This window comes from Lepidochelys kempii, chromosome 4 (assembly GCF_965140265.1).
Source record: "Lepidochelys kempii isolate rLepKem1 chromosome 4, rLepKem1.hap2, whole genome shotgun sequence".
Taxonomy (NCBI): Eukaryota; Metazoa; Chordata; order Testudines; family Cheloniidae; genus Lepidochelys; species Lepidochelys kempii.
In genome coordinates, this window is record NC_133259.1 from 89213829 (window position 1) to 89285917 (window position 72089).

The window sequence follows — 72089 nt, forward strand, 5'->3', positions numbered from 1 at the left end:
ACCAAGGAACTTTATCCCCCTCAGAAGCACAATGAACCCTTAATAATATACTGCTCTGGTTGGATTTTTGTTATGAATCAAATGTATAATTCTATAGAAATCCGACTCATGTATATTCATGTATATGTATATGTACAATATTCATGTAGGTATGAGTTTTCTCTTGTCTTTTGTTGGGTACAGTTTGAACGTTCAATTATTTAAAGAAGATGTTAAACGTACTCCTTTTGCAGGGCCTCATAGGTAGATTGCATGCACCTGGAACACCACTATGCACAAGTTCCTGCTTATCTTGCTATGAAGAGTTGCGGTCACATCATGTTGTGACCAGAACATGAGGTTGCTGCAGCTGGGCAGTCCTTGCATGTCAGCATCTTTGTTATGCACGTGTTCTGAGCACATTTTCAGCTGGGTTGAGAAGGAATGAAGGAGCTTGAACTGGCCTACAGCAGACTGAACATGAAGGTGATCTCGCCACACCCAGTGGCGAGGATGAGAAAAGACTGACAGCTGGAAAAGCTACGTTTAAAGGTATCTCTTTGGGTGCTTACTGGACAGAGAGGAGAGCAATGAGGCGAGTTCTGGCTAGCCCTAGTGAGGGCAGTCTCTGGGTGGCCAGAGCAGGATAGTTCAAGTTTGTCTAGGTGAAAAGAAAGTCAAAGAGACTGTGGTGAAAGAAAAATCAAGGAATCTGTGTGTGCTAGGAGCAAGAGTCTCAAAAAGGAGAAAGTGGTGCTGAGCTAAAGAAGGAAGGAATGTCTGTTGAAAGGGAATCACTGGGAGATGGTATATTTGGGGCTCCTAATTTTGGTGGATATGGGTTATAGTTATAGTTAGCTGTAGCCCACCCCCACATGCTGCAGAGGGGAATTATTAAGTCAATGGTATAGTAAAGTAGCACTTCTCATAACAGGTTAAAGCGTTAGTAAATAAATATCAATGACCACATGCTAACCAGAGCAGGGAACAAGCTTGTATCCCACAACATGGAATATAATCACATATCTTTGATACATTTATCATTATGTATTTAAACACCAAACTGAAGAGAGTACCACACATTACACACCTGGTATGAATACACTTTTCAGAAGTGATATAATTTAATAATTACTAGGGCTGTCGATTAATCACAGTAAACTCGTGATTAATTTTTTAAATCACGATTAATCAGTTTGAGTCACACTATTAAACAATAGAATCCCAATTGAAATTTATTAAATATTTGTGCATGTTTTTCTACATTTTCAAATATATTTATTTCAATTACAACACAGAATGCAAAGTGTACAGTGCTCACTTTTATTATTTTTTATTACAAATATTTGCACTGCAAAAATGATAAACAAAAGAAATACTATTTTTCAATTCACCTCATACAAGTACTGAAGTGCAATCTCTTTATTGTGACGGGGCAACTTACAAATGTTTATTTTTTGTTACATAACTGTACTCAGAAACAAAATAGTGTAAAACTTCAGCGCCTACAAGTCCACTCAGTCCTACTTCTTGTTCAGCCAATCACTAAGAGAAACAAGTTTGTTTACATTTACGGGAGATAATGCTGCCTGCCTCTTATTTACAATGTCACCTGAAAGTGAGAACAGGCATTTGCATGGCACTTTTGTAACCAGCACTGTAAGGTATTTACGTGCCAGATATGCTAAACATTCGTATGCCCCTTCATTCTTCGGCCACCATTCCAGAGGACATGCTTCCGTGCTGATGACGCTCATTGAGGGGAGAATTGTATGCCTCCTGCTCTGTTTTACCTGCATTCTGCAGTATATTTCATGTTACAGCAGTCTCGGATGATGACCCAGCACATGTTATTCATTTTAAAAACACTTTCAATGCAGATTTGACAAAATGCAAAGAAGGTACCAATGTGAGATTTCTAAGGATAGATACAGCATGCGACCCAAGGTTTAAGAATCTGAAGTGCCTTCTAAAATCTGAGAGGGATGAGGCATGGAGCATGCTTTCAGATGTCTTAAAAGACCAATACTCCAATGCATAAACTGCAGAACCCGGACCACCAAAAAAGAAAATCAATCTTCTCCTGGTGGTATCTGACTCAGATGATGAAAATGAACATAGGTCGGACCGCACTATTTTGAATCATTATCAAGCAGAACCCATCATCAGCATGGACGCATGTACTCTGAAATGGTGGTTGAAGCATGAAGGGACATATGAATCTGGCACGTAAATATCTTGCGACGCTGGCTATGACAGTATCATGAGAACACCTGTTCTCACTTTCAGGTGACACTGTAAACAAGAAGTGGGCAGCATTATCTCCTGCAAATGTAAATAAATTTGGTTGGCTGAACAAGAAGTAGGACTGAGTGGACTGTTGGCTCTAAAGTTTTACATTGTTTTATTTTTGAATGTAGGGTTTTTTGTACATAATTCTACATTTGTAAGTTCAACTTTCATGATAAAGAGATTGCACTATGGTACTTGTAATGGGGGAATTGAAAAATACTATTTCCTTTGTTTTTTTACAGTGCAAATATTTGTAATCAAAAATAAATTGAGCACTGTACATTTTGTATTCTGTGTTGTAATTAAAATCAATATATTTGAAAATGTAGAAAACATCCAAAAATATTTCAATAAATGGTATTCTCTTATTGTTTAACAGCACAATTAATCGCACGATTAATCATGATTAATGCTTTTAATCACTTGACAACCCTAATAATTACTGAAGGAAAAGTCTATGGTACATATATATCAATCATCAAATCATAATGTTTATGAGTGTATGAAGTTGATTAATGCTGCAAAGTGTGTTCTGATTTTAAGCTTTAAATTTATGGGCTAGTGGCAACAGATGTGTGTACCGCACTTATTAAATCCAGAGCAAATAGTCTCTTACACTTATTTCTTTTTGGCAGTTGAGATGATTTTACTCTGATTAAGCATCAGTTTATACTCTTTAAAGCATAATTCCCTGCTACAAACAGAGGGCCTGACCTTGCAAAGCTTAACTCAAGTGAGTCAGGAGACGCCTCACATAAGTAAGGATTCAAGCTACGGTGCAGATCACTTTCTGCCAACCGACTTACTGTTCAGTTCTAGCCAACATTTACCGAATATCAGGAGGGAAGAAAATTCTTATTTTGAATGTGTATTTGCTGACTTTCCAGAAGGTGAAAATAGAACTGGGAGGGGTTAGCAGCAAAGGCATAAATTGCAGGATGAATACATCGTGAACCCGTCTTCCTTACAGTTGGGCCTAAGCAGCATTCTGTTTAAGACAAGCTCCCTTATGACAAGAGCAAAGTAAGCGAGGCCCATTGCTGCGGCTTGTACCATGAATTTAGGACCTAGGGAGTGCCTGAAACATTTTCGGGGCTGTCTATGCGCTGTTTGTAGCGAAATAAAGTGTTCTCTTGCTCTATGAGAATCTGATTCAATAGATAGTTGATATGGTACTCAGAGTTCATCTAATATGGGCAGAAGCAACAAACAGGAGGTTGCAAGTCTGAATTCCTGTAACTGATATTTTTCCACACCTGGGCCCTAGCTAGCTGCCATTGAAATCTATGGCAAACTGCAACAGACTTCACTGAGAGAAGGAGCAAATCTGACAGCTGTAATGCTGGAGTCTGGGGATTCCTCTAAAGAAACAGACACAATTATGTCAGTTGTCCTAAGTTACGTCGTGTGGGACTATAGACCCATGCGAGGCATTTGTTTGGTTCTAAATGAAACTGAACTCGGGACAAGCTCAAAAAGTTAGCCATCATCAGAGAAGTGCCACTACAGACTTCTAAACGTAGTATCATCTCAATCCCCATATTCATCAAGAATGCTAGTGGGAAACCTCCGCCCTACAGTTTTCAGTATTTTATTTTTGTTGGTTTTTAAACTTGAGGTAAAATCTTTTCCTGTGTTGTGCAGCTACCCTTGTGGAGAGGAAGAGGAGAGCACAGGAAGCATCTTACCTTTTTCAGCAGCACACTCACAGATGAGCAGGCCAGGATCCCAATCAAGCATTCGCTTGGGAGCTAAACTGGATGAGCGGCTGCCATACTGGCCAGTACTCCACAGGCCCCCTCTCCCCCACCCAGTGGAGACGTTTTGCTGTCTTGGAAGAACAGCTGGGCCTCCACGTTTTTGTCTGTATTCTGCAGTTGGCAGCAGGTGCTGGAATAGCGCTCTTGCTACATTTTAAAGGGGGAGCACAGCGTACTTCAAATGTCATGTGACACTCAAGCCCCTTGCCCTACGCTCACCTGTGGGGCTCAAAATACTTTTTATCCCTGGTGTTTCATGGCATGCAGAAAACTCAATTAAGGAAATGTCATTGACAAACGGAGCAAGTCTGATTCATTATCAAGTGATCATCTTTAAATGAGTATAGACCCCTACATAGCCTTAAATTATATATCATTTATTGAAATATAGAGATCTTAATTTACAGGATTTAAGACAAAAATATGAACAGGGGCACATGTAATATGTGTTGTACCTTCAGTCACTCATATCAGTTAGCCCTTCTTCAAACACTTCACACCACTACCACTTTGGAAACACATACTTTTTTTTTTATTATTCTAAAATATAATTTTTGGACATTCAAAAGTGCAACAGTTAACGTGCCTGTGGATTATATCACAGTTAAAAAAAAAATATAAAGAAAGGCAGTGATACAGCTTGTCATAAATGTTTTGGCAGTATCCTAGAAGTCTATATAAAAATACATATATACATATTGATGTATAACATCACCATATCTTACGTCCTTCATCATATAATAGGACCATTTTGTACAAGTTGCAGCCCAAATTTTAAGGATTTGATTGGCCATTCAAAATAAGAAGTTATGTTTCATAGGAAAGTTTTGATTGTCATTATACAGAAGGAATTGGGACTTTCTCTTCTGGTGGCTTCTCAAAATTAAGCCATAAAAGAAAAAAAATCTGCAATGCTGAAAACATAAAACAAAACAACTCCCCATTATACTACAATCCAAATAATTTTTTCTAGGCGAATATCTCTGGCCCCAATCCTGCGATGAGCTGTGGTTGGACAGACCCCTTCACCTGCACTGAGCCCCACTTTCTTCAATGGGGTTCTGCACAACAGGCTTCCATCTGCATGTAACTCCTCGCAAGACTGCGGGGCTTACGATTGCAATGGGACGGGATAGCCAGTAAATATTTTGGTGCCAATCTAAAGCATATGTCCAGTCCCAAGATGTGTTGTGAGATTCAGAATGAAACCAACAAGAGGAAGGGAGACAATATAAGAATGTTACGTGACCTATCTTTTGGTATCACTGAATCTACAAGGCCTGATTTTCAAATCCGATGAAATGTGGGTCATATGCAGAAATGCTTGCCTAATTTGAACATGAAGTTATGTAACTGTACCCACAAATTTGTGGTCTCAATTGGCCAGTCCTTAATTTGTAATGAAAGAGGTGCTGGGGCTCTGGCAATTAGGTACCAGGGCTCAAGCATTTTTTTTTTTAACTTTCATAACTGACATAGCAAGCCCAGAGGTGCCAGGGCTCAGCCTTGTCACAAAATAAAAAGTGCAAATGACCCTTCAGCTATCTAACAGGCCACTTGTGTTTCATAGATTCATAGAGTTTAAGGCCAGATGGGAAAATTAGGTCATCTAGTTTGACTTCTGGTATGTCCCAGGCTCTTAAATTTCATCCAGTTACCCCTGTGTTGAGCCCACTCACTTGTGTTTGACTAAAGCATAGTTTGAGTTTACCTCAAGCCTATTGTCCACAAAGGCATCCAGTCTTGATCTGAAGCCATCAAGCTCTTGAGAATCCATCACTTCCCTTGGTAGTTTTTTCCAGTGGTTAATTACCCTCCTTGGTAAAAATCTGTGCCTTACTTCCAATTTGAATTTGTCCAGCTTTTGTTTGCAAATGCCTCATTTGCATCCATAACTGCATGTGGCCTTAGCCATGTGACATTCTGAAATTCAAACCCATGCTGATTTGTCTGTAATAATGGCAGTACTACATTTGGGACCACATTTTGCTCTCCTCTGCTCACCCACAACTCTCCGTAATAAGTGAAGTCAAGAGGAAGTGCACAGCGTTTCTGAGGGCCTAACTGGTCCTTCAAGTTTAGTTTTAGTTTGTTATTCAGAATCCAGTCACTTTGTTTTGTTTAGTCACTCACTGATGGTCCAATTTCCACATGTAATAGGAAAAAAAATTCCCTCACAAGCTTGAGTCTGGATCTCATTTGTGTTGACTGTGACATTTCAGGTACTGAGAACTTCCTGTTAGGTGCTCAGTGCACTCAACTCCTACTGAGTTTAAAAGCTGAGCACCAAACAGGATTTGGCTCATAACTGGCAGGTATCTTATTTTCATCTGTAAGACTTCCAAAGCATCATAAATCAATAACACATCGTATAGTGACAGCAGCAATCATAGCACATTCTACATATGTATGATGTCAACAAACGTTGCAGAACCAAGAGTGGATTAAATTTTGTACTCCCTCTTTTCTAAGTGAAGGAGTCAGACCAAAATAAGCAACACACTTGAAAGCAATTACCTGTCTTATAGTTAGGGTTGGTAAAGATAACAGAGCCAGCTTCCTCTGCTTCTATTGAAACCTGAAAACTAAGGTAACAAAATGTATTGCAAAATGATGACTGCACATTTAATCTGGAGTCTCAGGCTAAGAAACAAGACTTCCTTGTCTGCTTCCAGAACAGTTCAAATATCAAATCAGTTTTTCACATATGACCCCAAAATAAGCTCTCTTTTGAATAGATGTGCAAAATATTATTTAAATACTAACAATGATGTCGCTATTGATTAGTCATACTTTCCTTTTACAGTAACTTGGAAAACATGGTGTAAATTAATGAAAGGTTTAAAAATAGCTTTAAATTTAAAAAACCTCAGTAAATCAAAGGGTGATTAATTGCTTTTAGAACATCTGATTAGGAAAGCCACTCATCTGATGCTGGAAATCTAACTCTTCACGTCTTAGAAGACACAAAGTTCTTTTCTACAGTGAAACTAGTTTTAGCTCACCAGAGCAATTATTATATCGTATACAGTCAAATACAATAATTGTTTCATATAAACATTTTGAATCCTAAATCTCTTTACCTACTTAAAGTTTTAAAAACTGTGCTTTTGCTGAAGGACAATGAGTTATAAACTATACAGTTAGTGTTACTGACAGTAGTATTATGAAAACAGCTATCTTCTATAGTTAAAGATTCACTAGGCTTCTAACACCTGTTATAGAAGGCTTTTAAATTAATTAATTATTATTATTATTCCCTTTTATTTGCATTAACTGTGAAAAGTAAAATGTTATGTAGTTCCAGTACCTTTAAGTTTCAAAAGTGGTTTTTGCATGTACTTCATTCACATGATAGCTCAGCAGCAGCTGAGATTGAGGGGCAAAGTACACAGAAATCTTGAGTGATCTCTTCTAAGTCCACAGAATATATTCAATGCACACCTCAAAAGATCCTTGAGCAGACAGTTATTTACATAATTACAATGGTGATGTTTTGCTGCAGTGGAAATTCTATCCATCGGAGTCAGGAATGCCCTTGAAACACAGAACTGGTCTGTTTATGGCCTTTGTCCTTCTACCTATTCAAACTGCAAATACCACTGAGATGCTACTGAAGTACTACAAAAAGCAACACTGAAAAGCTGACTTCAGCATGTCCCACTCTTTCATATTCAGGATGATCTCTGTGCGCTGGGAACAAATTTCTACTTTCCTTACATCCTTTGTATTGCAATAAAGTGGTTTTCTCTACAGAGTAAAAAGTCCTTAGAGCACATGGCGAGCTTTCTCTTGTGACATAGCTCAAAGATATCCATTAATTCCATGTGAATTACAGGAAGCTGTCTTCAACCAGGTCTGAGGAATCTATTCCAATGTCATCCATCATGTCAATGTCCTCAATGGTCTCATCCTCTCGCTTGATAAAGGTAGAGCTGCTAGAACCAGTCTCAATGGCACTTTCTTCAGATGTCTGGGAACTGTAAGAGGCAAAGAAACTAAGAGCTATAATAGTGAAATAATAATAGTGAAATAAACATGATATTTGAATTTCTAACAGTTGACTCATTTACATGGAAGTGGATCTATGCACCAACCTTCTGGCACCTTGGGTTATCTTAGGTGATCTCTAACTACCTTTTTCTTAGGGTGATTGATATCTGGTATGAGGAAGTCACCAGAGGATAATGAATCATTTTCGAATTCAAGGGAGCAAGTTGACCACACTTTCCTGAAAATGCCTCCTGCCAACTCATCCATACAGTATTCATGAGTGAAACATTAGACTTGAAAGAAGTCCCCACCAACCAATATCAGACACTGCTGTGGCAAATGGATAATTGGAAAAACTTGGGAAAGAGAGGGAATGAGATGCTTAAGAAAAAGATGGTACAACAGAGACCATAAGGGCTTAGATCAGGCCTGGAAACTCTTGCCCCATGGTCAAAAATGACCTCATTCCAGTTTCTCTTGATAATAGTCTAAAGGTACAAAAACTTGGCTCCCAGGATCTTAACTTTATAATTAACAGAGTATAAAATGAATGTAGCTGAAAATACTGCTAGCCACATTGTGCTACATTCAGCTACCCTCATTCACATTAGGTATTTTATTTATGTATCTATTTATATTGATAAGAATCCACTGATAAGAATCCCATCCAAAAGCTCTGTCACCAATTAAAAATCACAGAAAACCCCTCTGAAATAGCCTAACCCCATTACAAGAACCAGCCGTTCTGAAATAAAATCAATCAATCCCTCACGTACCTCAAATCCTGTTCCAACTCACTCATTCCCAGATGAACAAATGGGGCTTACTATGTGCCCCAAAGGCCAGTCAATTTTGTTATGTTGGACCAAGCTGGAAAGTTAACCCCAAAGGCGAGGGGCCTCCTGGGTAACATCCTGCCAGATCCCTTCTCTATGGCAGTACAGTACAAGAGAGGAGGTCTCTTGCGTAGGCAGGTCCCAGGCCATAACGAGTACCTGGCTTCATGGGCTGCCCCATTGAAATCACTGGGGCTAGTCACAGAGAGCTGCACTCTATACCAGAGGTGGGCAAACTACGGCCCGCAGGCCACATTCGGCCTGCAGGACCACCCTGCCCGGCCCTTGAGCTCCTGGCCCGGGAGCCTTGCCCCTGGCCCCTCCCCCGCAGCTTCAGCATGTCACCCCACCAGTGCAGGAGGGGGCTGCCCTGCAGGGGCAGGGGAGAGCAGGAAGGGAGGTTCACCTGCAGCCTCAGGGGAGCCGGTGGGCGGTGCGGGTGGCGGGAGCGCGGCGAACGCAGGTGGACGGCTCAGGAGGGCGGCTGCGCAGCCGCCTTCGGAGAGAAGCGGCGCTTTGAAGGGGAAACTGCCGCTTCTCTCCAGCTGTGCGGCTGCCCCTGCTCCTCCTGAGTCCTCCGCCCATGTTCGCAGGGGGGGTTGGATGGGGGTGGAGTTCCAGGGGACCTGTCAGGGGGTGGGGGTGTGGACAGGGCCGGCTCCAGGCACCAGCGTTCCAAGCAGGTGCTTGGGGAGGCAGCTAGAAAGGAGCGGCAGTGTTTCCATGGCGGCAGTCCCTCTGTCCCGCCAGCCGGGGCGGCAAATCGGCGGCAGCTTCTCCCCTTTGCCATCCACGGTGGCATTTTTCACTGCTTGGGGTGGCAAAAACTGTAGAGCCGGCCCTGGGTGTGGATAGGGGTCGGGGCAGTCAGGGAGCGGGGGGGGTTGGATAGGGGGTGGAGTCCTGGGGGGCCTGTCAGGGGGCGGGGGTGTGGATAGGGATCGGGGCAGTCAGGGAGCGGGGGGGTTGGATAGGGGGTGGGATCCCGGGGGGGCAGTTAGGGGCAAGGGTTCCCAGGAGGGGGTGGTCACGAGACAAGGAGTAGGGGGTGTTGGATGGTTTGGGGGTTCTGAGGGGGGCAGTCAGTGGGTGGGAAGTGGGGGGGCACATAGGGCTAGGGTTTGGGGAGGCACAGTCTTCCCTACCCGGCCCTCCATACAGTTTTGGAACCTTGATGTGGCCCTCAGGCCAAAAAGTTTGCCCACCCCTGCTCTATACCCTGACTCATAATGAATAGTACCTAACTCTACAAGTAGCCGCACTGAAGTCAGTGGGCTATCTTTCTAGTAAGGTGCTACTCAAGAAGAGTAAGAATATCAGAATCTGGACCAGTCTAGTAGAAGGGTGAGTGAGGATGACAGAATCTGGCCCATAATGTACTGTAAGCAGCAACTACCTGTGCCTGTTCCTTTTGCCGAGTTCATCCTCGGAGACGGGATCAATGTCGGGCAGGGGGATGATGTAGCCACTGTCAGCACTCAACCTCTGCTCATCAAATCCACTCTCCCTGTCCTTTAGCTTGTCTTCATTCTTGTAAGTGACACCGATGTAGGTGTTGTCACAGTCCACTCTCATGCGTGTGACCGCTGGGTGGTCGCTTTTCAGGAAGTCCAGATGAATCCTTTCATAGCTCTGAAAAGATTCATTTTAAAATGGTCTTTGAGGCTGTACGAGAAGGTGTCCGCTCCTCAGCAACCTGCTGCAACTAGCTGTGCTGCGTAACTAAACCAAAACGCTTTGGTGTGAGCAGGGGCAACTCTATTGCCCTGAGCTGAGCTGTGCAGGCTTATTTGAGGTGTTTTACAAGGCTTCTTTGGACCAGTGCCTCTGGCCTGATAATACACATAGGCTACTAATATTTAAAAGATGGCTGGGTGGGTTTCATTTTAAAATAGTGTTTGTACACCTCTACGTGCACACCTTGGTGCACTAACATCTCTGCAGGAAAGTGACAGCATCTTTCAGAGGCAACTCTGGATCCAAACAGGGAGTTAGTTTAATTATTCAGAGGTGCATGTATGCCATGAGACTGGTTACCATGTGACTGTTACTCAGTATTAGTGCTGGGGATCAGCGGGGATCAGGGAGTACTGCACTGCATGATCTCTCTCCCTTCTATTTTCTGTGTGCAGAGCTCTTCCACCTGCTCTCGTTCCTCTAAGCTAATGAGGAGTGACAATAAAGATCCCCATTGGTTCTCTCCCCTTCCCTGAGTAGGGAGCAGGAGTAAATTCCTCTGGCTCCTGGCAGCTACCCTTCCGTTGAGTCTACTGACCAGATCTGGCACCTTCTCCAAAGAAGAAATGAGAAGATATTCCTGCTGGCGAGATGATGAATTCCTCTCCTCTCTCACTCCATTGGGTGAGGCCCAGGAAGTGTGGCTGTATGCAAATGGAGCCAAAGATGGTGGGCAAGTGAGGGGTGTGTGTGTGTTGAGGAGGGGCAGAAATAATGAATAGGTCTGTGAAGAGGAAGAAGAGGGATTCAGACATCTGTGAGTTTGCAGGGGCTCAGGAATGAGGGGCTGGGAAGTATACAGAGAAGCATGGATGATGTATGGGGTGGTAGAGGACCAGCAATAAGGGATGAATATTGTGGGGTAAGAGGCCCATCAGTGAAAAATGAATGGGTAGTTGTGGGGTGAAGAAGTGAGGAGCAGGTTTATGGAGGCACAGGAGTGAGGGTGAACAGCAGAAGCGAATGGAGTAGGGTAACTAGATGTCCTGATATTATAGGGACAGTCCCAATATTCAGGGCTTTGTCTTATATAGGCTCCTATTACCCCCACCACTACCCCGTCCTGACTTTTCACACTGGCTATCTGGTCACCCTAGAATGGAGGGGCAAGAGTGAGTGAAGGCTGGGGGAAAGCAGAAGTATGTACATGTGGGGGAACCCACTAATAAATGCTCGGTGCATGGGAAGCAGGAGTGAGTGATAGGAGTGTGTGTGTGTGTGTGAACTGGAGTCATTAGTGCCTAGGCATCAAGGTTCAAGCTGGGGAGAATGGGTTGATGGAGGCTGGGGGAGATTATACACACAGGGGAATTGGTGCCTTTTTTAGGATTTTTACATTTTCTGAAAAAATCCTATGCAAATGTGTAGGGCCAGCTCTGTGGTTAACAGAAGGATTAAGATGATAATGGGCCTACAGGAAATGGAGAGTGCTGTCCCTTATGTAATAGTGTAAATTGGTTACCACCAGCAACCTTAGTTTTATAGCCTTATAGTCTCTTATACACTGCAACAGCATATCTGAAGCATTTCATTCACATGGCTTAATGACATGCTTACTGCACAGATGACCTGAGCAGCTAAATTACAACTCCTCTGGGAACAGATACAAAATGCAATGGAAATTCCAGAGAACAAACCTTCTTGTACTCGCCAGGCAACAGATTCTCCACAATTTCACTCAAATGGTAAAAAGAAGGTCTTTTCTCCGGTTCGCTGTTCCAACATTTCACCATAATCTCATACCTGCAAATAAGACGGAAACCAGTTTCATCAGCTGGAAGTTGAAAATCAACAGCCAGAGAAACAAAAACAAAATCAACTGGAGGTAGGTTTTGGTATCGGAGAAACAAAAAAGAGCATACGTACACTTCACTGGTAGCATGGTCAGGTTTTGCCATTCGGTAGCCACTTTTTATCTTGTTGTAGAAAGAAGAATCAACCATCATGCCAGGGTATGGTGTGCCACCTTAATGGTAAAAGGCAACAAAAGTGGCTCTTTTACATTATTTGAATACTTCCAATGTTATAATAAGCCACGACTAAATATACGAAAAACCAAACAGCCAGCAGACCTTCATTAAACCACAAATTTCTTCCGCTGGGTATTTGATGAGCTGGACATGGAGATTGGAGTGGGGGGTTATGATGATGCTCAATTCATGTGTCTGATTAATATTTTCTGCATTAGTTGCTATCTGAAATTTTGGAAAGTGCTGAGTGTGAGCTAGATTTGGGGAGGTGGGAGTTGAGGTGGCTTTTCTAAGGCTCTTTAATCAATGTACTGGATTTCTGAACTGGATGCTGTTCTTTTTAAATCTTCTGATATGTCAGGAGTTAGGGATTGATGCTCTAAATCTGAAAATTAAATAAAAAATAATTCATAATCTCTGTTGTCTCTCCATCTCTCAACAGAGATGTAATAGCAGGACACTGTAGTGAGATTTCATTATTCCTATTATAATTGGTTGCTTGTAATGCCCCAAGGCCCCAACTGAGATTAGAGTCCAATTTTGCCAGGTGCTATAAAAACGTGTATTAACGTACTGGGAAGGTTTTGTTATTTATACAGCATATGCTACAGTATATTTACTAGTACAATATCTGTTCTTTTTATTGGCTTTTACTTGTCAGCAGATGTTTTATATGTTTTTTATTCTAAATGTATCTGCCTGGATGAAAGCTCTGCCTGTGAAAAAAATTGGATTAGTGTTGTTATGCTACAAGTTGTCAATATCAAGTGGGTGCTGGCCCTGAATATTGGCTAAGAGCTCAGGCCCAAAAGGGGTAACACTATATTATGAAGTGTTATCAGAATTAATTAAAGCCAAACTACAGCTGACAAAATTAATGAACAAAGTACATTTCATGATGCATTATCCATGATTATTTTTATTGCATTTTTTCACTTTGGGCAATGTTCTGCCACTTTTACTGACATTGAACAGCACGTTACTCCATGTGGCATCCCATTGGAATTGATGTCAACAGCTCAGCACTCAATAGAAACCACTCAACATGCGTTACTCTGGCAGAATCTGGCCCTTTACAAAATTCAGTTATTCATAATGGCTCTCCCCAGGACTAGCGTGAGTTGTTGAGGTTCTGATGTACATCTTTGGAAACTGTTCTTCTATAGAACTAGAGCATGACTTTAATGCCCTGTGTTTGTACAGCTCCTAACACAAAGGGGCCCATGATTGAGGTTCCAAGGTGCTTCAGTAATACAAATAAATAAATAAATACACATGCCAGAGCTCACATTAATGTCCTGCAGAAAGAGAGCTTAATATGGTCAACAGTTTTATGTGAAATGTCTTTTAGGAACAATTGTAACAGGCCCTACTTTACAGAAAAATCAATCTGCAATATTTGTGAAGTTTATTATGCTAGGAGAGAGAAAGGAAAGACAGTGCAATGGTACAGGTAGTAGCCTGGGGTTGGGTGGCCCAGGTTCACTTCCCTGTTCTGCCACAGACTTTCTGGGTGACTTTCAGCAAGTCTCTTAGGGCTTGTCTACAATGTCCTGCAGTTCAGACTTTGGGGGTGTGAATAGCAGTGCACTCCAAAGTGCTGTGCTGTAACTCCCATGTGTGGATGCTGCAGGTGCAAACTAAAAAGTTCCTAGTTCATATTAATGATTAATGTAAGCACATATAGAGATGGTGCTAGGACACTATAGACATGGATGAGTTAGGACTACCTGAGAGAGAGATATTATATTGCAATGATCTTATTGTGTTTGAACACCACTATCCTCAGAACTGCTCCACTGTGTGTCATAGGCCCTCCGCTGCAGGATTACATTAACGCAGCCTAGGAACCTTTTAGTTTGCAGCTGCAGCATTCATGTAGGGGGGTTACAGTGCAGCACTTTGGTACATTGCAGGGCAGTGTAGACATAGCATTAGTCTCTCTGGCCCAGATCAAAGTATTTAGGGGCCTAACTCCCACTGATTTAAAAAGAATTTAGGCACCTAAATACATTTGAGGATCAGGGCCTCAGTTGCCCATCTGAAAAATGGGGGTTATAATACAGCCCTACCTCACAGCAGTGCTGGGAAATCTTAAAAGATTGTGAGAAACTTAAGTACTAAGGTGCTGGGGACCGTATAAACACAGTTGATAGACGTCCATCTGTTGCTGTTTTAAGAAGTATTTATGTGACAAGCCATTCTAGAGTTTAACAGTCTCTGCTCATTTTAAGGGATATTGTCATGTGGTGAGCCTGGGGCTCTTTAATAGGGATTACACAGTTGTAGTCCGCTCTCATCATTGTAATTTCAGGCAGACTCATGTAATCCGGTCTCTTCCTACCAGACTTGAAGTGAATCACTGGAATGCCTGGTGCAGCTGTGCTTTGGTGACTGCTGCTGCTTGGAACTGCCAGTGCAAACAGCCAGCTCCAGTAGCCCTGCTGCCCAGAGCATGTTTGCTTTAAACCTCCTTCAGCCTAGGAAAGTTTCCCAGAGCCCAGCATGCAGTCTGCCCCTCTCCTTTGGTCCAGTAACTGGAAGTAAATGAGACAAGGATGGCTTTCAGCTCACTAGCAGCCAACTCAAAGTCAGCAGCAATCAACAGCACCAGCCTTCAACCTGCCCACCTTGTCATAAACCAATATGGTCAGTTCTCTGGGACAGGGACTGTCTTTTTACTTCATGTCTGCATAGCACCTTACACAATGGGACTCTGATCCCAGTAATATCCAATAGAAATAATAACAACAATTCACCCCTGTAGTTTGTTGTCACAATAGTATTTACAGTTCTTATTTTAATGTAGCATGAACTCAACCAACTTAATTACTGCATGTAAAGAAGTGCTCATAGTACATACCAAGAGAAAATATCTCCCACAGCAGAATGCCATAAGACCAGACATCACTTAATGTTGTGTACAAATTGTCAAAAATGCTTTCAGGTGCCATCCATTTCACTGGGAGAAAAGTCTGCAACAAAATAAACATATTAATCATTACAGAAATCCTGCTCAGTACAGCAGATGTATCATTTGACAGTAGGAAGAAGGTTTGCCTTAATAAATGCACATTTGCTAAAGTAGTTAGTAATATTTTTTATTAAAGGAAATATGAAGAGGTTACAGGACTATGAGCAAAGCTTCTACTTACTCCTCAGACTAACTAATCCAGGAATATCTGAATTGCTAACTTATTAGCAAGCGACTCAGTTGATTTGTGGACATGATATGGGAGGTACACTGGTGATTTGCTTATGCAAATATGTCACTGACTGCTATGTTATGCTACATCACAATGGCATTCCCTTAGTAATTCATCCAGTCACAAAACTTGCCAGTTAAAATCTTATCCTGCAAAATACTAGTTCTGGCCAAGGACTCTTCATCTTTCAAACAGACTTTGTGAAGTCATGTGAATTAACTGAAAAAAAAATTGTTTCTCTTGTTTTCATCCAACTGTCCATTAGTGTAACCAAACACTGACCAGAAGAACCTTAACAAGAGTATTATACTGACACTTATCTCAATTAAATACTGAAATAAAAAGATTAAACAAGTACATACGCTGCCTTTGGAGACATAGTTGGAATCATGCATGATGTCCCTAGCCAGACCAAAGTCACAGATCTTCACAATTTTTCCTTGAGCCAGAAGGACATTACGAGCTGCCAAGTCACGGTGCACACACTGCATGGAGAGATAATAAGTCATTTACAGAGATACCAATTCCCATGAAGGCCCATTTCTTTTGGAATGCACTGTCCCCTCCCTGAAGGAAAAAAACAAACAAAATTTGTTGACTTTGCACAGTTTAAATTGGACGACCTATTGAGCCAGCGTTCACGAAGGGCAGTTGTGGGAGGGGATGGGCCTTGCCAGCTGGGAAAGTGTGGGGTGAGAAAGCTCTGCTTTAAAGTGGCTATTCTGACTGGTGGCTGACATGGGGTAGGGGAAGAAAAATGCTGCTCTTTTGGTTTTGTAATCACTTTTGTCTTGTGTTTCTAGTGAATGGAGAGGGTGCCTAGAACCCTAAAAGGGCACTCTTCCATGTTGTGGTTTTTAAATCCAAAAAAGACTAGGCCATTTCTATTTGGTTCCTCATGGCACTTACATTTTTAGAAGCCAAGAACTCCATCCCCCGTGCAACTTGGTACATGAAGCTTAGTAAATCGAGCAAACTGAGGCTGTCAGAATTGTCGTCAGAAAGCAGGTTTTTGACTTCTGGTTCTGTTGAAAAAGGCAGAGGGAAAATATGCTTGTGTTATAAAAGTGTATTCAGGCCATGAAACCAGTGCCCAGTTCTTTCTACCTTCTATGCTTCTGAGGTGATGACTTTAGCAGAGTATCGTGGCCCAAAACCATCTTTTCGGAATAAATAATCCCGTTGCATGTTTGCATCAGTCACTAATACAGACTGCATTCCTTAAAAAAAGAAAAAACATCTAATACTAAATATAGTTTTTGTTTGTATTCTGTATATAGACTTTTTTTTACAGGGGATTGTAGAAAACGGCTAAGTTAGAAAGGGCCACTTACATTACGTGAGTTGTTCTTACTATTTGACATGTGGTTAGAAACAAGACATTGATTTAGAGACGGTAATGCCATTAAAACTTTTGTACATTTTTGACCATTTCAGTTTTGCTGAGCGCTGTTATGTTTCTCAGCAAGTATGCATTGGGACATGTCCAGTACTGTCACTGGAGGATCAGGGATTCTATGGCAATCATTCTTTTTTTAACAAAAAAAAAATGACAGCAAAGAGCAGACTAGGCTATTCATTTACCCCTCCTGGCCCTGAGCAAAGCAGCAGTGCACTGGTCTGCCAACTAACTCTGGGTCTGCAAATGATTCAGGACCTCAGGCCTAGAGCCAGAAGTGAGCAAGCCTCTTTTGGAAGCAATGCTTTGAGTTTCTGAGAAAAGGGGAAAGGAAAGGGATGTGTTGCCCTTCATCACCCTGTTACATAATCCAGAAAAGCATCTGGAATTTTTTTCCTTTTCATAAGTGTCAGTTAATGAAAGTGGAAACAGAGAAAGAAAAATTATTCATTAATTATTATTATTATTAATAATTATTACTGTCACATTGATCAGAATCTTGCAAAACATACAAAAGTAACAATACCTTTGCCACTTAAGACTCTGAGGCTATGTCTACACTACTGCGGTAAGTCGACCTATGCTATGCAACTCCAGCTATGTCAGTAAGGCCAGGCTTGATAAAGCCCTTCCTGGGATGATTTCGTTGGTGTTGGTCCTGCCTTGAGTAGAGGGTTGGACTAGATGACCTCCTGAGGTCCCTTCCAACCCTAATATTCTATGATTCTATGAATAATGTAGCTGGAGTCAATGTACCTTAGGTTGCGTTACCGCAGGGTCGACGGGAGAAACTCTCCCGTCGACTTACCTTACTCTTCTTGTCAGGGGTAGAGTACAGGGGTAGATTGGAGAGCGATCTGCTGTCGATTTGGCAGGGTTCACTAGAACCGCTAAATCAACCGCCGGTGGATGGATCTCAGAGCATCAATCCTGGCTGTAGGTAGACCGGCCCTAAGTGTCACCATGCTACACACCAGGGCTGCTGAGAACTTCACAGCAGAAGCAGCAAAGATAAAACTCCATTATTCTTGCTCCACAAGCATAGGCGCTTATCACTTGAGCTAAAGGAGAATCTTTCTCCCTGGTAAGCCGTAGGAAGCTTGCCACAGATATTGGAGTAGTTCTAATTCCTTCCACTGGAGGGCAGAGGTAACAAGCATTTCTGAAGGAATGGTTTTTAACAACAATGAATGCAGTTACCTGACACAGATTTTTTCTTATATGAAGCAGGCCGATCATACATTGATCTCTGGATATCCGAATACTTAGAACCCTCCTTCCGTTCCAACATTGGCACATACTGAGTCGTATCAGCTTGTTTCATGTCCATGTATTCTCCATTGTTTTCAAAGGATAAAATGACATAACTGAAATAATAAACAAATAAACAATATTGCCCAGTGATTTGGTTCATATTTCACATGGCATCTTCATGGTTCTGCTTCTGGGTCATAGTTCATTGTGGCGTTGTTCATGTCACTCTGATGTATAGAAGTATAAAAAATTACTTCTCATGGTAATAAATAAAAAACATGCCCAATATTTTCAAAGCGGAGTGCCGAAATTACGTGTCTAAATATGGATAGAGGAGTCTAAACATAAGTATCTGATTTCCACAAATGCTGAGCACTCACACATCCCACTGAACTCAATGGGAGTTGCAGGAACTGAGCTAATATTATTGCCTGTGGCATTTATTTTAAATATTACAGTTGATCAAAGTACACCATTCATTCAGACAATTTTCATAGGGCCCAGTCCTGCCAAGAAAACCCATATAGCCAAGTCAATGGGGCTATTTGCCTAAATGAAGATTTGCATTGTAACATCATACCCTTAATGGGCAAACTATAATCCTTTTTGTCCTTTCCCACCTTCTTGTGCTTTCATCAGCTGGGTTCATCCCAAAAATGTCCAAGTCCTTCTTTGGCTTTTCTGGATGTCGGCTCAGGAAATTATCCCTGTTTTTATGCAGGTAGTTTACCAAATCCCCATAAAAGCAGTATTCAGTAATGATGTAAATTGGACCTAATGAAAGAAGGCAAAATAATACCTTGATGATAAAAAATATATGTCAATGAAAAGATAATGGAAAACTAAATATACAGGGGACAGAGTGTTAAGGATTATGCATGTCAGTTTGTTGAGCAGTGAGTATAACTACTAGTATGTATAGGCAGTTTTATCAGGCATCCATTTACTCACATTTATTTTTAAAAGTACTTGCTCAACATATAGGCTACGTTAAATGCTAAATTTTAGTTGCTTGGCACATTCTAATTTGGGGTGGTTACAGGCTCAATTTTAGTTGCTTGGCAAACATTGATATTGTGTTAGACAAACCTACCTGATTTAGTACAAGCTCCTAAGAGATTCACAATGTTCAAATGGGGCCCAAGATGTGTCATTATCTTCAGTTCAGACATTAGTGCCTGTTTTTCACTGGATCTAGCTGTGGCTGTCAGAAAAATAAATAGTTCAGTTAATGGTCAATGATCCTTGTTCTTGAAAAATGTTAATATCATTCAGTTAATACAACTATTGAATATGATACATTGCTTGCTTGGTTTAAACATTTATACGGAGGCCACTTAAGGAGGGCTTTGCACTTTATCTGGTGATGGCATTTCTGAAGGTCTAATGAGAAGTACTAGTCACTAATAAAGACTCAATTGATCCAATTCACTAGTGGGCCCAATCTGTTTGCCCTTCTTTGTGGTACGAAGCAGTCATAATCCCAGGTTAGCTGACCCTTTGGGGATTCATCCATGGGTGGGTGAACCTCCAAGTGGCACAGAGACCAGTGCTTAATTTGTAATGAAAGAGGTGTCAGGCTCAAGCAGTTAGGTGCTGGGGCTCAAGAGATGTTTTATTTTCATAACTGACACGGCAAACCCAGGGTCTATGGACTGCCAAGCCCAGAGGTGCTGGGGCTCAGCCCTGGCAAGCCCTGGCACAAATTAAGCCCTGACAGAGCCTCTTTAGAAGCTCCCTCCTGAGCATCCCTACTCCCTGACAGCACCTGCTGGCTGAAATGGCCATTGGAAACTGGAATAAAGTAGGGCAGCCCTGCGGCAAGTCTCTTTTATGCAGGTTCAGACTGGCAGCCAGACAGCCCTAGGATCAGGGGCCCACAATCCTTCTGTCCAATCCCTCCAATCTTGCACCAACCAATCGGTCTTGTAAGATTTATATACGCAAGTGCTAACCACCAGACCTCTATGCTCATGTCAGAGCACCACTATGAGAAATACTTACAAAAATAGAGATATTAGATTCCAAATGTTTATTACTCTTTTTACCGCTAATGTAGCTCTTTCCTGTGTGAAGGATGAACATTACCACATTTATGCTGTAGACATTAATTTTAAATGTCTTTTAAAGTCATTGGGTCAGCTCCTCGGATAGCATAAGCTGATTTAGTTTCGGTGGAACTCAAGTGATCTACTCTCGCTGAGAACCTGACTGATTCTACTTAGTTGCACCATGGTATCATTTTAATCTGTTCAGAAAGATGATGATTATTTATCCTTTTCCAAACTTTCTGAGTTATCATGATGTCTAAGCCAATGCAATTAAGATAGAATCTTCTAATATGTAGGGATAAATTATAAATACAAATTAAGACAATGCTAATAATCCTGCATCAGCTTGAAGCACCTGGCTTGGATACTGACACCATGAGGATCACTTACGTTTCAGCATTTTCACAGCTACCTTCATCACTGGCTGAGAGCGACTTAATCCATATGCAGTTCCTTCAACAACTTTCCCAAACGCGCCTGAACCAAGGATTCGACCTACAGACAATAGAGTTTGTTGTTCAATGAACAGTTGCACGATAGCTTATCTCAGTTTCTGCTGCCATTGCGCTTTATGTAATGCTGCTGGTATGTGTTGTTATTTATGCAGACTGAGCATACTTATTCATCCAAAACTATTATTATTATTAATGTCTGCTCCTATCACCAATAGAAATCAATTAAGCAGAAAAGGACAAGAAATTAAAAAGAATTGCTTGGATTTAATAATATTCCTAAAGAAAGCCAAGTAAACAAGAGGACAAGAGCACATTATTAATCAGCTTGTAGGGCAGGAGGTGACATCACTGAAACTCCCTGTTTAAATCATGCTTGTCCACTATCCTAATCCTTTGGCTGAACACTTTTAACTATAGAACATTGATTTCCTAATGTCTAATCTAAATTCTCTGTTCCAAATTCTGCTGTGGTGTAACTGACTTCAGCTGAGTTGTGCCTGCTTACCCCATAGCTGAATTTGACTCTCCGTCATCAGTTTGATGCCATTACTGTCATTAGTTATCATGTCATACAGAACTATCAACCTAAAGGATAGCCAGCAGAGTGCCTTAGATCGTTATGTCCACGCTCTAACAATAGGATAGATTTGATGGTGGTACCAGCTCAGTTTAAGAATACAAAAGCAGGGACTATCAACAATCTGAGAGAAGTTAAAATATATGTGGATTACACATGAGGGAAAAGTCCTCTGAAGTTTAATATACAAATGTGTTTCATATGCAGGAATAGATTTTATGACAGTTTCCAAGTGCTGTATTAACACAGCCCATGTTTAACCCACTTTATTCTGGCCACAAATCAGTTCAGACAAAAATTGTGAATTAGCGTATTCTGTCTTCTGTTGTGGATTCAGTACGGGGAAGAATTGTGTATGGAACGGATATGAAGGCTTGAGGCAGACTTTTAATGAAATATGCAACATGCAAAAACACACCCACATTAGTAAATTCCATGGATTTCATAAATTGCAGATGTCAGTATGTGATCACATTCCTGATCACATTTTTTTTTTTTTACTAACAGTACAAATAAAAGGTCAGATGGTTTCCGTTCTTATCAGAAAATACAACACTGCAACATTTAATGTTCATGTGATTTATACATATCTGCCATATATTGCACCTGCCCTCTCCTGCGCTTCTGGAGATGATGCTTCCGGAGAAGCTACTGTTTATCTTAACCACAGTACATGGCCTATCTGTAATTAATAGACCAACTCCTATATGAAAATTCCAGCCAAAAAATGCATGTATCACCAAAATAGACAGGAAAGATGGGATTTTCAAAACTGGTCAGTGCTGGCCTAACTATAATCCTTCCTAAGGTCTCTCACAACTTGGTTACAAAACAATATGAGAATTTTTTCTCTCAGCTTCCTATGCACCAATAGGTTCCCTTACCAGTCAGGATGTGAGAAGCTTCCTACAAAGTTTCCGCCATCCTAAGTGTGTAATTTAGCAATGGAACATTTTCAGATTGCAGATCTGTGAACCACATGGCAGGATGCAGCCCCTTAAAACATGCTGCTGGTGCGGTTTCATCTTGTCATCTGCACTCTCCAATTCCGCCCACAATCATATCGTAAAGTGAGCATGCGAAGGGCTTCCCCTCATTGGCATCTCCGCTAAATCTGGGGGCTTGTGGAGAACAGTGGGAGCACTTCCTGAATGTCAGGGAATTATTATTTCCCCTTTTCACCCCCTCTTCACGTATTTTTTTAAGTCCTGCTCCCCATGTCTTTTACACTTGCATTTTGATATCAGGTGGGAGTTAACTGCTTAGAGCTGGATGTTGCATCTGCCACAGAGCAAAGCTCCTTATGCTATTGGTACAGAGACCTTGACTGGCAACCCCCAATTAGACTATACATTTTCTTTTATTTTTACTATAAAGGTGCCAGAGTAACAGCCCTGGAGAATGAATTCTTCTATTTCTCTACATCAGGGGCGGGAAAACTTTTTGGCCTGAGGGGCGGGAAAACTTTTTGGCGGGAAAACTTTTCGGGTTTCGGAAATTGTATGGAGGGCCTGTGAGGGGAGGCTGTGCCTCCTCAAACAGCCAGACGTGACCAGCCACAAAGTCTTGTGACACCAGCTACAACAATGCCACATGAACGGCTGTTCTCTCTTTCAGGTGACATTGTAAACAAGAAGCAGGCAGCATTATCAGTCAGACTTGTCTGTCTGAGCGATTGGCTGAACAAGAAGTAGGACTCAGTGGACATGTAGTCTCTAAAGTTTTACATTTTTTATTTTTGAGTGTAGTTATTTTTTGTACATAATTCTACATTTGCAAGTTCAACTTTCATGATAAAGAGATTGCACTACAGTACTTGTATGAGGTGAATTGAAAAATAATATTTCTTTTGTTTTTTACAGTGCAAATATTTGTAATAAAAATAAATATAAATGAGCACTATACACTCGTATTCTGTGCTGTAACTGAATTAATATATTTTAAAATGTAGGAAAACATCCAAAAATATTTAAATAAATGGCATTCTATTATTGTTTAACAGCTCAATTACTTTTTTTTACTCTCTTGACAGCCATATTTTTAAATCTTGTTGGTAGTCTGGGAATGAGAGCAAAGCCATTAATAATGAGTCTGTCTGGCTTCAGCAGTCAAAGTGGCACTGGATTTTTAATAAGACTATTGTGGCAAATCAGTGACCATCTAGGAGATCATGAGTGTCACTATGTCATACACCATGGCCCTTCAGAAATCCACAGGACCAGCAGGGATAGAATTCAAATCTTGGTACTCAAAAACATTATTCCCTACCACTTCAGGGAAAGACGAATGTCAATTAGCTATTAACGGTGGAAGGCCTATGACACATAGCAGGGCAGTTCCGATTATGTCCAGCAGAGGGTAGTGGTGTTCAAACACATTAATCAGATTATTGCAGTATAATTTCTCTCTCTCAGGTAGTCCTAGCTGATCATGTCTATAGTATCTAAGCACCATCATTATATGTTATTTTCACAAAACAGGGTTCCCTCCCCTGGGATTTTTATTGCAAACAGTCCTCACGCACACGAGTGGCAAATTCATCACCCAGTGCTTTATTTACAATGTGCTCTATAAATGTTTGTTCCCCATAGCATAACTTCTCCCCAAGTCTTCATCTACTACCAAGGCACAGGGCAAAGAAGAGCTCTCACTTCTCTGAAATCTTGGGCTTCTTTGGCCTGAAGGCATAGCCTTCTACCCTGGGCTCTTCTTGCCTTTCCTTTTTAAGGGTAAATTCCAGCTGATGAGCTGAATCACCCAGCTAATTAGTTAATCACTGAGAACTTAAATTATTACCTCCTCAATTTACCCCAGGTGGGGATGCTTCCAAAGAGCAAGGAGTGGTGAGTCAGCCTTGGGCGACTCACACTCTGGCACTGTAATACATTGCGGGAACAAGAACAAAGCAAAATTGTCAGTGCAACCTCAGTTTATTGAATTCTAGTCAACTGATACTCCAGTAACCCAAAAGCTGACTATGGTCACCTAGCATGGTATTGCACTCCAGATACGACCGGCCTGTAAAGCAGGTAGAAGGATGCTGGCTGGCTCACACAGCTAGAAGAGGAAGTATACACATTAAAGGAACACCACCAGCTAAGCCACATCCCCAAATTTTCCTAAAGGCTTTGGATAACCTTTTCAGTAAGTTACTGCATTGCTATCTAACTGATAGAATATTAGAAATTCCATTTGAAAAAAAAAAAAAGATCCCATCATACCAGTAAAGTCAATGGGGTTCACTGGCATAAATGAGGGCAGAATATGGCCTGTATGATGAAACTGCCTCATAAGAAAGACATATATGATGAATGTATATTCAGCATGTCAAGAAAAATACTTGTGCTATCCAGATTGCTATAAGAACATGCAGTGCCATTTTCTAAAGTTAACCTTCCTAAATTTACTCATAAACAAGAATGCATTGAAGTAAACTGATGCTGATGAGTCAAAGAGAGACAAAAATTACTGTGGTGGACTGTTAACAACCCAGTTCCAATATTTGTTTTATACAGATAATCAAAGCCAGGGATGTAGTCAAATAATTCCCATAAGTATCCACCATGGTTTGGTCTGCAGTTAGCAGAGCAAATTTAATTAACTGAATTTATTTCTGAATCAGATACATTCACTTGAGAATCAACAGAAATCCTCTCTCTGGCAAGAACTGCTTTTGATTATATTGACTCACACAAGAGGAAATAGAAATAGAACATATTTTGTAAAGTGTATCAAACAAAAATGACTTTCATGATTTTCTTCACTTGTGTTTGTGTATTATTTGGTGCATAGATACCTCCATAATGGGGATGTTAGAAATGCTTAAGATGCTATAGATAAATAGGAGAGAGAGAGAGAGAGAGAAAAAGAGGCAGGCAGGCAGACAATTATTTGTTATACCACACTACCTAGAATTGTGCTGGGTATTTACAGGTCACCTATAATGGTACAAGAGCTTATAATTGAATTCCACATGAGACGTGACAAAGAGACAACAAAACAGCAAAACAGGGTGGAAAGAAGAAAGGCAGGGTTCACAGAAATAAGTTTATGTGGCAATGGCATTTGACATCATGGATTTATCATTTTAAAATATTTTAATAAAACTGCATAACTACTTCCATATTACATTGGGTGTCTACACACAGAACTAATAAATGTCTTATAAAATAAAAATGCCATTGCTGACTCACTTCTTGTGGGCATCTCAGCAGAATTGAATCGTAAGGCAGGAATTTAGGGAGGGAAGGAGAGGCTACTGGACTGACAAACCTTTTGGGGAAGGCACTATGTGTGAAGCAGGGTGGAAGAGGAATATAGCAGACACTAAAGTACGGGGCTCAAGGCAGACATCTCTGGTAGAGAAGAGTGGTCAATGGGTAGCATGAGGAGAGATACAGGCAGATAAGTAGGCAGGGACAGTTCCACAGACCCTTGAAAGCAAGGACAATGAGCTTGAACTTGAGGCAGTAAAGCAGGGATAGCCAAAGGAAAGACTGAAGAGACAGTGACAGTTTTGTAGGGTCTTGAGGGGAGCCCTGTGGAGAGAAGGAAGGCCAAAGACAAAGAGGTTACAGCAATCAAGACAGGAGAGAGCTTTGCTGTCTGGAAAGAGAAAAATGTGGATCTCAGAAATATTATGGAATAAGCTTGGATGTGAGAGGAGAAGGAGAGGTAGAAGTCAAATATGGCCCCAGGTTTCAAGCCTGGGTATCAGGGAGGATGGTGATGGGACAAAAATAGGAGAGAGAAGAGGATTTCGGAGGAAAGTCAAGGAGCTAAAATAGGTAGGTAGATAGATGTATTTTTGTTGTATTCAGAATAATTTTCCATGAAAAATCAGTTTGTTTGTTTGTTTGTTTGTTAATAAATTTGTAAAGATTCTGCATCAGCACAGAACATAATGGTTATCAGCTGTATTGCCAGCCATGGCCACAGAGATTCACAGTTGTCCTGGCACTTTCTGTTCTCAAATCCGAAGCGCCTACCAATGCCACTAAAGGAGAATTTCCATGAACTTTAACAGTATTAGGGTTTATATGGTCTATGGTCCAGACACTAGAGGGTGACATGATCAAGCACACTTGGGCATAGTATATAGTTGCCAGGACATTCTGATTTCTAGATGTTTTGCAAGACTTTTCTGGTTTTGTTTATATACCAGGTTAAGAATTCTATTAATACTGGATGGCACAGAATTGCCGTGGTCTGATCATTCCATTTAGCAACATAGAAAGTTCTTTCCATATAAACAGACTTTATCTGCAACAGTTTGGCTCTTCACAGAGCTCACCCAATGAGTGCAGATCAAGAGCTCTGATTCCCCACATGCATTAAATCAACTTCTTATCTCTACAAAAGAAGAGGATCTCAAAGTTCTTACCAAGTACTAATCCATCTCTAGGAAACTCCCATCTTGAGTCATAGGGCAGTTGCATTGGGTCCACATAAATGTACTCATGGCCATCAGGGCTGATGGACTCAATGACTCTCCATCTTATCTCATACCTTGGTTTCTGCCGTGCACAATAAATGAAACATAAATTGTCAGGCTCATGCCTGATTTAAGAATGGGTCAGTTCACTAATTCAATTCAGTATAGAAATTACATATTTTAAGTTACCTGTTTCCATATGATGACCAGGACAATCAGTGAAATAATCACAATCACTATTAACACTAGGACTGCTGCAGCCACAGTTAATTCTGATCGCAATGCTGAAGTAAAAGAAAAGGCCTCAGTTTAGATTTGCCTCCATGCAGAGAGTTATGACAGAGGCCCGAGTTTGTAGGTGACAGTAAGACTCCCACCTCCTTTGCCATCAAAGTTCTTGTGCACTGCAGATGTGAAAAGTGCAGTCTCCAGAGGCAGGGGGCATTAAGTCATTCACTGCCTATAATAACCCTGCCTTCCTATTTCAGGAACAACAACAGTGGTTGCCTGGAAGAGACTTCCATGGCCATGAGTAACTAAAATGAAGAGATGGATCATGGAACCACATAATATGGGAAAGATGGATTCAGAATTAAGACCTGGAGAATGGCTCTTGTTCAAACTTCTGGGGAAGAGCTGCCAAATCTGTTTTCATCATTATTTACTTTCAAAGAGCTGGTGTTTTACCTATTAGACATTCACACTGCGTAATTATTTCCAGATTTGATTGGGTTTATTTGAGGAGGAGTTTGAAATGGCTATTTAAATCTCTCAGGAGTGACAAAGTTAACTCACTGGGCGCCACAAGCTTCAGTTCCCGAGTAACAGCACCAAGAGTGTTCCTCGCCATGCACCGTACTACCAGGGTTTCTTCTACCTTTTGGAAGGTCACCTGGCTTTCCACCTGGTCCTTATCAACCCGATGAGCCTCCATGCGTATATCTGAGATGTTGTTAGTCAGAAGCATCCATGAGGTATCATTACTGCATCTGCAGAAATCGAATAACCATGAATATAGACATCAGATTTATGTATGGATGAGCAAGCGTAAACAAAGTGAGGATCACCCTAAGCACCCTTTCCCTACTCCCTTTCCCTGGCAAGAATTATTTTAAGGACCAAAAAGAAAAGGACCAAAGATGTTTAAGTCTGTACCCACTTCCTGACAATGCTCTAGCTCCCCGCCTCCTAGATTCAATGAGTTTCTGATCCCTTCCAGCACTACTACCACCTTTGAAGCACCAGTAATGGAGCCCAGCAGCCCACTGTTGCTTAGTCCAAACTTTGCATTGCTCCGGGGCTTTCTCACTAGACCCCAGAATTCATGGCTGGCCTCTGAAGCCCCCAGTGCTCCACAGATTTCTTTGGGAGAGAAGAGAGGGGGAAATCCCAGACAGTAGCGTGAAATGTGGGTATAACGACAACAGAAAACATCTCCGAGGTTACCAGGGCTGCTGGGCCCCACCAAGCTTGTTGTCTCTCTGTGCGATTGTCTCCAGAGGAGGGGGAGAAGGGGTGACCCCGGAACTAGATCAACAAATGTGAGGGAATGAATTAGTTAACATTTCTAACACACTTTGAATGTAAAAAATATTATCTGTGGTGGGCTCAGTTGCAGGAAGAAGGGCGGATGGAGGAGTGTGTGAAAGAGTAATGGGATAGATGAGTCTGTTCAGGAGATGGCAGGAAAGCCTCAAAAGATATGTGGACAAGCATCTGACTTGCTCATCTGAACTTCCCTGAGGCTCACTCATCACTAATTAGGAACCAGATCTCAGAGAAACCTGTTAAATAGATACAGTGTATGTGTTCTACAGGACAAAATCAGTAGGAATGATATTAACCCCCACCCCATCCATATGCTGATGAAGCATAAACAACTTGTCACTTTGGCAAGACAAACCAGAATCATAGTTTCCAGAGGGCTGATAAGGAATGTGTGTCACGAGCTTAAATTACGTTGGTCAAGGAAAAACGTTCACATTTGGAGATAAAGGCACATCTGTTTTTCTTACTTTTTAATGTCCTTGCATATCAGCCATTCCACGTCAGGGAAAGGCGTCCCTTTTGCCAAGCATTGGACCGTCTGTCCCCCTCCAGAGCCGTGGTGATCATCCACCAGGTCTAGAATTGAAGCTGACACTAGAAATGAATTGAAAAGAGCATGTTAGAATTTCCCCCCCTTTATTTGGGTTAGAATTACAAATGGAACAGGACAGATGTTTAAAATTGCTGTCATTTGTCTGGCCAACAGCCTTGCAACAGCACATTGCTCTGCTCCTCAGGGAATCCAAGTCTGGGCCCTAAGCTCTTTGCTTGCTCTCCAGAGCCTGATTTTCCCCTGAAGGATATGACTAACTCAGATTGACTTTGATGAAAGTTACTTATATCCTGCAGGGGAGAACAGGGCCCAGGCTACAGCACAGTCACAGAAGGGGGCGCTGTGGAAGGGGTATGCTTGGTCCTGGGGCATAGAGAGAGCTTAAGAGCCTCACATTGCTCCTGAGAGACACCAGCTGGGCGGCAATTTGAATGTCTCTGTCTGGGTGCAGAGGGAGCCTTATCCTTCCCTACTCAGCCTCATTTGAGAGCACAGGGAGAGTAAAGATGAAAAATACAGAGAAAACCAGAGGAGACCCCTCCCACCTACCTCCCAGAACTCAGCCATTTAGCAATATCCCTATTACTATTACTTATTTGTAACATGGGCGCGCCTACAGGAAGCAGCCAGAGCTCTCCGGCCTCCCCTCAGGAGCCAAGAGGACTTTTCAGGTAGGGGAGGGAAGAGAGGGAGAATCTGATACCATTTTCGCAGGAGGAGGGAGCAGAAAGCACTCAGCACCTCAGGGTGTCTCTGCTCCTTTCTCCCTTCCCTCTTTGTGAAAACTGGGTCAGGCTACTCTCTGCTCCTTCCCCGTTCTCCTCGCCATCCATGCAACACTCAGCCTGGACATGGGAAGAGGGTGAGGGGTGGGGTAAAGAACCTCTGGAGCTGTAAAAGGAGCAGAGGTGAGGCTAGGGGAACAGCAGGTGTTGGGTTGAGGGAGACAGAATTGATGTGGGAGTTGGGTAAGGGGCAGAACTGATGTGGTGGCTGGGAGGTAATTAATTGCTGGACTGATGGATGGGCAGATGTGGGGCTGATGTAATTAGTTAGAATTTTGGGTCTGGGGAGAAGCTGGAAGCTCCACACCATCAGGCAGACAGTGAGAACTCCTGCAGAGGGGACCAAAGTCACCTCACTTTATAAATTTGGGAGAGTTGGTGACACTGTAACTGCCACACACACACTGGCATGGAAGAGCGAGTTCAAAAATCAAAAGTTAGACCAAAAAAGTTGCAAATAAACTCATGATTTTGACGGATCTGACTCATTATTTTGAACTTTGGGGACCGGCAGTACTAGAAATATTGTTTCCACAATGTGCTTCTTCTGCAGAGGATGATAAACTGTGTAAGTGTGGAGTGGCAAAAGGTGAACTGTTGTTCCTAAGGGTCTTACCTGAGTGACCAGTCAGTACAATTGTCATACCCGGTAGGAACTACTCTTGGAAAACACCAATCCAGCTCCAGCCAATCAGCTAGTCTTGTGTTAGTAAGTGACGTGGCAGGGAAGCAGCCAAACTAATTTGCTGCTGAAATCATAACACTTAGCACTCTTTGTCTTCAAAGCAATCCCTTGTGAGGTAGCTTAATAAATGTCATCCCCATTTTGTAGATGGAGTAACTCAGGCTAGGCAGGGAGATGAAACTACTCGCACAAGGCCAGTGAAGAAGTCAAAGTCAGGATTAGAACACAGCCATTCCTGGCTTCCAGGCCTTTCATTCTAGTATACCTGTAGGTTAGCAGGACACCCGTTGTTTAAATGGAGTTAAGTCTTTGCTGTCTACGGCTACCTCTGCCCAGTCCAATAGGGTTCTTGATACGCTTACCTTGTATTAGCAATGAGAAAGTATAGCTTTTAGTCTCTTCTCCATTTTCAGCAACCAAAGTATAATCTCCACTGTCTTCTTCCTTGGCCCGAATCAGTTTTAATATACTTTGGACCCTACAGAAACAAGAGATTTTGTACACATTATTTTACAGTACATAAGAATAAATTAATCCAAAAAATCAAATAATTTTTAGTAGAAAATCTATTTATTTAATGTAGGTATATGGTGGCTATAATGTAGTGATACTTTGCATTTCTATAGTGCTCTTCCTATCAAAGTTCTGTTCAAATGTTAATTAATTCTGTCATATGAGAAGCAAGCAAGCATTATTATATCCAGCACGGATTTAGAAAGGGCATTGGTGTGATCAAAATGATGACCAAGAGATTATTTTGGGAGCAGCATTTTGGAAAGACTGGTGAGGGGCCAGGTTAGTATCCAGAAGACAGGACTGTAGTAAGATTGGAGAAGGTTGCAGTAGTCAAGGTGGCAGATGATTACAAGTTGGACAAGTGAATTAGCTGATAGGTTAGAAAATGAGGGAGTTTTTTATATATATTTGGCTGCTGCTGGAATAAAGTGTCTAGTTCTGGTACAAACAATTCAAGCAGGATGTTGATAAATTGCAGAGAGTTCAGAGAAAAGCTTCAAAAATTATTAAAAGATTAGAAAACACACCTTATAGTGATAGACTCAAAGAGTTCAATCTATTGAGCTTAACAAAGAGAAAGTTAAGGAGTGACTTTATTATAGTCTATAAATATCTACATGTGGAACAAATATTTAATAATGGGCTCTTTAATCTAGCAGAGAAACGTATAACATGATCCAATGGTTGGAAGTTAAAGCTAGACAAATTCAGACTGGAAATAAGGTGTAAACGTTCAACTATGAGAGTAATTAACCACTGGGACAATTTACCAAGGGTCACAGTGGATTCTCCATCACTGACAATTTTTAAATTAAGATTGGATGTCTTTCTAAAAGATCTGCTCTAGGAAATATTTTGGGGAAGTTCTATGGCTTGTGTTATACAGGAGGTCAGACGAGATGAACACAGTGGTCCTTTCTGGCTTTTGAATCTATGAATGCTGTGTAGAAAGCAGCAGTAGAATGCGGAGGGAAAGAGGAAGAAGGAATCAAAGATGCTTCCCAGGTTACATTTCTAGGTGACAGAAAAATGATAACATTGTCAACAGCAGTAGAAAATGAAATAAAGGCACAATGTGTGAAGGAAAAATTATGAGCTTGGTTTGGTTTGATAAGCTTGAGTTGACTGCAAGCCATCCAAGGTGATCTATCAGAGACACAGTGAGAGATATGAGAATGAACCATAATAGGAGAAGTATATCTGAGAATTGCCACCAGAGAAATGATAGTTAAAATTATGTAAGAGAGTGAGGCTACCCAAGTATAGGGCATAAGGGAGAAGAGGATGGGTGGAAAGAAAGAGCCTTGACAGACTCCAATGAAGAGGAGGAGTGGGAATGCAATGCCCCCAAAGGAGACACTTAAAGAACAGTAGGAAAGCCAGGAAGAGAATCAAGAGGGGACAGTGACACGGAAGTCCATGGAGGACAGGATGTCAAAGAGAAGGGGATGATGAAAGGCTATAGCAAGGCAAGGAAGATGAGGTTGTATATATTATGTCTTGGTTTTTCTCACCAAATTCTAGTCATAGATTTGACAAAATGAAATCACAAGGTTTCTGGAAGAGAAATTCAGATTGTCATCTTGGCAAGACCTTTCTTTACCTTGTCTCATTGATCTTGTTTGAGCTGGTAACAATCTCTGTAAGATTCTCAGTCAGAGTCACATTGTCCTTCAGCCAGAACATTTTTGGAGCTGGGTACGCCTGCACATCCACTACAAAATTTTTGACCTCATGTAAATTGACAGCTTCCAAAGGGCTAAATTGGGGATCCAGATGAATGAATCCTTTATCTGTAAATGATACAGATTCACATAAATAATGCTACTCACTTTATTTCAAACATGGTATTTGCCAGCATGCTAACAATTTTTGGATACTAAAATTGGACTGTACCATGAACTGTAATGACTACTCTCTTATTTTCTTTAACCTCCTTGGTTGCATGTCGGGCCGTACATTCATAATCCCCGGTATCTTTCACTGAAGCCTCAGGAATAGTCAAAGTGTAAACCAGCTTCTGGGACGGAACTTTAATGTCATCAACTTTTATCACACCTTTTTCTTTCTGTGTTTTGGAGAGAGGAAAAAAAATCTTATCTAAACAACCCAGCTGCAGGAAATAAATACAGTATAAAAGAATTACGGTACCATTTAAAGGAGAGCAATGAAAGAGTTACCGCTATATGGTCCAAATTCCATATTCAAAAAGAATGGCTTAATCAGTTAGGGACAAATTTTCAGACATGGATGCAGCAGGTGTGCCCATAAGAATACACAATTTTGGAGCCAACTACCAAAGGGTGAGTAGGTTAAAAACTGCATATGTTGTGCACTTGGAGTAAAGTACCATCTAAAAATTAGGTGGAGATCTTGAAAGAGCCTTTTTGTGCTAAAGCAAGCTCAGGGAGCGTATCCTTTGGCTTTGGTGGTGATGCTGTTGATTTTGGTTCTGAATATTCTTTGATAAGTTCCCACAAGGTGAGGTGAATTCTTAATACCTTTTTCCTGACAGATTATGCCCATTTCCTAGTTCCTACGTTCGGTGTGCGCTAATTTGGAGAATAATTCATTGGCAAGGGCGGGAAGTGAGGGGGGTGTTCAGCTGAGAATAAAAATGTTCAAAAGGGAATACAGCACCTGCATGTTGAGGGATGGGAACCAAAAATATGTTGGGGATTGTGTGAAACTAGAATGATTGGCAGGAGACTGAGGTTATGAATATGTAAAACTGAAAATAAAATGAAACCTTCCTATAGGAAGTAGAGGGTTTTTTTCAGGCTCTTAAATTTTTTTAAATGAAAGCTGCATTTCTGAGTCACAATTATTCTGCAACTTTACAATAACCCACAATTATCAGACCTTTTACACAGCAGCACAATCACACTATATGTGGAGCACTGACTATAAATGGGATTTCACTGAAGAGAAACCTTCACTTCAGAAAACATGTTACGAGAATTTAGGACTGATTCTCCTCTCACAACAGGTTTTCATTAGTGTAATTCCACTGACTTTAACTGAGTTACTCCTAATTTACACCAGTGTAACTGAGAAAAATCAGCCCATCTGAGACTACGTCTTGAAGAGAGTCATTTTTAGAGTCAGATTCACTTCACCACCAGTGTTATATGCAGACATTTGGACACATTTCCAGAACATTCCATTTTTTTCCCACCAGGTTTTCTAGAGCATAAATTCACAGAGCTTTATACCTTCAGTGCTACAGTCCCACTCCCTGATAACTTCTTATGTTCCCAGTCACCCCTCATCTCCCTCGAATGCTTTGCATACTTACTAACATGAATTCTAACACCTGATACTAATTTTCTGTAGCGATAACCTGAAAATAAAAGAAACGGTTCTGTTCTCTCTCTTCCTCTGTCCTCGTTCTAACAGTGAAGAGCTGACCCCTTCATATCCCCATATTCCTCACCAACTGATAATTATAATTAGGCAGAAACAAAACAAGATATTTACCACTTTCCCTGGATAATTCCACTGTAAATTAACCACCTCGTTGTCAAAGACCACACAAGTTACAACAATCTTTTCGCCTGTTTTATATACAGTTTTAAGGGCCTCAATCTCAACTGGCAGCTCTGAAGTAGCTGAGGGAAAAAGAAAGAGAGTGCACCAAGTTTAAAAACCATGTGCAGTATACGAATGGTGGACTTCAAGGGCTAGATTCCAATTTCGTTTACGCAATTATGGTGTAAGCAAGAAGAGAATCAGGCTCAATATTTTTACCCTCCTTTAAAAAATGAGAAAGAGTACCTTTCAAAATGTAGATGAAAAACTGATCTGACTTGAACTCCATTCCTTTAACAGTTGTTTGGCACGTGTATGAGCCTGCAGGGAAATTTCCTAGGAAACCTTGTTTGCTGTCATAATAGGCATATACAACCTTGGCTTCACTGTCAATTAAAGCTACTTGAGCATTAGGGTCACTTGTACGACAAGGGATAATGGTGGAATCACCATCTTCTACTAGGATGAATTGATCCTCTGGTAGCAGAGGAACGAAGGGCATTTCTGGATCTGTAAAAAAGATAAGTATTTTTACATTATATCATTTTAATGTGTCCATAGTACAAGAATGGAGTCACCAGCAGATAATTATGCACCTTGATAGAAATGAATATATTTTGTTTCTTTACTTTTCCAGCAATTTCCTTTATCATATGTAAAACCACAACTATGTTAAAGTCACACACAGAGTTGACACACTCTCACCATAATGACATTTGCCATCTGATAAGACATGTGAGAAGACATCCCAGTAGTCCAACTGGTAGTCAGGATCCTATGTAACAGAAATGTACCAGACTGGGAAGTTTAAGACCTCCAGGAAAAAGGGAAGTGTTATTATTTCCTTTAGACACTGATCTAGTGGAGTTTTCCGACAATGCTATTCACAGGCAAAAGGCAAAAAGCCAGAAAATCACTAATGTTTAGGTGTGAAAATTGTTGCCCATACCCCACTGACAACAATTTCCAGCAAAACCTTCAGGGTAGAATTTGGACCTAAAAGTCCCATTTTCCAGCTCATGGGTCTTGATTTGTATTTTAAATCTACATTAACTGGTGCACACAAAAAGGAGATGTACAAATCACTGTACTAGAGCATGAATAGCCTAAAGACATGACTACACTACCTCTTTTGTTGCTATAATTTAATTTGTTCAGGGGTGTGAAAAAACACCTCCATGAACAACATAAGTTACCCCGATGGAAGCACCAGCATGGACAAGCTCTCCCATCCACATAGAGTGGCTACACAAGCGATCTTACAGCAGCACAGCTGCATTGGTACAGCTGTGCCTCTGTAAAGCTTGCTAGTGTCAATGTGGCCTAAGGCTGACTCCCCACTCAGTGCACTTTGTAAGAGCCCCCACATGGGGCAAATTGATGAGATAATAGATTAAGCATCAGGTGATTAACCAATTAACAAGGTGATTCAGCTTATCAACTGAAAGAAAAGGAGTACTTGTGGCACCTTAGAGACTAACCAATTTATTTGAGCATGAGCTTTCGTGAGCTACAGCTCACTTCATCGGATGCATACCGTGGAAACTGCAGCAGACTTTATATACACACAGAGAATATGAAACAGTACCTCCTCCCACCCCACTGTCCTGCTGGTAATAGCTTATCTAAAGTGATCATCAGGTTGGGCCATTTCTTATCTAAAGTGATCATCAGGTTGGGCCATTTCCAGCACAAATTTGTGCTAGAAATGGCCCAACCTGATGATCACTTTAGATAAGCTATTACCAGCAGGACAGTGGCGTGGGAGGAGGTATTGTTTCATATTCTCTGTGTGTATATAAAGTCTGCTGCAGTTTCCACGGTATGCATCCGATGAAGTGAGCTGTAGCTCACGAAAGCTCATGCTCAAATAAATTGGTTAGTCTCTAAGGTGCCACAAGTACTCCTTTTCTTTTTGTGAATACAGACTAACACGGCTGTTACTCTGAAACTTATCAACTGAGAACAGTGAAGAGAGAGACAGGAAGAGGATGGAAGGGCTAGAGAAGTCCATGATCTCAGGGAGGTGACAGCTCTCCTCCCTCACATCCTGTGTCTGGAGAGGAGGTAAAAGCCTTAGGCTATGGGGAACAAGCCCTTGTATAGCACATTGTAAATAAAGCACATGATGTTGAAATTGCCACAGGAGTGTGTGATTGTAGAGAGAAAAGGAGGACTTGTAGCATCTTAGAGACTAACAAATTTATTTGAGCATAAGCTTTCATGAACTACAGCTCACGAAAGCTTATGCTCAAATAAATTTGTTAGTCTCTAAGGTGCCACACAAGTCCTCCTTTTCTCTTTGCGGATACAGACTAACACGGCTGCTACTCTGAAACTTGGTTGTAGAGAGGAATCCAAGGTGAGAGAACCCCAGTCTCCCCATTACAGTCACCCATCACTTCCTTCTTTTATTCTAATTCTTTTTCAACTTTAATCTTAGAGCCCCTGTAATCAATGGCAAGAGTTCCTGAAACATTCATTTTATAAAATGTTCTTCTCCCTCCTCTCTTCTGCCCCGCCATAAAATAAAAAGTATTAGAAACCAAAGACATTGATTGGATTGGTTTTCAGCTAAATTACATTATTTAAAAATATTTCTAGCTACATATCTGTATCTACATATCCATCACCATGTTACTTAGGTGTCATTAACTATGGTTGTTGCACATGGTTTAGAATCATAGAACATCAGGTTTGAAAGGGACCTCAGGAGGTCATCTAGTCTAACCCCCTGACCAATCCCCAATTTTTACCCCATATCCCTAAATGGCCCCCTCATGGATTGAACTCACAACCCTGGGTTTAGCAGGCCAAAGCTCAAACCACTGAGCTATTCCTCCCCCCACATATGCCTTGAATTATGGGGCACACCATAAAAAAGCAAACACATCCCCAATATTTTTTAAAACCAACACAATGTACCCCAGTTCCAATAGTCATCCAATCCACATTCAGTTTAAAATCTAAATTGCAAAACATACCCAACTTTAAAACAGTGGCTCTGAAAATGATCATAATCTGCCACTTCTAAACACACATATAACTACTGCAAACCTAAGAGCTTGTGAGCTAAGTTTCATCACCAATTTTAATAATGGAAATATAAACCCCTCCAACAATGGGATTTATAACACACTGGCAGTTTCCTTGTAACAACAATCCAAACACAGCACTATAGAACTCATCCACCCAACTCGGTACATTTGCTTTCCAAATGTAATTAAAAACAGAAAGAGGCTTCACCTAGGTTTTTTTCCGGCTTGTATGGCTATTACATCCTTATGTAAAAGTCATAAAGCATCCTGGTTTTAATAAATAAATTTCTTTTCCCCCACAGCCTTCATAATTTATTGTAGGGAGAGGAATTGCTCTGCCCAAAACAAAACAAAAAAAAGTTCATGGTGGAAACAGAAATTTTCCTGAAAATTCTAAAATTAGGTGAAAAAAGATTAACTTTTGCAACAGTGTCAGCTGACTCTTCAGTGAGGGGAAAGAACTACAAGATGCCTATAGCTTGCCGATCTGGGGGACTGTGACAGAATGTATGCTTATATCCACACCCTACTCACTGTTGTAATAATCGTCGTACAAAGAATGCCTTGTGAGGTATCATCTGAAAACTCATTTGCTAGTCAATATTGTCCTGATAAAATATGTGTGACAACATTGTAGGTGAAGTTATAAGATTCCACTATATGGTGATCTTAACACATGTTCCGAACTGAGGTTGGCAAACATGTCTGTCTCAAACAAAGGAATGTGCACTCTGCTTACTTTGAATTTAATCAATAAACAAAGTCATCAAGTGGGAAGGGTAGACGAAGAAACCTCAAACGGTTTCTCAAAAGGTAAGGAAAAGCAGGGAACAGCCTTCTCCATAGATTTTTTGTCTCCAGAATCTCAGCTGGAAATGTTTTCCATGGGGAGGACTGACACCATAAAAAGAAGAGACAAACACCCCAAAGAATCCCTCCTCTCTTTCTCTGTTCATTGCTTAACTGCACCAGAAGGAACACAAGTAGCAGCCATTGAACTGGAGAGGGAGTCCTGGCCTAAGAAGTTTGGTCAGTAAGACTTCTGAGAGCATGTGGTGAGAAAAATTTTGCTTTGAATTTAACATAGTTTAAGTTAGGCACCAGTTGCACCTTATCTTTTCCTTGTAACCATTTCTGATTTGCATTCACTTAAAATTTATCTCTTTGTAGTTAATAAACTTGTTTTATCTAACCCAGTGTGTTTAAATTGAAGTGTCTGTGAAATTCCATTTGAGGTCACAAAGTGTGTGCATATTATTTCTATTAAAGGAATACAGACTTTGTATGAATTTGTAGGAGTCTTCTGATATCTGTCTTCATCTTCCTTGTCCTCGAGCTAATAGTGAGCTACCGCACCATCCAACGGCATCAGTTTTGTAGTGGACTGCTTAGAGCTGACTTGATATTGAGGTATAAGGCCCACAGGCTCTGCCCAAGCTTCAATAACTGTCTTAAGAACAAGTGCTACAAGTTTTTCATGGTAAATGTAGAGGGAAATCGTGGAAGAGTCATGCTAATATGGCACGTTATGGTCTATAGAAAACCCAAATAACAGACGTCAAAGTTTTAGGGCACTTCACAAAATCTCTGGTGCTGCCTCTTTCCCTTACATAATCTTTTTGTAGTCCAGGCATCTTGTTTTCCTTCACAAACATGTTAAAGTTTTACAGGGTGACTTGCAACCTCTTTTCTTTTCCCTTGTTTTCCTGTCCTGGGCTTGTAGGCTAACGCTCAGAATGCTCACTGCCAGTCTACCAGTCTGGTACTTTGTGTCCCTGCAGTGCTGTCTCTAATCCCCTGTTTCCCAATAGAGCCCCAGGCAGTCCTATATAATGCTTTACAAAGGCTCACAATAAAGTTTGTAAAGCCATTTATCTTTACATCCACCCACTTGCTCCCCCATCCACCCACTCACCCTCCCCTGCCCCACACCAAAATCCCCAGATGTCAAATGTTATAGTCTCTTCCTTTTTAAAGACTTTGATGCTCATAGATTCATGTGACAGTCAGTCATGACTCAGCCAGTGACTCCTATTACAGCCATGACAAATAGGTTTAATAGACTTCTGACTCCAACCTCAGAGGATTGGCAGACAGATGGACATTCTGCGACATCCCTACCCCGCAGAGTGTGTGGAGGAGGAGAGGGTGGAAGTGGGCACTTCTAAAGGGAATGGGAAGATTACCAGGTGGGTAATGTTCCCTGAGATCCCTGTTGGGTGGTGTTCTTATTAATAATAATATAATACCTAACTTGATAGATTCAGAGTGCTTTACGAAGGAAGTCAGTATCATTATCCCATTTTACAGGTGGGGGAAACTGAGACACAGAAGGGACATGGCTTGCCCAGGGTCACCCAGAGGACAAAATGCAGAGCTGGGAACAAAACCAAGATCTCTTGGGTCACAGTCATGTGCTTTATCCACAAGACTACACAGCCTCATTGTTTTTGCCATTGTCATTTCTTTGGGTCCAATAGATTTTTCCACTCTTCATGAGAGGCAGTTTGGGGGCAGGAAAAGCAAGTCTTGCTGTGAAAATTGTGACAAACGATTCACGAAAACACCACATTATTTGCCTTTTGCCAGACTGGCCCTCACTGTCGTTTCTTGTTTCCACCTCTCTCGTGACAGGTGTTCCAACACAGCTACATCTTACTAATCACCTTTGATTCCTACGCCCTGTAAATATGTGAGCATCTTCCTGCACTGCAGTTCAAGTTTTCTATCAATTAATACATTTCCACACTTTGGATATTTGAAAGTAGCAATATATGACCTCTGAGCTATCAGTTCAAACCCAATTTAGGTCAATGGAGACGAAGAACCATTATTATCCACTGAAGTGAGCTGTAGCTCACGAAAGCTTATGCTCAAATAAATTTGTTAGTTGCTAAGGTGCCACAAGTACTCCTTTTCTTTTTGTGAATACAGACTAACACGGCTGCTACTCTGAAACCTGACTATTTAGTGGTATGCATGGAGTTAGCTGGTCTCAGTACAAGTCCCAAAGAACACATTACACAAGCCACCACCAAATAGTTGGCATTTGTGTTCCCCTAGTTGGAATCCTTAGCAATGAAGCCAATGGGCATGGAGACTGAACCATGTACAATGTGCACCCACAGAGCTGGTCTCCATGTCTGAGTCAAGGTATCCACTGGGGGAGCACTGCCCTTTTCCTGCACTTTGTGGAGAGAAAGCTTCAGCCTCCAAGGCTGTCAATTCATTACCTTTCATGAGAACTAATTCATACCAAACAAAATCAATGTGAAGAGGAGCATGCCCAGCTCAGATCAAGAGGTTGCTCTCCATTTAAATGCTTAATAGGGTCCTTGATATTCCTACACCACAACCCAGGCAAACTTTTCAGCTGTAACACAGTATAACCCACTCACCAGGCACATAGATGTAGATATCCTTCCCCTCCACCTCCCCGTCCTCCTCTTGAGTATGATTGTAGTAACAAGTGTATAATCCGGTATGAGCAGCTGAGGCATTCCCCACTTCCAGCAAAGTCACAAAGAGACCACTGTTGTTCTCTTCATTTCTAATGTCTATCCTGTGGCTTCCTTCGGCCAGTGGGTATTGCCAGGTCACTTCGCTGTCTCCAGAGCATTTCAGGGTAAACGAGGCATTCAGCTGCACGACCATTTCATCTCTATTCGGAAGAACAGTCGGCAATGGAAGCTGGCAAAAAGTTAGCCATGGTCCTGTCAAAGGAAATGAATAAGTAACCGGTTACTAAGCAGCACATGCTCACCACATAGATGTGAGAAAGGATGAGCAATTTATCTATAAAACAGCCAAACCAGACACACTGATCTCCCTGTAAATGAGCCCTTTTGAAAGCAGTCACAGCATTTCCCTATGGAGGGCAAAATAATTTCTCTTTGAACCTCTCAGACAAAATGCTGTTCATTTCAGTTCCGTCCACCTTGCATCCAGAAATGAAAGACAAAGAGTTGAAATTAGCGATGGCTCTCAACCAAAACCCCAGATCCAAACAGCCCCAGACTTTGGGAGCATTTCATGCTAGATCAACACCTGGATCTGAACATTACAGCTGACCTCTATTTCTGCAACGGGCTACAGCAGTAGCCTGGATCCAAACTTTGGTTATGTCTCCACTGCAAAATAAATAAATAAATAAAACAACCTGATGCAGCGAGTCTCAGAGTGTGGCTCTACAAATTTGGACTAAATAGCCATGCAGACATTCCAGCTTGGGTTTTGAAGCGCACCTCGGAGCCCAAGCTCCAGCTCAAGCCAGAATGTCTATGTGGCTACATTTAGTGCCATACTGTCAGCCTTGCAAGCCCAAGTCCGTGGATCCAAGCTCTGAGACTCACTGCTGTGAGTTTGGGGCTTGAGGGGGGAGCGGTTGCAGTGTAGACATACCCTAGGTGGCTCAGGCCCATCTCTAGTTGAAACGTAAGGAAGACCAGTGATCCAATATAACTGTAACTCATTCGACAGGATATTGTAACTGCAGTGCTTTTAATGTACAATCTGGATTTACAAGGCCAGGTTCTCTGGTTTGGGCAAGTTGTACTTGGGCTGGCCAAGAGCTGGCCCAGTCCCCACCCTAAGTGAGAACAGCCACACCCAGCACCACAGCCCTCGAGACCCCGGAGAAATCATCAGGGAGGTAGATAAATGGTTTGTATGCCAGGGGACCAGCACAAAGCAGGTTTAGTGGCGCCAGGGACTGGGCCCATTGTGATCTCTGTTCTGCTTCTCAAGCCATTGCAAGTATGTTACCTATATTGGCTAGTAATACTGGCCTTTTTATATTTGGCACTTTGAGGCAAAACCTGCTCTGCCCCCCCGCCCCATTTCCTTCTGCTGATATGGAAGGCCTGCTCGCCAGTGCAGCCAGTGCATTATGTGGCACAGAGTAGGAGGCTGCAGGGAGGGATCCCACCCAGGCAGCCTGCACTCTGCTGCACACCATGGAGCTCTGCTCCCACGTGCTGCTAAAGAAAGTCTGGCAGGAGAGACGTGGCATGGCTGCTGCATCAGCAGTGACACAGATCCACTAGCCAAACCTCTTCCCTCCGGAGAGGAAGAAGCAGCTGCAGAGGTTAGAATAGCCCTAAGGCTGCAATAGTAGCTGCTCAGTGGATTCCATTCCCCTCCACCAGGGAACTCCCTTGTATCATATCTATTTCGTTGGGCTGCGCAGTAACAAAAGATGGGCTGTCCATAAAAATATGACTATTTTCAGTAGATTTAATCACAGGCTTGGGACTATGTTCCCGGCTGCTTTTATTACAATTAATGTCAGAAAAAAAGAATTTACAACCGCTTGACTGATCATCTGTGCTGTAATTCATGATCACTGATCACATTGAAAACAAATCTATCTGAAACATCAACTGTAGAGCATTGATTTAAGCCCAGACTTACAAAGGAGAATGAATGAAGAGACACAGGGAATTTAGGACTGTTACCTGTCAGGAGACATCCCAGGAGCAGGAATGTCCTTGGGGAAGTACCCATCACTGTGCACAGCTGAAACAGAAAAATAGAAAAGCAGGAAAAAGTAAAGTTAGTGAACAGATTTATAAAGGCAATGGGCTATTTGCAATGCTTCTGACTCTATTGCCAGTTTAGGAGTACACACAGCATATGGTATACAGAGCTCACTCCGGGAAAGGATGTGGACACTTTGGACCAAATTCTGCACTCATGGCCCAATCATGCTGAGCACCTTCTGCCCACAGTCCCTACAGCACCTTGCAGAACTGGGCCCATAATTACATTGCTCTATGCATGGAGTAACTCCACAGAAGTGAATGAGGTCGCAATGGAATTACATCAGTGTAACTGATGGCAAGATCTGGCCTTTCGACTGCTTACAAAACGTGATGGTAGCAATTCTGAGAGAAAGAGTACATTTAAAACCACTTTCTATAATACAAAGTACCATCATCTACTAAAGTTCTATTTTAACACTCGATCTATTTTTTAGTTTGTTCAATAAATGCATTTATTTCATTGAATAAGAATTCCCTTGATCAAGAGACCTTCTGTTTAAAACACACACTGAAGCTCTCTAGTAAAACACAAGAGGGAGCACAAGACTGCAGTTGTGTTTCTACAGTACCTCTTTTCCCAAGCAGCATGAAGAATAATGGATTATTTGGAGTTTTCTGGCCTTCTAAGCTATACAGAGCAAATTGCCATAAGACAGCAGGCAGCGTCCAAAAGATAATTGCAATAAATAACTGTCTACATGCCATATAATATAATTTCAACTTATGGTAATCAAACTATCCAAATTTCCCAAGACAAATCCTGCAGTCCCTACTCAGTTTTGCTATTGATTTCAATAGGGACAGGAATATCAGTATATATTGAACAAGGACAATACAAATGGACTACTAAAGTGGAACACAGGCCTCTCAGATATGAACTAAATGTTGATAGCGAGCCATGCTAGCAACCAGTTCTTCAAGGTGCTGGACACCCGCTACTCCCACAAGGGCATAACAGCAGTTGTTGAGAAGGGAAAACATGCAGATTCTTCCAGCTATATGTCTTTGTAGTACTTTGTAGTAGCATGATCAGAGAATGGCAAGAAATATTTGTTTATGAAAGATGAGTCGGTCCTTCCTGCCTCTTGCCACATGTGGAACAAACATATAAAGCAGTGTTGCAAACCAAAATGTGTTTCATACATTGTGAATGACTTGTGCAGTGTGTTGGCAACATGAAGATTTACAAACTACCAGCTAAAGGAACATATGCAACAGCTTCAGAAATTCGACAGACAGCATTCCAGCAAAGGCAAGCCATTCAGCCTGATTTTGCAATTAGCAACAATGGTCATGTGTTTATGTATCTGCCTCCCACTGATAACAGACTCTGGGACATCAAAGAAGTCCTCTGGTTTCAGCCTCTTTTCTCACTTTTATCACATTTATATCCTGTATTTCTTTAGATAAAGCAACCCACTGTACATCTTTAAAGAATTCCCATAGTCTGCCTTATTGATTTCACTGCTAACAGCTCATGTTCCCCAAGACAGTGTTACCCATACTGTCTGCCAGGTTTCCTTCTGCCTTTACAGATAGAAGGATCTCTTACCACAATATATTGCTTCTATGGACTATTCACTGAAAAGAATGCAGTCTATGAAGAAGTAATCTGGATCTGATTCTCCTTTTACCCTGATGCAAATCTGGAGTAATTACACTTGAAATCAATTAACTGACGCTGGTGTAAAATCAGTACAAGTACACGTAGAATCAGGGCCTATAATACCCAGTGGAACTATGGGTGATGAAACTATGCTGTGACATCGTCAAACAGCTTAGCTACCATGCAAGCCAATGGGAGCTAAGTACCTGAATCCAGTGCAGCAATGTAGGGATTTCATTGACAGACTGGTTGCTCTTTGAGATCTTATTGCTTTGATACCTTCCATCAATGACATATTAACCTATGGGACAAGGTCCAGAGGAACCTCCAGCAACTGAGAAAGAGAGAATAGGGGTATACACATATGATTCTTCATCATGATTCCAGTTTGAATGGAATTGCACATTGTCATGCATCTAAAGAACAATGATCACTGGCATGCCATGTCCAATGGGTTCTTGCGTATGCTTGTTTTGCCTGTTTGCCTAACTCAGTGCCAATACTTTAGGCAAGCTATTGGTGGGAGTAAGTATATTTAGCTCCAGCCAGTAAGTGGGCAAAAAAATTGTCTCCTCCCAGGCAAGAGAAAGAGTTATTCCATCCCAGCCCTCCATGCTCTTTATTTTAACTATTTTCATTTAGTCAGCTTCAGTAAACACCCCAGGTTCAGTTCAGAACACCCCATGGATCTAATCCTTATCTGACATAAATTAAGTCAATGGAGCTACACTAGCTGAAGATCTGGGCCAAGGTCATAAGCACATGTGCAGTGTATGCATACTTATGGTGTGATCCTTCATTCCTTGTACACCCTAGGATACCCACTGATTATAATAGGAATAGAGAGGCATGAAAAGAATGTTAGATCTGGCTCAAATTTCCAAATTAGTCTGCCAATATACATAAAGCAGAGTGTATAGAGTAAAGCAGTAATTGTGTTTATTTAGATTTTTTAAGTGGTCTAGATTAAATGTTAGTATTTCAAAAAAAGAAAAGGAGGACTTGTGGCACCTTAGAGACTAACCAATTTATTTGAGCATAAGCTTTCGTGAGCTATAGCATCCGATGAAGTGAGCTGTAGCTCACGAAAGCTTATGCTCAAATAAATTGGTTAGTCTCTAAGGTGCCACAAGTCCTCCTTTTCTTTTTGCAAATACAGACTAACATGGCTGCTACTCTGAAACCTGTTAGTATTTCAGTTACTTATTTTGATTATACTAAATCATGAAAGGGATATAATCAAAATCTTTGTTTATAAGGACCTGGTCTGCCAAACAGTTGCTATCAAGTACAGTGCTTACCACCATGAATAGTTCCATTGACTGTGGTGTGTAAGTCAAAACAAAATTTGCTAAAATTTGTATCCAGAATGTTGTGAACCTTGATGTAAAAATCCATATAGAAAATAATGAGAGACCCAGTCAGTCATTCTGCACATGCTAGAGGGAAAGCACTCTGGGGAGGAAAGAGTGGTATCAACCTTTCATGCTGTCATAAATTAGGCAAAGACCTTCACCAGGAAAGTAGAATTGTATATCCATCGTTAAATAACAGAAAATAGCCTCATTTCCCACTGGGTAGCAGTCACCTGCATTTAATCCAATTGGCCACATGATGGCAGTGTTGGTCCACACTAGTGTAGCCAAACTGCATTTCTTCGGCAGAAAGGAGCATCAGTCTCAAAGGTGAGAGATGGAATTTAAGCGACTCCAAGTCTCCATGCATCAACTTGAAACTGTCATTTTATATGGAAATTATTTTAACTTCGTGTGAGCCCTGGTAAAAAGACTTGATCCTGCAACGCTTATTCACACCTGCAGTACTAGTGGAGACTGTTGCAAAAACAGGTCCAAATACCATTATCTATTCAGGTTTTGGAAACATAACCATGAGATCATCTTAATTTGGGAATGAGTTTGATGCTTTTAGTGCAGGTTCTCCCTAAAACTGGCTTCTCTGGGGAAGCTCTGAGCTTTTCCAGGAAAGGTTGGAGCCAGGTAAGAAAAAGGAAATCACTGAATGAAAATGGTGTGATTTACTAGGTTGATTTAAATATGTGGACACGGCCACCTGTAACTTTTCTTGGTCATTGGCTCCTTTCCTTATAAGACTCCCCAAAAGCAAGACCCTCTGTACAGTGAACAATAGCAAGTTCTGAAGATTTCCATGAGTGCTAAGAGGAAAGGACCACGCAAACCAAAACCGAAAACACTTCTGTGATTGTCCGCTTAAAATACACTAGCAAAATGCAGTTTACAATTAAATATTTTTTCTTAAAGAGAGGGTTGCTCCACTGCCCCTTTCAAAATATTTACATTCAGGGTGGCCTGAATATCACTCCTGTACCATAGCAAAGCAACAGTTATTAAATGTCAATTCTAACTCTGTATTAGGTTCTTACAGTGTGCCCAGCACTTTACAGGACACACAGGCAGCAAACTCTGTCCCAAAGAGCTTACAGTCTAAGGCCCTGATCCTGCAGTCTGCTCCATGGGGCAAACCCCATGCTTAGCCCCTTTGACTTCATAGAGAATACAGGAATAAAGTTTTCTCCTTGCAGATCAAATTTCAGGATCAGGGTCTAAAATTTAAAAAAGAGAAGACAGTCTAAAGTGGGAAACCCAAAGGAAAGGTTAACTTGAAAGCCGAGGGGTGGGGGGCAGGAGGTTCTGTGTGTTTGCATTTTAAGCTATGAGCACTTTTTGAGGGGCCCAGTGAAGCAGTCTTTGGAAAACCCTGCTCTTTGAAACAGCTGAAACAAACCTCTTTGGCTCAAGGCCTTCAGAGTATGATACGCATCCAACCTCTAGTTTTGACCCAGAGTACAATACAAAGAAAATGAGGTTGAAAATGCACCTTACTACATCCTGCTTTCCTTGGTACCAAAATCTGTATAAACCACCCTGCTGTCTGAAGATCTCTTTGTAGTCTACACATCTGGTGACAAACAATAGCAAATATGGCCCCAATCCTATAGTCAGAGCCATGCTGGCAGACTCTTGTGTGTCCCCTCCCTGCACACACTGATGTAATTGCAGAAACAGGGCCATCATTTAAAAGTAAGATGAGCTCTGACTAGGGATAGGGGAACCTGGTGTTTGGGGATTCTGAAATTCCCTTGAACTTTTGAAATATACTTTCATGCTTCTTGAAGCTTTATCAAGTTTTTGGACATATTTCTCTTCATTCAAATCATTGCTTAGCAGGGACATTTCTTTTAAAAAAAAATCTGAATAAAGAAGCTAAGAATGAAGATCATTCTTCCCTGATTCTAGGGCATTTTTTTAAAGCCAGATCTCCACAGTTCAAATTTTGCTTGAGCCAAATGGAAGATGAACCTCAAAATCTTCGATTTCTGTCCTATTGTTTTTGTCTGATCCCGTCTCTGAATCCACTGACACAGCCCCTGAGTTCTGCGTTGGTGCAGGGAACTGCGCTAGCGGATCCTATGCCAGGATCGGCCCCTGAGATTGGAAATTCTTGGGCTCAAGAACCACAGGCCTGATTCCGCAGTGTAACGCCATTGAAATCAAGCAGTGAGACTAACCTAAGGGGACGCTACTATTCAGACAGTGGAAACTGGCCCAATATGCCGTAAAACGTTGTAGGGCTCGGGCGGTAACCGTAAGGATGACTGCTAGGGGGCAGCACAACACTGCAAACGGGACCTTTTGCAGAGCCCAGCCTGCCCCAGATTGGACAATCTACTCCTGCCTCTTGCCATGGGAAAACATTGTCTGGCACCTTCCAGCCTATCCACCACGTCACACCCCACAGGCACCAGCCCTGCTCTCCAGCGCGAGCCGTTTAGCTAACGCCTCGTCCCCCACTCCCTCCCCAGAGCGCCGCGTTGGGGCTGCCGAAAGCGACCTCAGCAGTTTCCTTAAACCAGGCAGGCTTTGTTGGCAGGGGAAAGTTTTCCCTGGCTGCCTTTTTCCACTGTCGGTGCTAACAAATGGTGAACGGTTAGGTGTGTTCTCGCCCCCCACATCCCGCCCCCAGCTTTAGGGAAGGAGGCTGAGATGTTTCCCTTATGCACACACGGAAACGTATAGCAGTAATTGCTGGCAGGAAAAAACTGCAGAATCAACATTCCTATAGAACACACACACACAGCTGAAGGAGGGAGCTCTGTAATTCTTCCCTCCCAGACCGGACTCAGATGAAGAGGTCACTAATTTCCTTCTCTCCCTATGGGGCGCAACCAATGCTCCTCTGCGAGAAACCAAGGTTTGAGATTTCAACCTGGAGGAAACTGTGTCAGATCCATCAAACCATTCTTCTCCCCAGCTCCGCTCTCACCGGGTCAGGTTAAAATTCCACCGTGGGCTCAGAAACCCAAGAACACACACTCACACATATGGAAAATTCTTGGAGAACTTAATAGAGATGAAACCAGTAAGGACCATGGAAACTGAATGGGGTGCTATGAAAAACTCCTAAACATTTCAATCAAGAATGATGTCCTTTATCTGAACCAAAATCCTATGGCAGGGAATATAATTCTCGATTACATTCAAAAAACCAACGGTGTGATCCCTTTCTGTTAAAGTCTACAGGACTTTTGCATTACGGCTTGCATGCACACACACTGCACATACAGGGCTCAACCGGGAAGCCCAGCCTCCATTGCCAGAGGACAACTGGATATTGTAAAGACTGCCTTGATACTAGTTTGTTTAGTTTGGGGGGCGGGGAATGTTTACATTCACACTTTCAAACTCCCTGTTCTGTTTTTTAAACGTCTGGCCAAAGCTTGCCACTTTATTGGCTGACTCCGAGATAGTGAAGGCCAAATGATCCTAGGGTACCCAGCAGCGAAGAAAGTCAACACATGTTGAGGAACACTTATCTATACCATTTACATATTGGAAAAGCCGAGGGAGCTGAGAGTTAGCGAGAAAGGATTAACCGAAAGAGCCCAAGAACAATGAGAGAACCCAGCAGTGACGTCAAATTTCAGCCACTTCGCTATTTTCATAGGAAACAATAGCAACACCTTTGCCAAGCTGAAGCAAAAACCCTTAGGCGAGCCAGCCAGACACGAAACCAGAGGTGGGGAGGAGCTGCACAAATTTGGTGTTTACTGGGGTGAGTCAAATGTTTTCCAAGCGCCACATTTCCTTGATCTGACACTCTTGTTCAGAACTTCTTTTTCAATCCCCTCCCCAAGCCTTCGGGGCCCGCTTCAGGCTCGAATCCCAGGCCACACTATTCCATGTGCCAGCAGGTCTCCACAGCGGCTGGGAGGAGCCTGCAGGGTCCCCCAAAGCCGCTGTTCCTGGGGGCTCGATGAGGCTAGGGATTCACCCTGTCTGCGCAGGATGCCCCGCCTTCCAGGGGATCCGACGCTGAGGACTCCCCTGCGCAGATAAAGGCGTCCACTGGGGACAGGAGGAAAGAGTTTCTCTCTCTGCCTGACCTCACACCTTCTCAACCCCGGAACGCTCCGTGGCTGACACACGAGGCAGTTACAGCTGGACGCGCTCGGCGGGGCGAGCGCAATCCGCATTCCGGGGACCACCCGTCTGATGCATGGGGCACGGAGAGAGATGTCTCGTGTCACTCCCAAATCTGCTCCCGGAGGATGCAGTCGATTCCTGTGTTTGCAAGGCGCCCTTCGCGGGGATTATTAGACATTGGTGTGGGAGGTCGCCAAAGCAATTGGAGAATTTGCATGTGGTGGGGTTGAAAACTCCGGACAGAAAATAACTCTGTAATCCAGGCAGGAGCGGAGTTAAAACTCTGTTTGTCGTTGTAATTACCTCACAGGAACTAAAGGCAGCCCGCTCTCCTCTGGGATTTACCCCTGTCTCAGTTCCCAGACGTGTTGCTGAGTCTTGAGGGCTGGTGCTGCCTCCCTAGATCCATCTCGCTCCAAAACACGGTCCAGCCCTGTTCTTAGGAGTGTCTACTAGCTGCTGGGTCCCCGTCCAAAAATGTTGAGCAACGCAGCAAAGAGCCAATAAGCCATTTCCTAGTCCTCTCGGGACTTTTCCAGGGGACCCCAGCATGGCAGGGCCAGCAAGTTTCAACCGCAGCGCCAGACAAAATCCAACCAAACACATCACAAGCCGCAAAGGGCTGATGGTCCCTTACACTCCCTGGGCACAACCCAAAGGGCTCGCCCGCCTGGGCTGCAGACGGGGCAGACAGCTAGGGCATGCTGGCAGCTCTGTGGCTCTGGCATGTCCGTCGCACGAGGAGCGCAGCTGGGTGTGTGTGAACTGGGCCCGCCGCCAGGTAACAGCCCAGAGCTTAGAGTTCAGCTTCCCCGCTCGCAGGGAGAACGGAGAGCGAGGTGTAAACCCGCCGGGCGCAGGGATCGGGTTGGGGGATGATTTGCCCCTGCGGACAGACAGCACCCCGAGGATCTCTACGCGCTTTAGCCCGCTGGGGGAGAGGGCTCGGGAGGCGCAGGAAAAGACGAGGGAGGGGTGTTAACCACGACGGGAACAATGGAAGAGAGGGATGGCAGGTCGGACCTGATGGAGGGAAGGAGGGCTAGGTAAAGCCAAGGGGGGATTGGGACCACAGCGGCCAAGGGAGGGTCCGAGAAAGACCCTCCTCTTACCTTCGCCAAGCCCTCTCAACTCCCCGAGTACGCTGCCCCGAGAGCTGATCCGGGCTCCTCGGCAAAGTCCCCGCTTTCCTTCCCGTTACGAGATTCCTCCGCCGATCCCGGTCCTCACACAAAGGGCTTCACTCCAGATTGGAGATAGGGGGGCGCGGAGCCCGCTCGCAGCTCCGTCCCCGGAATCGCTCCCAGCCAGGCTGCAGGAATGCGGCGCTGTGGCCCCTCCGCCCCAGCCCAAATGTGTTTGTCATTAGCGCAGCCTTTCCGCCAGCGGGGCAGCCTCCTCCAGACAGGGGCCCCGCGTCCCCCGGCTGCCGCCCCCCAGTCCCGACTGTCGGGGGCCCCTCGCCCCGCCACTCCCGGGGCGATCGCTGCTCTCTCCCCTGCCCGCAGGCCACTGGAGCTCCTGCTCCATCCCTCTCCGGAGCCGAAGGGGATCGGTGATACGTGTCCATCCTTCTCTCCTCGGCCAGTGCCCTCGCTGTCCTTTTTTGGGGTCCAGCGAGTGCCCCGAGTCTCGCCCGTCCCCTGTCTCCATCCAACCCCCCCCCCCATCGCCCCTCTCCCCAGCCCTCTCCAACAAAGCGCGCTGCTTCCATTCAGGGGGAAAGCATCACCTTCCTGGGACAAACCACCTTCCCAGCCCTAGGAACCCCCCGTGCGAGCCCCCCAAGGAGGTAGCTGCCCCCCGACGAGCGAAAGCCTCCAGAGCCCTTTGAGGCTCAGGCGCAAACTTCCAGAGTTAGCGTTTCCAGCGAGGATCCCCTGAGGAGGTGAGCCGCCCCCGTGCCCCGGCTCTTCAGTCCACACAGGGGCTGATCCCCAGCAACCTTCCATTCCTTGGATCCGGATCAGCAACGTCCCCTGCAGCTAGCATAAAAAGTGGAAACCCCCCCCCCTTACCTTCCCGTTCACACGTTAATCCGCAATGAAAAGTCTAGAGAAAGAGTCAAAAATATGTCCACGTCCTCTCTGACTTTTCCTCCTCCTCCTCCTCCTCCTCCTCCTCCTCCTCCCTCGCTCCCTCCAGTTCAGACTGCAATGCTCTCAGAGACCGCGTCTTGTAATTGATTCGATGTTCGAGTCCATCCTTCCAAAACTAATCATTTGCGTTAAGTAAATAGCTGTCAGGAAATGAGCCCCCCCCTTGCCCCTTCAGAATAAAAGCCTCTCTGGTCCGGTCCGCACCTGAAGCCCAGCCTCCAGCGGCTCTTACGCAGGCAGGGGGGCCAGTCAACCTCCAGCCGCGGAGAGGAGGGGCCGCCAGTGGAGCCATATGGCCGGGGAATGGGGGGCGAATTTGAGAGTTTTGCACTGCAGGGGGGAAAGGTTTCCTGAAAACCCACCGTGTTCCCAATGGCACGAATGAGCTTCCCCCCGCACACGCTCTGGGCAGCTGGGGCGGCCGCGTAGGCTGGGGTCCCTTTCCCAGTGTCAGGGCACGGATGAGGAAGCTGAGATGGAAGTGAACTGGTAGCTTAGTGATGTCTTTGACGCCTGACTGAGCTGGGGCTTGGTGTAGAAAGGTGGGTGGATGGATGGACGGATGGCTGTGAAGCGCCAGGCACCCACAGCCAGAGGCGAGCTCCTAGTATTTATGAATGAAAGGAACGACGAAAGAGAACGGTGTCCGAACCCTGCGGTTTCACGTGGGAGGACCGTGTGTTCTATCCCGCTCAGCCTCCAAAGCCACCGCAGAGCATTAAGGAGCTTGGACAGACATTGCAGGCGAAGCCTTGAGGGTTTGAACGGCTCGGTTTAGAATAGTCTCCGGCCAGAGCTTTGATCCCCAGCCGGGAGATACACGTATCTCGTCGGGCTCGATTGTTGCTATTTGCTGGAGATAAGTGTGTGTGGAGAGAGAGAGAGACGGATGTAATCTTGGGAGTCAGATGGGGCTGCTCTTCGTTTTCTGGCTAGCTCCTATCAAACGAGGCACAGAGAGCACAGCTTCGTGCAACTGGAGTTATTCAGCTGTTGGGTGCGAGGGGGCACTGCAGCCCCAGGAATGGGAGCTGAGGTGCGTTTCACATCCCCTTCTCCAGGGCAGAACTTGGAGTGTCCAGGGGTGCGTGCGGCCGGGGAGGGTGTCCTAGAGGAATGCTTGTTAGCATTGCGTCCTCGTTTTTTTTTCTGCACAGCTTTCCCTTTCTCCCGCCTTGCCTTTATAGGCGCTTGTCCTTCTGTTCGTTACTAAACAAAAGCAGTTTGTTCTCAAAGTCAAGCAATAGACTCTGGTGGTTTTCTCCCTCCCAAACGAAGGAGAATTGGTCTCTGAAGCGCAAATCCCCCGAAGGGACCGGGCAGCGGGAGCTGTGAAAGGCAGGGAGTGTAATCCTGTTCAAGCTGAGAGCCCGCGGGCTGCGTTTGCAGGGTCCCCCCTCACTGGGTTGTTTGGTGCTCCCGGTGCCTGCAGCCTATTGCGTGTTCTCCACCAAGGCATCTTCGGCTTGGGTGAGTGCACAACCTCACTATTGCTTCCACATGTTCCTTCAGGAAATCATTGGAGGCAGATATATGAACAGCCCCTTGTTCGGAATGCTAACAGGATACCGTAATGCTTGTAAATAAATACCAGGCTCCAATCGATCAGCAAGCAAGGAACAATATATGCAGCTTGGAATTATTTGAGCAACAAGGTTACAAATGGCCTTGCTCTTTTAGCGGGTGATGGAGAGAGGAAAAACAAAGCCTCGAACGAACCCTGCATGGTTACAAGGGTTTAAATAAAAGTGAGATTCGGAATTTTAAAGCAAGGTTCACACCAGTCAAACGCGCTCCAGGATCGCAAAGAACTCTTTAGTAGCCTTGCAAAGTAGCTTTGTTTCGGTTGGGATTTATTTGTGTGACTATCGCCTGGGTATTAAATCCCTAAAACGATAAAGGGGACATCTGATGCTGTAGTGTCCGGACCAGATGTGAAGGGAGAGCCATTCTTGCAGACAGAAACAGAACAGAGAGAAAGAAAAGAAAGGAATGTTCCTTCTGGTTGTAATTACCTGTCTAATTTGAATAATGTCTTTGTTATGATCATTAACAAACATTCGCTAACTGCTTCCATGTGGGATCCCACAGCGCTTAGAGAAAAAGTAAATGTACCTTCGCATTTGGAGGATACTCTGGTATTTCGAGACCTAGAGTTTTATTTACTGGCTCCATCACAGCCATCTCTAACACGAAATATATGTCTAGCGCCTCTCCTCCCTCCGGGTAAATACAACGTGAGTAGTTACAAGCCATAGGCCCCGTCCTACCCTCACGGAAATCAATGGCCAAACTCCCTTTGCCTCCAGCTGTGGATAGGATCGGACCCATTGTGTACACGCCTCCGAAGCAGGAAACACCTCTAATAATTCAGAGTGTATTGACTCTGTTTCTGGACTGTTGCGGGGATCGGTGCCTGAAGTGTTGACATTTTCAGCCGTTTATCTCAGTCCCTGAGTCATCTCCAGCCCCCCCTGTGTCACTCGCCCTGCGTGGCTTACACAGGGAAGAGCAAGACGCCTTTTACATTCTGTTGTTCTAAGATCCTACAAGATTGTTGTACAGAGCCAAGCAGGGGGCCATGTGCGGTCCCCAGCTTGGGAAGAGGGCGAGAAACCTTCCCATTTACAAGGCTGGGTGTTTATTTTTTTTCTTATCTCGGTATCTGGCTGATAGAAAGCAGTGGAGATGCACACCATATGTGTGCCCTTGGCTGGAGGGCTCCGCTCTGCCCCTGTTACTATCTCGGCTGCCTCCGGGCCATTTGCTGGGAGAGAGAGAGAGAGAGACCCCACTGTGCTCCTGTCCCACCCCCCTCCGCTCCTCCACTTATTGTGCTGAGAAACAGGCTTGGGAAATGCAGGGCTTCTGCCCTGATCACTGAGCCGTGAGGGGCGTGCAAAAACATTGATGAGGTGGCACTCCACTGTCACATGTAGCCCACTTTTGTAAGCAACGCTGAGGAATGGACGTGAAGCACTGGGTTGGGGGGAGGGGTTGAGGTTGGTGGAGGGAGAGGAGGAACCTGGACGGTTAAGAAACCAGTTTCAAACATAATTCAACATCTGGATATTTTCAACCCTCCCCTCAAAGCACTGTGGTTCCCCATGGCTTTGCCAGAATCAGCCTGTTTAAGGTGATGTATTTAAATAAACCTAAACAAGCCCTCTCCCCTCAAACACGGCTTAAGCCGTTCACATTCCTTCCCCATTCGGCTTCTGTGACAAATTTTCTTGTACTTCGAATTCCATCCAAGCGCAGCTGGATTCGGATGCATTTCTTGCGTTCCGCGGCTTTCCTTCGCTGCGCATCGAGCAAATAGGTGTTAACCCCTCCTGAAGGGGGTGGTATTGCGGGGGGTGGCTTTTTGGCCCCACCCCACGTGGTTCAAATGCCCCCTTTTCTGTTACAAATGCTTCCAACGGCTTAATGGCAAGGGCAGTTCAGCCTGAAACCGAGGGCATTGTGCTCTCGGGGGGACTTTCCATCCCAGACTGTTTATGTGGCAGACAGATGGGAGCTTCGCGTCTTAAACAAAACATTGGGAGTCCAGCTGACAGGGCTGTTGCCTCAAAGTACATGTTTACACTTCAAACCTATACTTCAAGCGTGTGTATACACGGCAGTGCTGGCCCAGCCAGCAAGGCAATGGTAGCTCTTATGCACAGATCAGCTCGCCAGTGCTTCAAAGTCCAGATCTCTTGGTGGGTCCAAAAGCGGAGCGGAGGAATCCACATTGAGAAGGGGGTAGTTGGACAGTGAGGTTGAAACCAGCAGCGGTTCCTTGTCCAGAGCTGCTCATGTGGTCTGTTTATTGGGCTGGGAGCCTTCAAGCTGCCTCTCTGGCCCCCACGGCGCTATTGGTCCCCAGGAGAAGAAACAATTTGCTGTAAATAATGACCCTTTCCTGCGCGTCCCTCTGGCCCAGGGGCGAGATGGGTTGAGTTTAACTAGCTGAGGCTATTAGGCAGGCTAATGGTTTGTTAATTTGGACCCCTGGCCTCTACTGTAGCGGGGCAGAGCTCGCTGGGCTCCTTGGCTTGTGTGTGTGCCTTCATGCCGCCCTCCGAGCCTGGCAGCATCGGATCGGACACTGCTTTTAACGGGCTTCATTTGTACATGGGGTCGGGATCAGATGGAGCGGGGATGGAGTCCTTTGTCTCAGCTCGAGGAGGTCTGGTTTTAATTATCCTTACCCATGTTTAAGCATTTGCAGCATGGACTTTGAAGCACTGTGCTGCTGGCCGATTTCATCTAAACCCCTCCTCTTGCCCGCCCTACCTTTGTGGCTCTCTCCTTGAAGCTGACACTCTTTAAGGTCAGGGACACGCATCTCTTGTACTTTTGCAGCTAACCTTGCTTATTTCCCGACACGTTCTAAAGTGGAGAGCTATAAGGAATGAAGTAGGCAATCCCTTGTTTTGACCTGGCTCCTAAATAAACGGCCGCTATATCTGGCTCCATTAAACTGAATCTCCCAAATCGGATCTGTGACTTTTCTGCAACACCCCCGTCTTTCAGAGCCTGGCCAAACTCTGCTAAGCACGGCACTCAGACTGGCATGTCTGGGGCACTCCCAGCTGCAACCAGTTACCTGCGGCCGAGTAGCACTCAGAAAAGTGAGAACAACTTCTTCCCTACCCTAGAAAACTCCAAAAAAAAAAAAAAAAAAAAAAAGACTTTCCAGCCCGAGCCTTAAATCCGAATGCACCCGAGCAGCATGTGCATCAGCGGCCACAGGAAATGGCCTTTGGGAAATCATCTCTGATCCTTGGGCAAATGAGCCCTACAAGCGAGAAACACTGAAACCAAATTTCCTCGCGTCTCGGCACCTTTTCATAAGCAGCCTGATTTCCACGCGCCCCCAGCTTTTGCTCTGGAATCGTTAAGCCACTTCGCATCAGAGGTTATTCGAGTCACTTCAGGACGATTTCTTAAAGAGCTGCTTGAAAGGCTAGGAGAAACAACCGCGGTTGGGTTGGGTTGGTGTATTGACACCCCCCGCGATGTCACCTTTAGTTTCAAAGCACAAATCTTGTTTCAAGCGCTGAACTCGGAGAGAGACCCACCAAACCCTCAAGAAGGGGGCTTCTCAGAGCCTCCGTTTGTCGCCACAATTGGGGGAGGAGGGTAGCAAGAGGGCTGTTATCCCTGCCAGACTAAACAACTAGCCGAGCAAGCAAATCAAGCTTCCCAGAGACACTACATTGGCCGTTGTGAAGACAAAAGCAGAGAGGAGAAAAAGAAATCCAGTCGTCACCTCGATTGAGTCTGACAAGGCTAGCCAGGCCCTCTGCTGACGTGCACACATTTACAGTCTCCCTGTGATGTTTTTCTTCTTCCCCAACACCAGTTCCACTCAATCTGTTTGTTCAACATAATTTGGCTTTGAATAGCAGGGATCCAGTGACACTGCAGGGGAGCTGAGCCAGACAAAAGAAGTTAACGGTTAGTTCCCCCCGCCCCCCTTTCCTCCTACCTTTATTTTTATTCATAATAATTGTTGGCTAAGGTAGATGTGCCCAAAGTTTTTTCTGCTGAGGCTGCTGCAACAACGTGGAGATGTTTTACTTGTTGCATTTGGCTTTTAACGTTAAAGGATGTCCAAAAAAAAAAAAAAAAAAAAGGCTGCAAGTTGTATTCTCTGAAAACAAGCTTTGTTTTCCTTCGGCTCCTGCCCTGCGTGTTGACTGTGGCAGAATAAACAGGCTGCTCTGGGCCTGAAGCAGCCCTAACCCAGTGTAGGGGTGAGCTCATCCAGCCCAGAGAGGCAAGGAAAAACTGACTCCTGGATATGCTCGCTGGGGCAGTAGGGGCATTAGTCAGAATTTCCATAGGTCCCACGCCACTTTGCACCACTTTCTGCCATCGGTTCCTAAGTGAAATTGCTTTCCCCAGCCTTCTTAAGAGACAGACAAAGGCGTGTCCCCATGTTAGTATTTACATGACAACACTTAGAAGCCCTACCCAGGATTGGTGCACAGCTGTGGTAGGCTTTGTGTAGCAGCACCGCATAGTAAGAGACAGTCCCGGCCTGGGAAGAGTTCACCATCGAGCCCAGGCAGGCAAAGGCTGGGAGGCAAGAAGCATATTATTCCCATTTTACACCTGGGGGACTGAGACACAGCGAGATTTGCCCAGGAAGGCTGTGGCAGAGCTAGAAATGGGTACAGAGCTAAATGTACCGTTGGTAGATCAGCTCGACGGACAGGGCAGGACACAGGTATGAAAAAGTCAACTAATGGCCTCAAAAGCGGAGGCGCGGGGAGGGGGTATCGGACACAAAAGCCTCCAGATGGCACGAGGATGAGCATTAAATCCTGAGGATCTGGGGTGTGTTGTTAGTCAGAGAAAGGATTATTAATCTGCGTGCTGTGCGACTTTCAGAGTATCACGGTATGAACATCTGTTGGAGGGTTGAAATAAAACGTCTGCAGACGGCGGCGGCAGCCGCCTTGCACAGCGTGGGCTGGGGCTTGTTGTTGCAAGAGTTTAGCGGATGGTAAGGGACGCTTTCAAGCAATTTGGAGGCGGTGTCTGCACTATTCTTAAAATCATAGTAACGCCCTCGCGCCTTCATAGGGCGGGAGCGTTAGAGAAGAGTAAACCTTGGGAGAAACGTATCCTCTCTCTGAAGCACTGAGACATTTCCTGGTGGCTACAGTTACCACCACTAGAGGGCGCTCCAGGCCACCAGAGAACTCACCCTCTTTCAAGGGCGCCAGGCAACAGACCAGAGTGACACTGGTCAGATTCTGCATCGACAATTCAAATTTTACCTCTGTACAGAGCATTGCCCCTGTCTCGCTGAAACCACCTGCTGCCTCTATTCACGACAGCAAAGACAAATACGGCTCCTGCTTAGGAATCTCTATTATGAATTCTTCTCATTTGCAGCCGGTTTCATTTTATGAAGATTTTCTGTTTACTAAAATTGCAAAGGACGCTGGTGGTTTCAAACAGCCTATATAATGTAGGTGTGAACGTGAGAGCTTTGCTGGGAGGCGACCCAATGCAAAGCCCTCGTCTGAAGGTATTCTTATCTCCTGACACACTATAGAACTGTGGGTTTTTTGCCTCTGAAAATGTCGTGTCAAATATTCATAATGCCCCAAGACAGTTCATTCCGAAATGATTGATGAACAGAGTCAGATCTATCAGCCCTTTCTGCATCTGATCATGAAACGAATCTACCTTCCTTCTTAGTATTGTATACACAACAAGGAAGTGCCAGTCTGAGGACCGTCAGATTCACTGCATGTATGACACTCCGCAGATAGCTCCCCCAGGGAAGTGGCAGCAGGGATGAAGGTGGCCCAATGAAGAAGAGGTTAAGAACCAGATCCTCCACTGTGGTAGATCAGCACTGATCCACCCCAGCTGACAATTGCCCCTTAATTGCCATATTTAATTATGGACAGAATTCTCTTAGGCTTTGTTCTTTTAAAAGTCTCCAGTCTGTTCTGTTTGAAATGTTTTCAGTCTACAACAATTATTGGATTACAACAGCAAATCAATGTTGCCAAATTCAGACAACGTTGTTTATGCCATTTTTGACTATCAGTACCATTCCCCTTTACAGCCTTTGATACTGTGAGATCTGACAGCGCCTTGCCAGCTCAGTTAGTAGATAGGAAACATGAAAGAAACATCCAGCTGCTGCAGGAAGTGTTTTAAACCCAAATTATATTCTGAAAACTAAGCACTATATGAATCGGGCCAGATTCTGTTCCCTTGTTTAAATCTGGTGTAACTTCATTTAGCTTGGTGGAAATATTCCAGATTTAAATTGGTATAACAGATAAGAATGTGGCTGCCGTACATGTCTTTTCTTTGGCAATAAAACCAGAGAATTTGCAAAGACAAATAATTCAAACTAGAACATCATTTGGGAGCCCTTTTGTTTAATATGTGATATAATGGCTTTAAAGACATCTATTCTCCATGGTAGCTGCATTTTAAAATGCTCAGTTTGGTTCCAGTAACCAAGTTAACCCTTGAGAGCAGAGTATGTTTCAAGTAATTGTGTGCACATAAATATATCATTCTGCAGGAAGATCAAATAATATAGAAGCAATTATGTAACTAAATTAATTAAAAAGAATATCAAGGATGCAATTGTTATTTTAGCACAAGAACACTGTCACATTATGATTGGCTGGGGGTTGTCATGTGATAAAGCAGCATATTTCCTTCTTCTAGCTATGAGTTACATGCGGGTCACAATAGTCCAGAATATTTGGCCTACATTATCAGAGGTGGCTAGTAATTTTGGGTGCCCAGCTTGACACATTTGGAAAGAGCCTGATTTCAGAGGGCATTTGCTCAATAACTCTGAAAAGCAAGCACCTCTACGGTGTCTCAAGTTGGAGGCTCAAAAACTGAAGCACCCTAAATTACTAGTAGCTTTTGAAAATGTAGGCCTGCCTACATAACTCCCCATGCATCAGGATGGCACTATATTCTTTAATGGCCACCCTGTCTGATATCAATGTATTTGTTTAGCTTATATCACTGATATAAAATCAGCTTATCATAAATTTTTGCAACCCCAAGAAGTCGCTTGGCTTGACTTACATAGCTGAGTGATGTGTTCCAGGCAGGGTTTAAATGCTCAGAGATTATTTCCCAGAGCTCCCCATCCCCATTTGGGGCTCCAGACTTCCGCTGGGGGTGTGTGTCTTGGGGCTTGAGGATTGCAGGGACTGGGGGCTTTAGCCCCGCAGGGGGAGGGAGGAGAGCAGGGGCTCCCGCAGGTTTGAAAATATTTACTGGAGCAACACTCCAGATGGTTCCAGATGGTTCCAGGGCTAAAGTGTTGGTCCTGCTGAAGTCAGTAGGATATTTGCTGTTGACAAGAATGGGGCCAGGATTTCACCCAGGTTAATAGGAGTGTCTTAAAGGTGGGCTGCAGCAGGGAAGGGGAGGATTAGGTTTGTGGCCTTAGTTGTTCTTTATGATCTATAAAGGAGGCCTGAAAGATTTTTTTTAGGGGAGTTTTAAGTTGCAGGAGGAGAAGAGACATTCTGTTTGTTTTTTTAGCAGAAATGTCAGGACTATTAAGTCTCTTCATTCCTCTTTTTGCTGGAGGCCTCCTTGTGGCACCAGAGAACTGAAATGGGTGTATTCTCAGTGATCAGTTAAAGCTGAACCTATCACAAAGTAACAATTTATCCCAGCTGTTTGCTGTACCTTTGAATTATAACACTTAACCAAACAAACTGCCAACGAATTTCTTATAGTCTGAGAGAGGAAGGGATTTCTCATCAATTGCTCAGGCTTCCCTCTTGTTATTGTGCTATCAAAATCCCACTAGCTAAAAACTCATCCACAGTCTTCTACAAAACCAGGGTAGACAAGACCTGGATGTCTAATGTAAAAAACAAACCTAAAGAAAGGTAGTGTCTTGGTTCCCGTTGAGGGGAGATTACCAGTCTGACTGAGAAGCTGCAACAGAATACAGCACCTGTCAACTTTTCAGAATTAAAATGGGGACGATGTCCTATACAGCACCCAGCTGGAACGAGGGTAGACAAATGGAGGCAGAATGGCTCAAAGGACCAGAGAGAAAAGTGTTTTGCAGTGCTCTAGTACCAAAGAGGAAAAGTGGTGGCAACATTCACCCAGCAGGTTCTAGGGGGGCACCCCATATTATATGATCACAGCCTCTGGCAGCTGTGTGGCACAGGCCCCATATCTACTGCTGTAGTTAGCAGCCTAAGTCTATCTATTGGTCCATCCTCCTATTTTCCTGTGTGGGTGTCTTGGGAGTGGAGAAAAAGACTCCAGGCCCCCTCTTATTCTGCTAGCATATTCATGCAAGAAAAGTAATACATTTAGCCCTATATGTAGCAATGAAAATGGAAGACACTGGAAATTGGGCCCGTTATGTATTCAAAAGGCATTTCCAGTGTCTTTCAGTAAAGACAAATATAGGGCTTTCTTGCTGCTATTAATTTTTACTGAAAGAAACTGGAAATAGGTATAAAAACTCATGTGATACTGGGCATCATAAACTCATTTGGGGCACCAGCCCCATGAGGGCAAATTATGATTTTAATATAACATCCGCTATCGAATATGTCTATGCGCAGCTTCTAACAATTTTTCACATCTACATTATGAGCTTTAGTAACATCCTTTTTCGGGTATTTGAGGTACTACAAACTTGGAACGGAACACTTAGAGCCATTCTGGTTTCACAGTGTTTTACACACTTGCACGGGGGTATAAGACTGTGCATGGTGCTAAGTGTTCCGTTCCAAGTTTGTAGTACCTCAAATACCCGAAAAAGGATGTTACTAAAGCTCATAATGTAGATGTGAAAAATTGTTAGAAGCTGCGCATAGACATATTCGATAGCGGATGTTATATTAAAATCATAATTTGCCCTCATGGGGCTGGTGCCCCAAATGAGTTTATGATGCCCAGTATCAGTCAGCCTAACAAACTGAAAGATTTAGGGAACTGCTTTACTCCAAAGAAAATATGACAGTAGCTGCTCATAGAGGGTTGGCTGACAGGCTGATCCTAGAGTTCCAGCTTCAGGCTTAGACCTGCGTTTGTTATTAATGTCACCAATGTAAACACTGGAAGTCAGAGCCATGGAATTTTGCTTGTGTGTGGTTAAACTATATAGGTAGTTACACAGTTTCAATAGACAGATGCCATTGTAAATATATAAGAAACAGAGTGTCTTCTCTTTCTGGGAGACGAATGGTCCCGCAGCACACTTGCACCTGTCAGTGCCCCTTAATTGCCCTTTGCCCTTTGCAGTTGCTTGTTCAGAGTGCTTCAAAAGCACGCCCCTGGTTCTAACTTCTTTTCCGTATGTTGGTGTTTTTTTTCATTGTAGCCTATCCCAGTATTGACTTAGGAAAGAGGAAAGTTAAAAGTAACTTGCTCTGTTATGGTCTACAGACCATTGCATAGCATTGCTTTAAGATCTTGAATGGCAAACATTAGCTTAAACCATTATTAGCATCTGAATAGAGATAAAGGTCACAGGAGGAAAACGGGGTGAGTCAGTCACCTTGTGTACATACCACACCATCTATTATTTTGAAACATAGAGTAGAAGCTGGATGATGCTGGATGCATTTTAAGTCTCTCTCAGAAACATAGGTTATTCTGCATGAGGGATGTGGAAAACTCACTTTTCGCAAATGTGTCAGGTCTTAGGGGTACTGTAGCTGTAATCACTGGATACCAAATAGGGATGCTGATGCTAGGGCTAGTTCAGTTCTTTTCAGAGCTCTCTTCCCTTCCTCTGACACCCATTCTCACCCCCCACAGCTGCCCACCAGGGTCCACAAGTCCCTGAGCCAGAGGTAGCAGATGGGGAATCTCAGGGCATTGGAGACGGTAGTGGGAAGGAGTCAGTATGTAAACGGGAGGGAAGGGGGCTAACTGCGGTGGGTGGCACAGTTCTGAAGGTCAGTAAACTTGGGCTTTGTCAGACCACCAGAGAGAGAGAGAGAGTTTTACAGCTGGAAGCACTCAAACAAGGAGCCCTCCATTAAGAACATCCTATCTCTAACCTCCAAGAGTGCACATCTGGAACTGTCAGCAGCGGCATCTCAGACGAACTCATTATTACAACATTGCATAAGTCCAGAGCCAGATGGGAAGAGCTGTTCCAAGCCATGCTGGCATACAGAATTAAACCAACTGCTTGACTTGGACTCAGAAGCAGATGGGAAAACAGTCAAGCACATGGAGCACAGGTATAACGTGCTCATGGAAACCCACTCTACTGAGCAGGTGGTTCACCGGTTTGTACTCTCTGGAGCTCCTGAGTTGTCTTCAAGGGTAGCACCAAGATATACTGCAGTAGTCAGGCCCAGATGTGGCAGACATGAATGATTATGGAAAGGTCTCCTTTCAGCAAGGAAAAGAACAAATCAAAACCCTGAGCTGCCCGTAGAGGTGAAAAGATGGCAAGAGCCAGTGATTCAACCTAGCATTCCAAGCCCTTAGTGGGTTCAAAAATAGCCTGAGACTCTGGGCTTTTTTGGCAGGGAGTCTATTATGTTAACGCAAAACAGGACCACAACAGGGCTCTTCAGCTGCATTAGCCTGAACCCTGCCTAGAGATACAGAGGTAGCTTTGTTAAGTTTCTGCGAGGCTAGATAAGCATCAGTCCTGGAGTTGGAGTGTCATTCTGGGGGCAGATAGAGAGGTATTATATGGAAGCACTAGAACCAGCCAAGGCAAAATCATGGGTTTATATTTATACTTTTTGCCTTTATTGTTAATGCAAATAATGACAGCCTAGGAAGTGGGTAAATCTGGACTAGTTCCCATGTGTCTATTCTCTTCGCAGCAGAGTGGGAAGGCCATTTGTTTACATGTGATGTCAGAAGCCGGCTCAGCTAGCCTCTGCCCAACTGAGGAAAATGGGACCGATCTGGCACGGGAGGACAGACCGGCAGAAACAACAGCTACCATCCTTGTTGGAATTTCTGAAGGGGCAGGAGCACCCAGCAAGCCCAGCCTGCAGCCCAAAAGCAACACTGGGAAGAGTTTCAGGAAAGGCAGGAAATCCAGGCTGGAGCACAATAGCAGCAGCCGCGTTCCTAGAAGCAGCTGCTTTCAATACTATTTAATCCAAGTGCACCATCCCTATCCAAGAACAGACCAGAAGATGATCCAGCAACTTATCTGATGGCTTTCAAATGGTAGATACTGCTGCTCAGTGAGAGAAAGTCTTGGCTTACATGGTTGGCTCTTATTCTGATGGAAATGGCACAAGTGGTGTATTAGGGCCTGGATGAGGATGCAGCTACAGATTATGAGCCATTAAAACTGCTGTTCTGGAGCAGTTGAGAGTCTTTGTGGAGCAATACTGACTGTTTCCAGGTAAGCCCTATTCTTGTGTATGCTTGACATGTGATGGAGTGGCCAACTGGTTGACTCACGCCCAAGATCCAGGTAGTGGGGAAAAAGAAAAGGAGGACTTGTGGCACCTTAGAGGGTGCCACAAGTCCTCCTTTTCTTTTTGCGAATACAGACTAACACGGCTGTTACTCTGAAACCTGTCATTATGTAGTGGGGAAACTAATGGATATGATGGAGCAGTACCTGGGAAGGTGCAGACTTGATGAAGTACCAACAGCCATCTACACTGACAGCAGCTATGCAACAAACCAAAGTGAGGCTGACTCTCCAAAGAGACCACCATTAGCTACAATTTAGAATGGAAGAACAGTCAAATAGACAGATGGATGAACCACTGTTGAGAAGTATGAAGTGACTGGGGACTCTAAGAAAATTCACAGAGACTCTAGGGGAGAGCCACTAGCAGCCCCATATTTTTTGCTTGTGGTAAACAGGGCCACATGCAAAGATTCTGCCCCTTGATGGAACATGGACTATGGGGAGATGTGAAGTCTTGCTTAGGACATGGGATACAGGGAATCCAAGGGATGTTCTGTGCTTGTGATTCTGAGAAGGTGGAATGGATTGGCCTAAAAGACATGGCGTGTGTCCAGAGGTGGTCAAGAATAGAGATGGAAAAACAAACAATTTTGAAATTTCAAAGTTGTTTCTGGTTCACAGGCTTCAATTTTCTATCTTGTTTGTTTTAAATTTGCTGTTTGTTTAAAACAAACATTTTAATTTCTATTGCATTCAATGGTGAAAAGGAATAATGGGGACAGAAAGAGAAGGGGACAAAGGGAGAGGGAAATAAAAAAACCTGAAGAGTGGAAATTGTTTCAAAATTAATTTTTTGCTTTTGATGAAAAAGTAGAAAAATTTGAAAAAACAAAAGCTTTTCATGGAAGCTTGTTGTTTCAAAGAGAGTCCAATTTTCATCAAAAAATGTTTCATGTGAAAAATTTTGACCTGGTCTAGTGCCCAAGCATTGGTGTATGAGGGCTTGCTCAGAATGAAGCTACTGCAGAAAGCATAACCAGGGACTCCTGGACGTATATCTTGGGTGTAATCCTATATGAGTCATGGTCTTATGGTCCCTCTCCACGTGGGATAACCCATTTACTACCCTGGATAATTCTGTTGGGGAGGGAGTGGGAAAACTTTTGTACCCTTCTGAGCGCCAGAAGTTACTTAGGGGGTCATGGAACCTATTCATGACCACAAAAGGAAATGCCACACAGAACAATAATAGATTTTCTGGTAGCAACATGGAATTTTTGGCGCTAGATCCTCTGCAGAAGAGAAACAAGGATGGCATCTATGGGTGTTACTCTGGGAGGGAGGTATTTAATAGGGTGGCAGATTCTAGGACTTTGCATGGGGTTGAAAGGATCTTCTGTTGAGCTGCCATAATGTCAGGGTCTTTAACCCTGCATACAGATAGAGAGGTGTTTTTTCTGAGTCACTCCAAGGTTAGATCAGGTGAGTCCAGTTAGAGCCAATCCAAGATCATGAGATGAGTTTGAGAGTCTCTCAGGCAAAGGGAACTAGGTCCAGGTGCAATAGCCAAGCACAGGGAGAAAGCATAGGCAGATATTCAAGTTTTCTTTTTGTTATTTAAACTAATAAAGGCAAAAGTATAAATTTAGACCATATTCAGTATATTTTCTGTGCACAGCATGACTGGAACCCAGGGTCCCAACCATATCATACACAGACACAACTGAAAGATACAGTCATTAGAAACAGAGCAGGATTTAACTTAGAAAGTGAAATGCATCAATTAATGTTTGTAGCCAACTGTGTGTAGAAAAATACATCAAGGGCCTGAGTCTTCTCTCAGTTATATTGGTATAAATAAGGAATAATTCTGTTGAAATCCAAGGAGTTACATCAGGACAGAGTTAGTTAAGTGAGAAGAGAATTAGATCTTAAATGTCAGAGCATTTTCTCCCAGGCTACAGTAATCATATATGGTATCTTTTTACATCTGATTATTATAAATTGCCAGGACATTTCAGCAATAAAACAGGGACTGAAAAATCTGCAAGGACAACATGAGGTATGACACACACTATGCACCAAGAGCTGTCAAATATCTGAGCAAATAACATGTCCAAAAGGTGGGGTTTGGGCAATAGTTAGTAATGTTCTCATCCCACTTTTCCAGACTCATGTGTTAGGACTATACTTGGAAAGGAAACAGCTGTTTTTGGGAAAGAGGGAGAATTTTGTTTGGGAAAGGTACAAAAAAAGAGAGAGAGCACCAATTTTGTCTGATTCCATTTGAAGCATGACCTATTCAGCCAGAATGTGTAGGACGCTTTGATTTGAGAATGTATATGTTAAATATATTTGGTGAGGGGGAAAGGGAGACAGGGAAAGCATAAACTGTACAGCCCAAAATTCCAGGAAGTGAAACACAACAACTTCATCTCATAGTAAAAACCAGGGGATGCTCTTTGGGATATATCTTAAATCTCAGGCTGTTTCCTATCTCTCAGAACTAGGACCATTAGCTCCGATTCTTCAGATCCCGTGACGTGATATGTTTATCAGCATGGTATAAACAGAAATTTACAATGATCTTATGCATTCAGTCCAAAATCAGGAGCTGCCTCCACAGGTTCAGAAGTTCCTCAGTAAGGAAAACCTGTGTGGTTCCACTGCATGGATTTGGTGGGACAGTGGCTCCACATGGTCCCCCTATATGGGAATGCACAGGGAGCAGGGCTGGGGATCCTTTTCTGCTTGAATCTTCCCTTCTTACCCCACAAGGGCCTTGTGAGCCTACTCCAGACACTACACACATGTAGGCTCCATGAAGTAGCTCCACACCCTGGAGTGAGGGTGGGGTGGGGGAGGTGCTTTATGTAACAGATTTGTTAATTCTTCTGAGTGTGCACAGCTATAGTATTTATAGGGCAGGACTGAAGGAAGTCCTGGCCTGTACCGCTATCAAATATATTTTAAATGCTATAGAAATGCTTATCAATAAATATAAAACATTGTGGCCTGGAGTAGACACTCCATGCATGGACTGTCACTCTCCCATGTGTATGTGGGGGTTCAGCTACCTCTGTGACTGCCTGTCCCCTTTCTCTAGACCTTACAGAAGATGCTTCATGGCCCAGGGTCAACACAGGGGAGAAAACAGGGACTGGGGAGCAGAGGGGTTGGAGGAAGTAGTGGACTGACAACATCCTAGCTCCAGTCAGTAAAGATAACACAGCTTGAAGCTGTGTAATCCTTCTGGCAGGGCACTCCCACCAGCACGCCAGAGGCGGCCGTGGCCAGGAGAGTCTCCAATAGTACAGCTGCCATTGAACCACACTGCTAAGGAACCAAGAAAGAAGGGCTGCTGAGAATCAGAGGTGGTGCAGATGGACATGGTCAACACACAGATGTCCCTGAGGCTCCCCTGAGACCTGCCAGTTTCGGGGGGGAGACCTACAGCCTTCTTTTTTGAAGAGGGATACAAACCTCACCCGTCATTCCCTCCTGCCCCCAACAGAATAGTGTTTGGAGCTTTCCATGAGGTGATCTGTACTGATATATCCTCCCACCGAGCCATCTGCCTAGGATTTCAAACTGGTCTGATATTATCTAGCTATTTCCTATCTTTTAGTAAAGTAACTGCAGCAAATATGCTGTATTCTATGGAATGCATTATGCTAACAACGTCTGAAGCTCATCACACAGCAGTCTCATAAAAGGATTATACACAAGATCTGGTGGAAAGGCTGGGTTTGCTGTTATCATGGAGAGGAAGAAGGTAGATAAAGAAAGTTACACAAGGTCCAGGCCACTGTTAAATCTAGAAGGTCTGATCCTGATGGAAGATGATAAAAAGGCTCCAGAGGGTCTTCAGAGTTTTGGATCCTTAGCCCTTACACCATTTTTATGCTGATGTAACTGCATGGGGCCTGACTCTCCACTCCCTTATATCATTTTGACTTCAATGGAATCACACCAGCTTAAAACTAGTGTAGCTGAATGGAGAACCCGTTGGATTGTCTTCGATGGAGTTACTTCTAATTTACATTGATTGCGCCTGCAAAGGTTGCACAAGAAGCATAACAAAGGGGGAAAGATGGCGTTACTCAGAGCTAATGGTATTTACAGTAGCCATTTCTTGAAAAAGAGTTAATATTGGGTAGCAGTAGTATGTGCAACTGCTCTTTCTAACAAAAACATTATTAAAATGGAACTAATCGCGTAAGAACCAACCATGGACCCTAAGAAGCATTTAGATAGAAACTTACCACTGTATATTAAACAGACATTCTTTCCACTAAACAAGATGTAGAAATATGTCATGCTACCTGGAGCATGGATTAATAATGTATCAGTCTTTCCAGTACACATGTTCTCACACACACACACTTAAAATGGGAACTTTTCCCACATTCTGCAGTGTGGAAGTTGGCCACAGTGAATGACGGTTGGGGCAAAGGTGAGAACTTATAATGGCACATTCATTAACTGATGAGAAAGATGCAAAGCTCACAAAAACGTTCATTTTCTTCATTTCCTTGCCTCACAAATTCTGATCTATAAACATTGCATAGACAGTTTGTTACTCTTTAAGGGCTTGATTCTGCTCCCACCTCAAGTCAGTGGACAAACTCCCGTTGACCTGAACAGTATAAGACCAAGCCCTAAAATGTCTTCACAACTGGAGTTAACATAAACATAAGAACTGGTCAGAAAGTGGTAATTGTTTTTCCATGGGAAATTCTGATAGATTTTCATTTGTTGTGGATTTGTTTCCAAAAATGTGTTATTTTGACAAAAAAAAACCCAACCCATAACAATGAAAGCCCATTTTTCCTCCAATTTTTGGTTTTACCTTTTCCCCCGCCCATCTCAGCCTGCTTAGTCCGAAGGAAAACGCACCATTCACAATCCTTTTAATCTTTTATTTAAAGATACAGAAAAGAAAAAACAATTACAGCATTTGAAATGTAAAGTATTAAATAAGGCTTTCAGTTTAACAACAACATAAGAATGGCCATACGGGGTCAGACCAAAGGTCCATCTAGCCCAGTATCTGCTCTTGTTCCCTTTAGCTGGAGAGCGTCTTTAGAAGGAAAATGCCCTTCGTTTGACAATCTCTGATAATAACTGTCCTTTGTGGGGAAAAGAGAAGACGTTAGTTGAGATGGGCTGGAGCTAACGTCTGTTGTTAAAGTCTGATCCCATTTCCTAGAAGGCAAAACGAGACAAACACACAAGAGGGAAGAGAAAAGCACAGTGGTGAGAAAAGCTGCAGCTTCTCTCTCTGGTGTTGACTTTCACTTGCAACCTCACTAGATGTCTGCTCAGGTCTAAGTTTTAGGCCCAACCCAGACCTGACCTGATTCTGTCCCAACCCCACATCTGAGTCAGCAGTTACCCAGACTCCTATCCGTGGGGTCGGCTCACCTCGCCAGGCCCATGGGGTTGGTGCAGCAATGGCTGTGTGTCCATGGCATGTGGCTTGCTCCTGCTGTCTGCCCACCCCCACTGTGCTCTGTGTGCTGCAGAGAGAGAGGTACTGCCACTCTGACACAGTCACTCGGTGCAGCAAGGTAACAGAGCCTGGCAGAAGCGGGGCACCCAGCCACCAATCCCCCAGGCAGGAAGAGAACTTCCCCAAAGGCAAGAGGATCCAGCTGTTTTCCCACCTGACATCACCGCTGGTTTGATTTGGGAAGCTCTCTTGTTATTAGACTAGAAGACTAACAAATTCTGAAGCATGTGTACCATGGAATGCTGCCATATGGCCAGCGATCACATGGGCGCCAAAAGCTTTGATTGTGCAATAAGGTTGCCATTGATGGACATAAGTTAAATATCCAGCCAGATCTTCTTAAGCATCTTACCAGACATCAATCTAGCTGGTGCTCAATACTCAAGGAGTGCACATACCTTTGGGATTTGCCAGGATGATGATGATGGAAGTTGTGTTTCCAAAGAAAATTAGGAAGTTTGAGGAGTACTATATCAGGAAAGTTATATAGTATTTTCACTGCATTATGTAATTTACATACAATAGCAACAAGGGAAGATGACTTTACCAGATATTTAGATGATTTTGTCCTTAAATGTACATAAGAACTTAAGAACAGCCATACTGGGTCAGACCAAAGGTCCATCTAGCCCAGTATCCTGTCTTCCAACAGTGGCCAATATCTGGTACTGCAGAGGGAATGAACAGAACAGGTAATCATCAAGTGAACCATCCCATCACCAATTCCCAGGTTCTGGCAAACAGAGGCTAGGGAAACCATCCCTGCCCATCCTGGATAATAGCCATTGATGGACCTATCCTCCATGAATTTATCTAGTTCATTTTTGAACCTTGTTTTAGTGTTGGCCTTCACAAAATCCTCTGGCAAAGAGTTCCACAGGTTGACTGTGTGTTATGTGAAGAAATACTTCCTTTTGTTTGTTTTAAACCTGCTGCTTATTAATTTCATTTGGCGACCCCTAGTTCTTCTGTTATGAGAATGAGTAAATAACACTTCCTTATTTTTTCTCCATACCAGTCAAGATTTATTAGACCTCTATCATATCTGCTTCTTAGTCGTCTCTTTTCCAAACTGAAAAATCCCAGTCTTATTAATCTTTCCTCATACAGAGGCTGTTCCAAACCCCTAATCATTTTTGTTGCCCTTTTCTGAATCTTTTCCACATCTGCACACAGTATTCAAGATGTGGGCATACCAAGGATTTATATAGAGGCCATATGATATTTTCTGTCTTATTATCTATCCCTCTCTTAATGATTCCCAACCCTCTGTTTGCTTTTTTGACTGCCACTACACATTGAGTGGATGTTTTCAGAGAACTATCCACAATGACTCCAAGATCCTTTTCTTGAGTGGTAACAGCTAATTTAGACCCCATCATTTT

General features: G+C 43.5%; 1 protein-coding gene across 3 annotated transcripts; it reads right to left on the reverse strand.

The window, feature by feature from the left end:
* Nucleotides 1–4429: 4429 nt before the first annotated feature.
* Nucleotides 4430–52692, reverse strand: PDGFRA (platelet derived growth factor receptor alpha). Of its 3 annotated transcripts, none has more exons than XM_073342019.1 (23): nt 52672–52692; nt 43056–43116; nt 40998–41312; nt 34808–35071; nt 34511–34641; nt 32927–33098; nt 32634–32823; nt 30877–30992; nt 28959–29085; nt 27739–27932; nt 27133–27227; nt 26893–27025; nt 20868–20972; nt 19520–19630; nt 19047–19200; nt 18373–18539; nt 16683–16798; nt 16136–16258; nt 15431–15542; nt 12464–12563; nt 12235–12340; nt 10257–10492; nt 4430–8011 (listed from the first exon to the last, which is right to left on the reverse strand). In XM_073342019.1, exons 2-23 carry the CDS (start codon nt 43102–43104, stop codon nt 7864–7866), a joined length of 3264 nt encoding a protein of 1087 aa, XP_073198120.1. In that variant the 5' UTR covers nt 43105–43116; nt 52672–52692; the 3' UTR covers nt 4430–7863. The 3 variants fall into 3 exon arrangements, with proteins under 3 accessions (XP_073198120.1, XP_073198119.1, XP_073198121.1); XM_073342018.1 differs by lacking the exon at nt 52672–52692 and adding an exon at nt 52229–52308; XM_073342020.1 differs by lacking the exons at nt 4430–8011; nt 10257–10492; nt 12235–12340; nt 12464–12563; nt 52672–52692 and adding exons at nt 14934–15104; nt 52229–52308.
* Nucleotides 52693–72089: the final 19397 nt, after the last annotated feature.

Bases quoted from the DNA above. Each gene is read 5' to 3' on its own strand.
- PDGFRA (XM_073342019.1), bottom strand. From the start codon at position 43,104: ATGGGTACTTCCCCAAGGACATTCCTGCTCCTGGGATGTCTCCTGACA. The intron at 19,201-19,519 runs GTAGGTTTGTCT...TTCTTTCATTAG, and splicing joins AGGAGCTTGTACTAAATCAG to GTCCAATTTACATCATTACT. The intron at 16,259-16,682 runs GTAAGTGCCATG...CTCTCCATGCAG, and splicing joins AGTTCTTGGCTTCTAAAAAT to TGTGTGCACCGTGACTTGGC.